We start from the raw sequence: 62,066 nt of genomic DNA, 5'->3' as shown, positions 1-62,066 counted from the left end.
CCCTGAGAAATGTTTTGGTGTCCTGAGTGTGTTACAGTCTCTGTGGCCTATGTGGCCTAGCTGATGAGAGTTTCTTGTCTTCTTTTTTTTCCTTTGATTATCCTCACAATGAATTGCATTAACTAAAATAACCCAAATAGGACCTTTTCTGGCAATATAAAAGTGCCTACAAAGCTAAAATGTATGTATTTGTGCTAATGTCCCATAATATGATGAAAGATGAAAAGCGCGTACCTGTCCTGAAAGGAACCACATGTTAAAAAAGGGAGGAAAGCAGATAAGCAAGAAAAGATATTGGAATGTTATAGACATTGCCAATGAAGCACATACAGGATGCAGCATTGGCCCAAAGGGGAAAGGAGTCAAATCTGGAACAATAGAGTTTTGGACACGTGGTACCCATGTCCAAATTCTGGTACCACTTATGGAATATGTGCACCATTTAGGCCTTGGAACTTTCTTTATTTGTAAAATCATAATACTTCTATTTCCCTTTCAGGAGCCTTACATGAGTGAAAAAACTTTGTTAACTATAAAAATGCTTTGCTAGTGTGGTGTGGTGAAATGGGAAAGCAAAGACAGACCAAATACCAGAGCTACTCCACATCCTGCAGAAAAGAAGGAGAACCAACTCCTTTGTTGTCTCAATTTTAAGCCTAGACTCAGTACCCACAATGAAGTTGCCTATTAGCATGTAGGCAGAAAATATGGTGAAGGGACTTGGGAAGAAAGATGAACTGGAAACGAAATCCATTCATTCATTCAAAAAATTTCATTGCTAAAATATTATGTGATAGGCACTGTCCTCTGTGTGTAAGATGAATTCTGACCTGTTACATTAGGTATACATTCTAGGGAGAATAAAAGGATAGCCAGTATTTCATAGTCACCCAACATTGGGCAAATTGCTCAAGTTTTCCTGGGCTTAGTTTTCTTTTTCTTAATATTTTCTCATAGGGAGAATATGTTGATTTTATATGAAATGTGTGGAATCTAAGTCATCACATGTGCTTATTACAGTGTTAGAATACATATTACTCTCTTCCAACTTGAGCATATTTCAAGCAGTCACTACTGAACAAGCCTACTTTTCATCTCCATGACTTCCCTTTTTGAAGTCGGTTTTCACAGTCATTTGCACACGTAGCACCTTATTAATAAGCCTTCCTCTCCTGAATAACACTTATAAAAATAATTGAGTAAAGCAATTGCCATCCTCATAGGGCTATGATAGAGATGCCAAGTCCAAGCCTAATTATACCACTTTTGTTTATAATTGAAGGTATATCAAGCAGTGGCCTTTTAGTCTGTAAGCTGTGTAATTTTCTGTGTGGAAAGGAAGGGCGAGCATTTCTCATGCAGGTAATATCGGAAAGTTTCACTGGCCACTCCTGTCACACGCCCTGTCGGCAGAGCTGCTCTCGTGAGTAAGGAATTCCAACTGCAGTCCCAATCGTGGAAGGGGAGGAAACACAGACACAACTCAAACAACAACACATTCATTGCTTTATAAGGAACGCCTCCTTGGGTACTACGGATGAGAAAGGAGTCATACAACTGTGTAATAAGGATCAAGAAATCCTCTAAAGGAAGAAATACCTTAAAAAAGAAGAAAGGAAAGCGTCTATCTCAAGGGGCATTTGTTTTAGGGCAGGATTTTTATCCTATAATTCCACAAACAGATATCATTGGCAAGACTGCATTAAAGTTATAGGTCATGATAGAATAGTAATACTGTCTCTTGGCATATAAAACTTCTGTAGGGATTTGAAAGCAACACTCTGTAGGAATTATTCACTCGATTTAAAATACATTTTGTAATTCCTTAGTCACCTATACTAGCAAAGAAATAGCAGAGGTGAGATTTACTTCTGCATAGTCTCTGGTGTGAAGAGGACATAAAAAATGTCTGTAACAAGCAGTATTGTAGCCAATCATTTAATGCTATTTTAGATATTCTGTTTAGTAAAAATAAAAAACAACATCAGGTAAGACTGTTTGCCATGCCTTGGTTGGCATGCCTCATTTGGTTGGGCATTGTCTTGCTATGCAGAAGCGCTGCTTCGATTCCCTGTCAGGACACACGCCTGGGTTGCAGGTTTGGTCCCCGGTCAGGGCGTGTACCAGAGGCAACCAACGGATATTTCTGTCTCACATCAATGTTTTTCTCCCTTTCTCCCTCCCTTCCCTTTTCTCTAAAAAACAAAACAAAACAAAACAAAAACCAACAAACAGAACACAGATTTTTTTTATCAGCCTCTACTTCTAGAAATTTGCCTGAGAGTAAAAGAAATTTCTGTTTCACATGTCAGAATCACATTGTTTTATGTGAGAACTAAACTGGTAAGTGGCTAGGTCAGGCCTAAATGTGTTGATCAGTTTATTTTAAACAACTTTCTTTTTTTCTTTTTTTGATTTTTATTTATTTATCTTTAGAGGGGAAGGGAAGGAAAGAAGGAGAGAAATATCAATGTATGGTTGCCTCTCATGAGTCCCCTGCTGGGAACTGGCCTGCAACCCAGGCTTGTGCCCTGACTGGGAATCAAACCACAATCCTGTGGTTCGCAGGCCCGCGCTCAATCCACTGAGCTATACCAGCCAGGGCTGTGGATCAGTTTTGATGCCTGTTTTCAACTTACAGTGAGATAATATCTATATGTTTAGCCACCAATCATCTTTACTGTCTAAGAATCAGAATTTTAATTGAAAGGTCAACATTTTATATGTGGCATGAATGATCACCATATATGCACAAAAAATCTTGTCTGATAAAAGCTACAGGGCTGCTTTTACGATCTTATCAACTCAATAAAATATAGGCCTCTCACAGCTAACAGCTGTTTTGCCTTAAGTGATTCCTTCCTAGCACAACTAGCATCACCTAAATCTTCAGATTCTCCAACCAAAATTATGAAAATAATATTTGGGAGTTGGACATGAACTTCTACAGTAACTATTCAATAGAGACGATTATAGAATCTGAGTTTCTGCGCTGGGAGATGCTTAGTGACATTACATCTGACCATGCATTATCCCCGGGGCACAGTGATGCCCTGAGGAGTCGGGTGCCTTAGCCAAAGTTATGCAACCCTTTGAAGGGAATCTGTGACTTAATTTGGGGCTTCTAAGTCTTGGTTTAGTGATGATTGTACCTTTCCACCCCAGTGCTGTGTTTTATAGCAGAAGAATGTGAAGAGCATCTTTAGAAAGAAAATGCTGAAGGAGTCACATAATAAAATGAAATGCTTATTGCAGCTTAGAGTTTGGATAGCTTTTATAAATTAAGTCGGTCAAAACCTTATTTAAAGCACTCTTTGTGGTTAAAATACAGATGACACAGAATACCCACAAGTCTCCGAGAGGCTGCCACACCCTTATTGGTGTAAGCTGCAATGATGCCCCAAAGAGCCTTTGATTTAGTTAATGAAAAAGGGCCAGAGTTGAAGTTCAGGAAATGAAAGACGAGCAGGAATGCCCATTTTCTACCGCATCCATAATAGTGTTAAGATTCTCCTTTAAAATCCTTGCATTTGTCCTGGTCTTGAGACATGCTAGAAGTCTCTACTTCCTAACTGCAAACATTATTAGTTATCTTAAGAGATCTATTAGAAATACAAAAAGAACTTAGGCGTATTGTAATTACCATGAGATATAAAACACAAATGCTTTAGTATCTTTAGGGAGAAATTAAGTATCACAACACTAAAATTATGAAGGATAATAAATCAATACTACCAAGAAGAGATTCTAAGAATCTGAAATATAATTCTCTTTCAAGATCAAGGAGAAGAAAATTCACTCTTTCAATAAATAACATTGTCATAAAATGTACCTGTACAGAGAAGAATAGGAGGCAAAATCTAGTGCCCAGAAGTTGCCCCCCAAATCTTGATGCATAAATCATCTTTCTGTATGGAAAACCAAAGGTTTACCTGAGTCGCAGCATAGAGAAACCCTGTAGAAGTTGAATAAGTGTTCTATACTGATATTTCTTGATTTCCATGGAAGATTGAATCAAATTCTTACCTCTTTCATTAGTAATGTAAATAAATAATGATCATTATAACAAGGCATCACACTTCTATTTGGGCTGTTTCAGTTTACAAATATGTCTCAATAATGGTCTTGTTTAATGATGCCTCCCAAGGTCAGAGAATGGAATGTTCTACCGCTGTTCCTTCCAAGCTCGGGCTGTGTGCACTTTGGCAGCGTTAGGCTCCTGCAGTGTTTTTGAAGCTCACAGATGTGAACTCTAGAAGAATGGTACCTGCTGAACCAACCGGACACGGTGTATCCCCACACCTGTCCAGCTTCAGCTGTGTAATGCCACCCTAACAATAGGGTAGAAATCCTTTTCCAAACTTATGTCACAGTACCACTGCAGACATTTCTGGAGGGCTGAGTTGCAGCCGACTCCAGGCTATTTGCCTTTATTTGCTTTGAAAAAATACGTACAATTTTCTAATAATTCACTCCTCTCTTTCCACTTATTTTCTTAACTGTTGATTGAATTATGCTGTCATCTGACCATCAATGGACTTTAATTGAATGAACCTAGTTTAATTGATGACTTAAATAGTCTTTTCTAATTGAATTGGCAATCGTTTGGTGAATTGATCAAGCTGATCTTTGTTCCTCAAAGGACCTGGCATTAGGAGCTGCTTCTTTTAAGGATAGGCTCCACGATATGCAAAATGTGTAACTAGAAAGTATTTCATGCCTGGGGCACCTAGAGGTTGGAGGAAAGTAATATAATATGCAAAATGTCATGTTTACTTTAAAGAAATAAATTATCTAAATGTTTTCTTCCTGGACTGTAGAAGTGCTTCAATAATTCCATCTAAATATTTCCTTCCTAGACTGTAGAGAGGGTGTGGTTTTCTTCGTTTTCCTTTTGCCATTTCTGACCAGGAATTTTTTTCACATGACTTCAATATTTCATAATTAGTTGAAATGTAATTTTGACCAAGCTAACATTCCTCCACCCTGAAAGAAACTCACAGGTATATAACTGTTTAAATGAAATAGTCTTGATCAACTTTACTTCCCTACAAATTTAGAACCCATTTGAACCATGGATTTTGATAGCTATCAGTCTGCTTTAAGCATAAGAAGTGTAGTTAATAAAATAGAACACTTATTTTATTTCTGATTATAAATTTTAGAATTGTTCTAGCATTTAACCTGAATTAGATTATGTCTCTGATGCTATTCAAGTCTAATTCAGAGAGAATCTCACCTTGCTGCTCTATAGCATTTAGTCCCTTGAACACGGAGAGTCCTTAAGCACCCAAAGATGAACTCAGAAAACTGCCTGTGCAGGATGGGGTTCACACATGGATTAAATCCCACGTAGAAACTCCATCAAGTGACAGAGACAGAGCTTCAAGGCTGCCTTTTCTCCCCAGGCCTTTTGGTCCTACTTACCATTAAAATGATCACAAGGTAAATATTCCTGAAAAGGAGCCAATCCATTCCTTCAGGTTTCTCTTCTGCACAACCTCTCGTGAGGGTTGATTTTAGTCCTAGTCCTCTGGGTCCTGAACTCAGCTCTGCAGCAAGACGTGCTTCGAGATGCCCTTTCAGGAAGGCATGGGTGCTAACTCTGTTTCTCTCTAGGTAGAGGACTGAAGATGTTCTATAATGACTCTGTTTCCCCACCCCAAACTCCTGGGCTGGTCTGGAAGGCTGGCATTGTTTGGGTTCTGGTTAAGAACATAGACACACCTTGATTCTTATTGCAATGAAACCCTTTGTTGGGCACCAAAGAAAAATCTCACAGAGTGAAGATGAGATTTACAGGGAAGATACCCAATGAATAATAAATTACTCACAACATGAAAAATAATTAAAATGTTAGGGCCTATCATCATGCTGAATAAAATTAGTAGGCTTCTTCTTACTGCCAACATTGTAAAAGCTAAATTACATATACTGACAACACACATCCACATCCACCACCGAACCAACTTCAAGGAATGACTCTTTGAGCAGAGGGCACTGTGAAAAGGCGAAGTATGGTGTAGGCAGGAATATACAGTAATGAAACTCTCATCTCCTAATCCAGGTGATTCCTGCTTCCCTCCTTAAGAAGTCTGTTCTAAAATGTTCTGAAAAAAATGAGGTTAAGACAAAGGAATGCTGATTTCACTCGCATGTTTTTTTTTGGCACATTTCCCCCTGAATACACAGTGGAACCCATGTGATACAACATTAACTAACTCGCTTCAAGGTACAACCACACACAGAGTGTGTGCACTCCTCGTGTTGTTTCACTGATAAAAGAGCACATACCGTGGGAACACTTTTTAAACCTTCATAAATACCGATGAAGAAGGAACTCAAGTTAGAAATCTGAGAATTTAAGGGTAAAAAGACCAGAGCACCACCTGAAAATCATTTCCCTCTCTATTTCTCACTTCACCTTCATTACTATGGGTTTGGAATAGGATACAGTTTCCTCATGAAAAAATAAAATTACAGGCTGGCAGCAACCTCAACTAACATAAAAAGAAAATATAGTTAAATGTTCTCTAATTGCTAATATGGGTTGGTTGGAGTATTTCAAAGGGAGACTCTACTTTGTCTTCACTCCCCCATCAGTACGATTTAGAAACAAGGCGGGCTCTATTTCTAGTAATGGAATGTATTCCAAGTAGCACTTAGTGTCTTGAGAACCTCAGTTTAGCATTTTCGGGAGCGTAAGAGAGAGTCAAGACAATTAGAGGGTTGGCATAAATAGAAATAAATTACATGTTGAGATATTTATGAGAGAGCTGAAAATTATATATAAGTAATGGGAAACAATGAATTTTTACAAAAAGGTAGTATTTGGATATATCTGCCCAAGCCAGATCTTAAATATTTGGACATATCTGCCTAATCTAGAAATATGTAAGTTGACCAGATAAAGCATGTGTATGGTGTTGTGTTTTAAAATATATCTCTAGGTGTTTCTCTAGATTGTCTAGAATGCTAATAGACACACATTCACCAAATGGTTTATTAATCCACTATTTCATTTGATAGGCCTTTAAACCAAGAATTATGGAGAGCTACACTTGAGTAAGCAAAGCATTATAAATTTTCTGGAACTGTTATATATCAAACTGAGGTTTTATCATTTTTCATCTTCATGAATTTCTGCCCAGAGGTTTGACATGTAGCTATTATATCTCCCATAGTAAAGTTTTCTTTTGTACCTAGGTCAGAACAACATAAAATTATTTTTATTCTGGAGAGATATCTTCTATTAATAAAGCCAGTGAGCTTTGGGCTTTGGGGGTACAGCAGCATTTTCCTGTGTATGAGAAGTGTAAGCAGAACTGCTGTTTGAGATGATTTCCAAGAGACAGAGTGGTGTGAAGCCGTTCTCTCCCATCCAACCTGCCAAAGATCCTTTTATCGCTATAACTGCATTGTGGCCTTCGTTTTCATTTTTCTACAAAGCCTTTGACTTATTTTGGAATAAAGAAGGACTGTAAGAATTTGCGCTGGACCAGTGAGTGGCAATATTCCTTGGCTAACTGTATGTGTTTCTATCACTAGAAACACACCACCAACAGCTTTATAGATGGTTTATGTCTTGTGGAAATTTAATGTGTTAAGATTTGAATAACAGAAACACAGGAGGAGAATACAAAGTGCCTCAAACAAAAGGTTTAAAAAATATACGGCTGAGGGCCTCTTTCTATGTGCCATTCTGTTTATCATGGCCCATGTACATAACATCCTTTTTAGTGTCTGCATCTAAAGGGGCATATGAGAGAACAGTATGTAGAAGCTTTACTGCTTCTGGTACTATGCTTGGGGCCATCAAGGAGAAATGGAGGTGGGAGACCTTTGCAATGGGAGTCACTGCAGAACAGAATACAATGGGAGAATCCCACAGGGATTCTTTAGTGGATTTATGGCTTTAAACAATGGGTCATTCAGAACTTAAGAAGGAACTGAGATCTGGGAGAAGTCCGTGACTCTCCTGATTGTTTTATTTCCAGAACTACTTCCAAGCAGGCTCTGAGGCAACCTTCCAAGCAGGCACTGTACTAAGATACATTGTATAGAAAGTTGATCATTGTTTAGTCAGCTAAATTAAGTCCTTTTTATTTTATTTCAGTTAATGTTGAATTGGAATAATTTACTTTGCCTAAGACAATTCATGAAATAAGTCTAAATTCTTATGTGCCATTGTTTTTCACAAGGGGAAATTATATTCTTCATTTGCTGCATCTGATGGAGATATTTTACAATCGTTTTCACCCTTTATATTTATACTATGATAGTTGGTTTCTTCTGAAATATAAAAATTTTATTCTACCTGAGTTGCTATTCATAGGATGAGTTTCAAAGAAAAGGTAAACAAGCAATAGAAATAGGCACTAGATTATTTAGGCGATTCTTCCAGATTCTCCTTTTGTAGCTCCAGATTTCAATGGTCCCTAAGATTATAATCTGGAGATTACTATCATGAGCAGATGTAAAGAATCTGCAATAACTGAGAAGTAGCCCCTTGATGCCCTGGTACCTCATTTGTACCTGTTCCTTGGGAAAGAATCTCAAAGTAGAATCCTCAAAGGATTTCAATTTAAACCCTTTCAAGAAAGAGCTTGATCATGGTTCTGAGTTTAGACACATAAATAGCAGCTACTTCCATTTCTCCTGTGGGGTACCAGCCATCACAGAAACAGAGCATGAAATATTAATGCTTAAAGATAGCCTAGAGAAGATCTAATCCAATCTCTTCTCTCTAACTTCTCTCCTATGCATGTTATAGGTATAGGTACAGTTTATTAGTGCCAAAGATAGAGAAAGAATTCTATGTCCTGACTTACAGTCAATTTATATAAATATCAGGCCACTTTCTAATATTTGCTAAATATGTGAAGGCAAAATGGAAAAGAGTTGATGGCTCAGTGTTATCTTTTTAAAAAGTAACTTTATGTACTTTATAGTATACCAAATTATTGAGCTTAATAGTTGGCTCTGAGAGCAGAATTTGTCCTATTATTTATATTTGCCCTATTTCTGTTTGATTTTAAACCAGTAGTATTTCGTTAGCTCATGTGAAAGTGTGTATTGAGTTTCAGGGATGCTCTTGATATTTAATTATTGTTCTTGTGCTTCTGTAATATATCATCCTGCTTCCAAGGTCATGGGGCATTTTCATTCTCTGCACTGTATCCACTGTATATAGTGATTTTCAACTACCATGCTGCAAGAATTTTTAAAACATGCAATACTTGCCTATTTAGTCAGGGCACTGATGTCTATTTCCTTAGACTGTTGAAAACAGTGATGGCAGCCAATACAATAATAGTTGTCTGGTGTGAATATATCAAAATTCTAACTACTTTTTTTGTCAGATTGGCAAAAAATATATATTTTTGGTATGCCACAGAATTTTAGTAATCTGTTTATATGTGCACTAAAAGATGAAAAATTTTGAAAATTACTCATCTAAAACATAGAAAGTGCCCTAACAATTATACTTAAAAAAATGCTATAGAAGGCAGTTAATTTAACACATTGCAGTGCACATTCTTTTTGAAAAAAAAAGAAAAGAAATGTAATCTATACAGACTAAATAGTATAAAAATGAGCTTAGTGCAAAGTTTTCCATCAAAACATGACAGTTTAGGGTTGATGGCAGATATTATTTAAGAATGCAATGGCAGCTATTTCTCGAAAGCAGGTTTTAGAGAAAAGGAAATTTAAAAAATATTTATGGTCCTAAATTATGTTTGTCAAGTGCAGTAGGCAATTAGGTTTAGAGTTGACTCAAGCAAAAGGATTTTCATGGGCACGGGCCTCTGGGGATGGACAAAAAGTAAACAAAGCTTGTTTACCTAGAGCTGTTGCTGTGAATACTGCCTGACGTTCCCCTTAAGATAAACACCCTGTATCCTCATTAATGCCAATGTATGTGTGGCAGCCAGGGAGCCAGCGCACCAGCTTATTGAGTGGGTGTTAGAAATCATAGAGATTAAGTGTCAGTTTCCTATGGAGTTATGTTAACACCATAAAGATGCTATTAGTTTACACTCTAAATAAAATCATGTACCCTGACAAAGGTGTCTTGTGGATTCTCTGTGACTCCATGTCCTAGGTGTGGGATGTTTTTCAAATAAGTGCACAAAGAATCACATGGCTCCCAGGTTTGTTTTAATTAAAGTGTATTACTTCCACACTTATTACATACTAGCTGCATACTTATCCCCCTAAATGTCATCTTGTTGTGTCCCTGACTCCTGATCATGACCCCGGTGGCAGCAGTTTCACAACGTGGTAATTACCTAGATGCCATTACTTAGACGGCTGCTTCGAGGGCAGTGGCAGTTCCCCTCTTTGGCAAAGCTGTAATGTGTATATAGCTTACTTACCTTTGATGTTGTTATGCAGTTAGCAGACTCTGAATGAGCTGGCTGAAGTTGTCTGGGGAAAAATCCAGGAATAAGAAAGTCAAAAGCAATGCTTTTTTTCAAAATTAAATCCTTACCTGAGGATATGTTTTTATTGATTTAAGGGAGAGAAGGAGACAGAGTGAGAAGGAGTGAGAGAGAAGCATCAGTCTGAGAGAGAAACATCAATTGGTTGCCTCCCTACTTGCCTGGACCAGGGATGAACTTGAAATCTAGGTATGTGCCCTGACTGGGGATCGAACCCACAACCTTTTTGTTGTATGGGATGATGCTCCACCTAATTGAGCAACCTGGCCATGTCTGGACAGTACTCTTTGAAATATACCTCTTGGACTACTTGGACCAAAAACATATGGTCCAGTATGCAGAAAATGCAGATTCTTGACCCCAGATTTGCTGGGTCAGAATCTCTAGTGATGAAACCTAGAATGAATTCATTTTTAACATACTTTCCGGGTAATTCTGAGGTTGCAGGCTGAAGTTTAGGAACTACAGAATCATGGAAATTAATCTGGGCCTGTGGAGTTGCTCAGGGAGAAGTGCAACAGGTAAATATGACTTCTTCAAAAAATATGATAAGATTATTATTTCTTCATGGGGAAAGGCTTTTGGCCATCTGTGCTTCTTTTTACAAGAAATACTTTGTTTTCTCCACTGTGTCATCGATATCTTTCTTACTGATTTATAAACACAGTTTGCATGTAAGAGAAACTGACTTCTGCCATAGGTGTGTCAATTATTTTCTACTTAATTTTTTTTTGCAATTGAGAACAGCTATATTTTTACATAGAGCAGGCTATATTTGCAACTGAGAACGGCTATATTTTTACATTTAGTTTACATATTATAAACTATCCTGCTATCTATTAGTTCTGTATTGCTATGATAACAAATTGTTAAAAACTTAGTGACTGAAAACAACACAAATTCATTATCTTACAGTTCTGAGGGTTTGAAGTTTAAAGTGAGACAATCCTGAATTCTTGCTCACTGACACTGACCCCCAGAATATTGTCAGACTTTAACTTTTAGTCAATTTGCAGGCTAGGTACTTGTGTCTCATATTGATTTCCCTGGTTATTTTGGGTTGAATATCTTTGCATATAGTTATCAACCGTTTGGGTCTTTCTTTTGTTAATTATATATGGAAGTTTTCTTTTCATTTTTAATTATACTGATCTCTTTAAGAATAGTTTGTAGATCTTTATGTTACACCTATCTAGGTGTTGTTGGATACAGTCATTGCAAATATTTTTACTCATTCTATGGCTTGTCTTCTTTTTCTTTTCTTTTATTATTTTTTATTGTTGTTCAAGTACAGTTGTCTCCATTTTTCCCCTACAACTCTCCTCACCCCAGCCACCCCCACCTCCCACCCTCGATCCTGCCCCTCTTTGGGTTTGTCCATGTGTTCTTTATAGTTGTTCCTGAGAACCTTTCCCTCCCCCCCCTCCCATTCTCCCCTCCCACCTCCCCTCTGGTTACTGTCAGTTTGTTGTTAATTTCAAGGTCTCTGGTTATATTTTGTTTGCTTGTTTTTTTTGTTGTTTAGGTTCCACTTATAGGTGAAATCATGTGGCATTTGTCTCTCACCGCCTGGCTTACTTCACTCAGCATACTGCTCTCCAGTTCCATCCATGCTGTTGCAAAGGGTAGGAGTTCCTTCTTTCTGCTGTGTAGTATTCCATCGTGTTTTAAAATGATATATTGAATAGAAATTCTTATGTTTGAAATAGTCAAGTTTACTATTTTTTCTTTTATGGTTAATGCTCTTGTGTCTTTTTTAAAAAAAAAAACATTGATTGGTTGCCCTTTTTTTAAAGGTTTTATTTATTTATTTTTAGACAGAGGGGAAGGGAGGGCGGAAGAGAGGGAAACAACGTGTGGCCGCCTCTTGCGTGCCCCGCACTGGAGACCCAGCCTGCAAGGGCCCTAGACCAGAGTCAAACCAGCGACCCTCTGATTCTTTTTTTAAAAATTATTTATTATGTATTTATTCTTAGAGAGAGAGAGAAAGGGAGGGGGAAAGGGAGAGAAACATCAATGTATGGTTGCCTCTCATGTGGCCCCCACTGGGGGACCTGGCCTGCAACCCAGGCCTGTGCCCTGACTGGGAATGGAACTGGCGACCCCCTGGTTCGCAGCCCGCGCTCAATCCACTGAGCTACACCAGCCAGGGCCGACCCTCTGATTCTTAGGCTAGCATTCAACCACTGAGCCACACCAGCCAGGATGATTGGTTGTCTCCTGTGTCTTATATAAGGAAGCTTCACACACATATAAAATACTACCCTTTGTAGTTAAGTTTCTAAGTCATCTAGAGATAGTTTTTATAGATGGCATAGGATCAATTTAACTTGTATTTTTCATATGTGGACCTTAACGTCCTAGCACATTCATTGAAAAGACTATGCTTTCTGCACTGCTAATTATAATAAACTGGAATGTGTGCGTCAAATAAATAACATACAAATAAAATATAAATACATATAATATTAAAAATAAAGATAACGTGTGCATAAAAGTGGGTATCTGGTTTTAGTCTTTCTTTTCCCTTTTGTCTATTCTTGTATTAGTCCTATGCTGTTTTAACTGCATAATTTTATAGTAAGTCTTGATATCTGAGAGAGGAAGCTCTCTCACGTTGTTCAGTGCTAGCGTGCTTTGGCTTTTCTTGGCCCACAGCATTTCCTGCACATTTTAGAATCACTAATTTCATGGCAAACTGGGAATGTGTTTAGGATTGTACCGTATTTTAAAATAAACGAGAAAGAATTGTTAATATGTCCATTTTGAGTTATGTATTGGAACATACAGACAAGGAACATCGTTTTAGAATTTAGCTTTTATTTAATAAAGTTTTATTATTTTTTTTACTGTTAAAATCTTACACAGACTATTTGTAGGCTTATAACAGTACTATTCTAAATGATATATTTTCTTTAATTGTAGTTTTTTTTTAAGATTTATTTATTTATTTATTTATTTATTTATTTATTTATTTATCTTTTAGAGGGGAAGGAGAAAGGGAGAGAAACATCAATGTATGGTTGCCTTTTGTGCGTCCTCTGCTGGGAGTTAGCCTGCAGGGAACCGGCCTGCAACCCAGGCATGTGCCCTGACTGGGAATCGAACTTTAATTGTAGTTTTTAACATTTTTTTTTCACATAGAAATACAGTTAATTTTGATTTTTGATTTTTGTATTCAGCAATTTCGTTAAACTCATATTTTTTCAAATTTTATTAAATTTATTGGGGTTAATAAAATTGTATGGGTTTCTAGTGTATAATTCTATAACACATCATCTGTATATTGCACTGTGTGTCCATCACTCCAGGTCAAGTCTCCTTTTGTCGCTGTGTATTTTACCCATCATTCCCACTTCTCCCTCTGCTCCGCCCCTTTTTCCCTCTGGTAACCACCACACTGTTATCTGTGATCACGAGTTTCTGTTTGTTTGATTCATTTATCTGCTTGGCTAAACACTTATTTTTAATTTGAATGATATTTCTGAAGATTATTTTGGATTTTAACTGCACAATTATTTGATTTGACAATAATAACTAGTTTCATTTTTTTCTTTCAAATCCATGTACTTTCCCATGTACTTTTGTACCATTGGTAAAGTGTTAAGCACAACTTTGTTAGTGAGCATCATTATTTTATTTCTCTACCTCATAGAGAAAGCTTATAATATTGTACCATGAAGTATGATTATTTCCTTTTTAGCTTTTATAGATAGTTTGTACAAAGTTAAGAAAATCTACTCAAGCCCTGGCTAGTGTGGCTCTGTGGATTGAGCACCGGCCCCTGAACCAAAGGGTTCCTGGTTTGATTCCCAGTCAGGGCACGTGCCTGGGTTGCTGGCCAGGTCCCCAGTAGGGGGCATGAGAGAGGCAACCACACACTGATGTTTCCCTCCAGCTCTTTCTCCTTCCTTTCCCCTCCCTAAAAATAAATAAATAAAATCTTTTAAAAAATCTACTCAAAATGTACTATGAATGTTTATCATGGATATATTCTATCATTGTTCTAAACATGCCCTACACACTGAAAAGAGGCATTGTTATGCCAGAGAACAATTCAGAAAAGGAAGTTGTATTGGGAATGGTGGGGATTTGACTAGCAATATGATGTGATCTGGGGGCTCAGTGTTCACACAGGCTGTCCACGCAAGGATGGATTTTAGAAAAATTAAGTAGTGAATGGATGGCATTTATTCATATATTTAAGGAATGATTATTCAGTTTTTGCTTGTCACTGTGTTGACCTCTGTGTAGCACACATTAATTAAAAATTCTTTATTTAATTACTTGTATATCCAACTAATGATAAGAACATTTTTGGTATATTCTGTATAAATAAATCAGGTGCAAGAACATGTCTCAGAGACTGGCATGATGGTTAGAGATGAGTGATTAAAGTGTTCGGGTTATGTCTACAAAACATAATGTCTTCAATTGACTCACAGTCCTTCTAGAAGTAAATAGACATCAAAACCAATTATCTATTAAGGTCACTCCTAAATGTGTAACAGTAAAGCTAAGTCATGTATTATAGGGGAATGATTATATGTCTAAATGCTCTATGGATATAAGCATCTAATTAACATAAATGTCACAATATTATAAAGATACATCATTAATTACAAGGGGGACCTAAAGACTTTCCTATTTCATATCATGTTTTTTTAATCTAACCCATTAATATCTTAGCTTATGTCCATTCTTATTTACAGTAGAAAGTTCAAAAAAACCCAGTCAAATCAGAAAATTCTGAGGTTTCTTATAAAACATTTTACCAAAGAGTGCTACAGAGTGTACCAATGGTTGTCACAGATCCTGTTGGTGCTCTCTCCATATTTCACTTTTATCATTTCTGTGCCCACACATCCAAATTCTGTCAACACTTGAGCTTCTTCCTTCACTGGTTCTCTAGCCACTTTGCCCACCTGCACAACAGGCACAGGGAATTCTGTCTCTGGAGACAGCCCTTAACTATTAACTGTTATCTAATTACACAATTTCTTCATTTCCGGGGTGGTTGAACTCTGCGCACATGGGTAAAATGACACTGGTTCCTTTGGTTCCCCCCAGGAGGGCTGGGTTTCAGTTACCCATGGTGCTAACGTTTCCTTCCCTATTCCTTTCCCCCAGTCCCTACCAGTAGTTCCTTCACCTACCCCCCTTTTCTAGATGGCCCTCAAATTCTGTCTTAGGGTCTGCCTTTGGGTGAACCCAGCCGAAGACGTGATCAAAAAAAGCCGAGAAATGCAGGTCCATAACTTATCAAGCAGAAATTGGCACTTACAGTCATTCCTTGGTATCTGTCGAGTTTAGAACTTATCAAAACCTGTACTTATTGCATTTTGATGAGAAAAAAATGTTTCAGCACTTGGTGCTTGCTTGGGACCGGTCGCACTTGCTAGGACCTGTGTGAGGCTGCCCCCGCAAGAGAAAACACTTGATCATTTGGTGTTTTGATCATTTGATCCATTCTGGCACTGGTCACAAGTTCTCAAAGTAACTGACAAGTACTGAAGTACCACTGTATTTTGAAAGTGATATCTACTCATTTGAACGCAGTGAAATATTTTCCTTTGAAAAATGTGACATGTTACATTTTAGGTCCAGCCACATATGAGCCTTGGTAAGAATCAAAGATTGACATTTTGAGCGGTTCTGGGAACACTCTTGAGTCAGGACCTGTCCTAGGTTTTGTAAGAAGGAAGATGACTGGGACACAGCATAGCACAGACCAGGGTATACCAAGTTTGTCCTACTTAAGCTTTGTTTGTAAGATGAAACAAATAGACAGTGTAGAGTGTTAAGTAGAAAGGTGTTGGGACCAAATTTTAGGGGAACATCAGTATTTAAAAGTCAAGTAGGTTGGGAGCAAACAAAAAAGAATAAGAGAGTGACCAATACAATGTAAGTAATATCCTGAGTGGATGGTATTATAAAAGCCAAGAAAGAAGTGTTTCAAGGGAGATAGAATAGTTTTTTTTCAGATTCTTACCAAAAGTTGTGAAAGACAGAAAAGTAGGTCTTGTGTTTGACAATATATAGGTCTCAGACAAACTTGCAAAGGGCTAGTTCTTTTAAAAAATAACTTTAATGTCCATTTTATTCTAATTTGAGGACATGTTCATTGATTTTCTTTGTTTTTGAGATAGGGGAAGTGGAGAGAGAGAGAAACACCGATATAAGAGGAAAACATCGATTGCCTTCTGTGGGCACTCTCCCTGGGGAAACCCGAAACCTAGGTATGTTCTCTGACCAGGCATCAAACCCATAACCTTCTAGTGTACAGAATGATGCTCCAACCATCTGAGCCACACCTGCCAGGGTGACAAGGGCCATGCTGATGGACTGATGGGTGAGGCTTGGAGTTTGATGGGATATGAGGAAGAAAAAAAGTTTATATACACGGGTCTTAGAAGGTTTGCAGGATCTAGTTGAGGAACACATATAAATGACCCATGGACTTGGATAACAGGGTGGGGCAGGGGAGAGCAATGGGGGAAAATTGGGACAAATGTAATAGAACAACAGTAAATTAAATTAAAAAATAATACTTTGAATTATATCAGGATGAAAAGGTACTACTGAAATGTTTATAATTATTAAACATTTTAAATTAAAAGTGAAGTTTTGTGCAAGAAATAAATAATAAGTGAGGTAATAGGTACAAGGAGGGGTGCTGATGGAAATTCTTAGAGGAGAAAGAGAGGGGGGGAGAGAGAGAGAACATAGCAAAAAACTATTACAGAAGGAGCAAATCCTTGAGCACAAATGGGGATTGTCTTTTTGAATGAGTAGAACAGTAACTCTATTGTAACAGGTGGGGGGAGGAAATGGTTGCACACGCAGGTGGATGTGTAGGTTTGGCTGAGGAAGATGAGTGGATTTGAGACTGATGACTTGTTTCTCAGAAAACAATAGGATTAGATCACCAACTAGGAAAGAGGAGGTGTGGGAGGTTGGAGGACCAACAACAGTATTTAGTCTGTTAGATTTGAGATGGGAAGTCTGTCAAAGAATCTACCAAAGAAGTCTATCAGGAAAAGCAGTAGATGTTACTCCATGATTTGAGTTTGAATATTTAAAATGAAAAAGTCAACTCACTTGAATCAGCTCTTTGGGTGTAGACAGAGATGGAGTGTGAAAGATTTGGGATATGTAAGTGGGATAGCAAAGCAAGGAGGTTGAAGGCATTCACATAGAGGTGACTAGAGTCGGATTCAAAAAGCTTGATTAGATAAGGAGGGAAGTGAAACTAACAGATAGGGAGAAAGTGGTGGGAGTCCCAAACAAACGGAAGTTTTGGTGAAGAGGAGGAACTGCAACAACTGGAGTACTTAGAAAAGTCTGAGGAGGAAGTGAAACAGAAGCATCCGAGGTGCTGCCATGCTAGTTTATGGAGAGATGGAGAAGGGAAAATGGGCATCTGGGATCTAAGAATCTGGGGATTCAAGTGCCTCACCCACATGGTCATTTAAGTCACTGTGAATGCCCTTGGGAATTGGAGAGGTCACAGAAGACTCTGGGCCAGAATATGAGTCTTCAGTAAGAGCGGGGACATCAGTAAGAAAGAGGTCAGTGAATGGTGCTCAGAGAATAGAGGGAGAGGGTTATAATCAGATCACATGTGAATGGAAAGGGTAAGGTGTTAGGTAAATAGAATATGATAATAGTCTGAAAAATGACATTGGAGGAAAGAGGACATGCATCAAAAAAGATGAAAGAGTATCATTTTAAAAGAAATAAAATGCTAGTGTAAACAAAAATAAAGAAAGTAGAGTAGCAAAGAGAGAAAGCTAAAAGCATAAAGATGTTAAAGGTATCAGGTGACAGTTAAAAACATTAGTTATGTATCTCTAAGTTTTCTGCGTGCGGCTGCTTGTGTATGCTGACATTACTAAGCTTCACTCCAGAAAGTAGGCTCCTCAGTGAACAGGAACAAAAAATGGAAAGAGAAGGTGAAAATAAATTTTAGTAGTGTGAAAATTTAAAAAATCTTTCCCATATAGACTGAAAATAACTAGATTTGTTAACCTGTACTTATTCCTTATCATCTTTTACCTGGCCTCCTTCCAACTCAGAAAAGATAATGAAAGTAATATTAGTCATTGTGTTGCTGTAAACACAACTCTTTGGAAATTACAAAGCAGAGACATGGCCACTCTGGCAATAGATAGATATCCTGAAAACATATTTAAAGATATCAGAAGTCTCAAGAAAACTTTTGATATGTCACATCAAAGTGACAAGTAAGATTCTTGTGGTCAGATATCACTTCCTTTAACTAACTAATAATTCGTTAATAATGATTTTACTTAATCAAATTCTTGGATATAATCATACTAAAGTATGTTTCAATAAATACCCTTTGACTTTATTTCTGCAAAAAGTAACCATCACCAACGGAAGTGCCAAATGAGAGAAAGAAGTAAAAGAAAGACTCCCTGTGAATGACTTTATTGAGACCTCTGCATCTTGGCATACTACGGAACATTACAATTTTACGTAGTCTACAGAGTTAAAATAAGATGTATATTGTGGCTTGGAAAATATTGACATCATCTGCTATAACATAGAGCAAAATACCTCAGTACAATAATTCATTATGCAGTCCCCTTTGACAAGTGTTGGAACTTGAATGGTCTTTGATCTTGTAGGACTCTGGGAAATTTGAGTAATTGGGGGTAGTAATGCTTAGAAGATTTTGTCATATCCAGTTTTACTTTAGTGAGCTCATATTAATATTGAGTTTAAAAAGAGAAAGGTATTCCTCTACTACACAATGATAAATTTATCTCTGGCTAAGAATTCTTTCATTCTATTTACAGACATTTAACCAGGCAACACTTTATAGCAAAACACAGAAATGACATATTATGTAAATACTACATTACTAGATTTTAAAGGTGGGATAATATAGGATGCAATTTGGAATCTGTAAATTGGAGCATGTATAAGCCAAGAGTGCATTGACAAATGAAACCAGGAATGTAGAATTGATGCTAGTGAGAAAATTCAGTTGGGAAGGGAGAGAATAAGGAAATAGGGTTGTTTAGTATAATTTCATTTGTGTTAACACAATATATTGTAAACTCTGTTAAGAATTCCTAGTTGTTAACTTCAAAATAGCAGCAGAGGGTTGTTTTAAAAAGTTCTAAGCTCAATCCAAACTAATAGTACAGTGTTGCTTTACTGAACAATTCTATGTTTCCCCATTAATATTATACATGTTCTAGAAACATTTTTCAGATCCTGTTTAAAATTTCCCCCCAAAGCTTAATCATACAGATCAGCTTAATTTATTTATTTTAATTTAGGAGATGAAAAACAAAGTGGTTGAACATAAATGAATAACACTTGCTAAAAACACAGTCTGAAAGTACAAGTACATCTGCTTCATTGGAAGGTCATCTACCGCTGGTGAGGATGACCATGTCAGTTGTCACTTGCTTCACTGTGAGAGGTACACTTGGCAGGTTTCCCTTTACAAAGTCAGAGCCACAGTAAAAAGGGAAAATGAGTGTGACATGCTGCAACCTCACCAGTAGGCAATGCAATTAATATTGCATCTCCATTGAACACAAACTAGAAGCAGACAACTCTTGACTCCAGAAAAATTTTAGCTGCAGCCCTATCTCAAAATTCAGGCTCAGACATTGCCAGTGTACCCCAAAAGATTTCACACTGTTGTCAATCTCCTGTGCAATATCCCTCCCCCAAAACATTTTCTAATTCGAGGTTTATTTTGCCTAGTGTGATTACTAAGGTAGCAGTGCCCTGTGGCTTGGAGATTTGGCTATGTAACCAAATTCTTTCTTCTTTAGTGGTTAACTCTGGTCTGGACATATGGTTGGATTTTTATTTATATTATCTGTGAAACTGACAGGGCATTTGGCACAAATTTCAAATTTTTCACACATACATGAATACATATGGAGTGTTTAGTTCTCTTTTAACGTTGCCTGAACTACATGACAAATCAAAAAAGAGCAAGATAATTATTAATGTAAATTGCCATTATAAGGCCTGTGCTTTTACACAACTGAGTTTTATTTCTTCCACATGCTAGACATGCACTACAGGCCACACAGAAGTGAAGAAAACCCCGAATCAAGTTTTAGTTCCCTGTCATGACTCCATTAGTATTAATGTAACAAAAAAGTTTACAAATGCCATGGAGGGCTCTTGCCCAGCAGCACTGGTTTCAACTATTTTCTCACCTTGCTCCACAACTACCAAAGCACCAAATTGTGCAATATAAATGACATTGTTAGCTTTTCAGTGGTGGGAATTGAACCTAAATCACAACTGCTGAGAAAAAGTGTGCTGGGATCCTGGCTACTTAGCATATTGTACTGTACTGTACTTCGTGATTCGACTTCGGGCTGTGCTAGGGGAGGCAGATCCGAGGGTATGGCCAAAGTGACAGTCAGAGGAGCTCCTCATGTGGCCAATGGTGGCTGTCCTCCCCATGGTGCTACTCAGGCCACCACCTCCTTCCAGACTACTCAGCATGATGCCACCACCACTTATTCCAGCTTCACTGCCAATGAAGCCACTGCTGACTGTGCCACTGCCTCCAATTATCTCGGCTGGGCCACTAATTCCAGTTACACCGGAGCCAGAGACAACCCTCTCTGTCACAATCACATTGTGGGCATTTGATAAGTCTGAGTGCATACCCAAAGTGCCCATCATGCCAGAAGTGGGTCGAATTACTCTTTCTGTCACTACCACATTTGAAGACTCTCTAGGATCAGGGATGGTCAAAGTGGTGGGTAGACTTGAACTTGGTGCTATTACCCTTTCTGTCACTATAACATTGGCGCCATCTCTCAAGTCAGGCATCTCTAACATTCCATGGAAATCAGCACCCGAGATCGGGCCAACCACTCTCTCTGTCACCACCACATTTGAGGCCTGTCGGTTATCATGAATGTGGACAGAGGGCTTCAGAGTGCCAGAGGTGGCATAAGACTCGGTCACAGTGACATTGCCATAGCCTAGAGGATCAGAAATAGGCATAGGATGCTGTACACCAGGTCCTGAGGGGTAGGTGCTCTCAGAAATGACTGTGGTAGTGCCATAACGTGGGGAGAGGGGCGGGGGCCCACTAGCAAGGGGCTCTGTTTCCTGTGGAGGGTAAATTGGTCCAGTGCTCTCAGGTGGCCATGAGGGATCAAGGTCTGGATATGGATCAACACTTTTTCCCAGGGTGATATCTGCCAACTTCTTAAATTTAGGCCCGAGATTATCCAAGAAGGTGTCATCCAAGTCTTCTCCAATGAAGCTACAGCAGCCCACAGAGCCAGCGGGGGAACCTGCACCTTCAATATCATATATGAGCAAACAGTCATTGGATGGGCGTCCTTCTTCTTCATCTGCATAAGCATACGCTTTCTGAGTTGGTAGAAGAAAGAGAAAAGGAAATCATGAGTACGTATTTAATGGTAATGGGAGTCCTTATCATAAATTAATATTTTTATAGGACATTACCAAAGAAAAAATAAAGTACAAAATTCTAACATCTACTAGAGGTGCTCTATAAAACATATAACAGCATGAAAAAATTTGCTTAGAAATTATTTTAACTGTCATCCTAAAATATATTATGATTTTAAAGATTTATTTAGGTGGACTTTGTAAGAGTGCACAATCAACAAAAAACACAAAAAAATCACATGAATATTTTATAACCAAGTTAGAAGGGGGTACTTAAAAATGCTGAATTTGAAGAATACCCCATTGTGTATTTTTTTTTGGTTTGATTGAAAATGTTGTTTGAACTAATTTGAATTCATTTAGGATTGTGCTTTTCTTCCTTCAGATTGAGTGATTATGTTGAATTTGTGAAATTTATTTCAATGTTGCTCTTTCCACAAAACAACAGAACAAATTAAACTGTGGGTCTGTGTCACATTGGGATTCAAAATTGTAGGTGACCAAAGAAAATTATTAAATTAGACTCCTTCTATTCAAAGTAAAGCCCACAGGCATGTGTCCTTTTAGTTCATCTTTGTTGTTTGTGATAACGGGCTGCAAACTTTCCGGTTAAGTACCAGAAATGCGTTTATTAGAAAACCAACTCATTGAACCATTTCACTCACAAATAGTTTTCGAGTCCCTAGTATTTGCGATACATTCTATTAGGAACTTAGCAATGAGGTGATGAACAAAACTAGATAAATCCTTTTCTGGCGGGGCTTCCATCTGAGTGGATGAGGCAGACAACACAGAACCACCTTTGTCAGAAGGTGGTGAGTTGGGGGTACAGGGACAGACAGTGATGGGGGCTGCTCTTTCAGATAGAATGGTCAGGGATGGCATCTCCAAAAGTGATGTTGGATTGGAGATTTGAATCACATGATGGTGAGTAAAGCAGACAGAATGATCTGGGCAGAAGGAGCTGTAAGTGCAGAAGCTGGGTGGCAGAATTGTACTTTTCATGAAAATATATTAATTTTTTGGACCTGGATAGGTAGCATTCCTATGAATTTCAGCAACAGACCTCTTGTTATTATCCACTGGGATTTGAAAGGCTTTTACTAGTATCTTATTTCAAAATATCAGCCATTATCTAAATGCTTAGGAGAGTTCATGAAGGCATTTTAGGCCAGGATGTAGATGGACACATGTGTATCAGAGAGAGTAAATTCTTTAAAGATTTAGTATCACACAGCATGTAATCATGGGCAATCCTGTCTCTACCTGATGATGGCAAAATTAGTTCTTACTGGTTTTTAGAATGTTCTAGAATTGTACTATGTCTCTTGAACCCACTCTTATGAAATTTTTATTGTGTGCCTGGGACTGCGCTAGATACTCACAAGATAATGTGAAGAGCATGTACTTGATGCACCAAAAAGTGTGGTAGAGATATAAACTAACCGACTTAGAAATGGTGTATTTCTACAATGTATAGACAAAGTACAGATGATCCCTGACATACGATGATTCAACTTAACAATTTTTTATTTTATGATGATGTAAAAGTGATGTGCGTTCAGTAGATATGGGCTAGGCTAAGCTAGAATATTTGGTAGGTTAGGTATATTACATGCATTTTCAACTTAAATCTTTTCAACTAATGAGGGGCTTTAGGGGACATAATACCATTGTAAGTTCAGGAGAATGTGTAGTACAGAAATGCTGATAAGGAAACATCAATCCTATTTTCAATGAAACAGTTAACAATAAGACTTTAGAGGCAGTGATGTTTGAATGGGGTTTGGAGATGGGTAGGGGTTTATGAGAGTGATGACCAGATGAAAACATTCCAGTATAGGCACAGTAGAAGCAAAGACATGGAGGGCAATAGACTGGTGTAAAGGAAGCGAAGGCACTTGGCAAGTGCATTTAGTAGTAACTGGGGATGAGAGGACAGGGCCAATTTGTGAATAAGCGAATTTGCTAAGTAGGACTTCACGCCATACAGAAACCATTGGCTGTTCTTAAGTGGAGGGTAACAGGCCTCAATCAGAGTTTTGGCTGTACTATTTAGCAGCGCTATGCATCTCAGACTCGAGGCTGGAAGCTCAGCGAGGAGATGCTTTCCAAAGCTCCAAAGGGAAACAGTGAGAGCCTAGGGCACAGCAGTGAGTCTGGGATGGACAGAAAGGCATAGGGGCTGATGTGCTTACCTGACAGAAGTAACTTTCCATGAAGCTCATATTCAGACCTCCTTCTCTACATTCCCTCATAGAATTTCTTCTTAATATTCTAGAGTATTCTTGACATGTCTCATGTCCTCGTGGTGTTTTAACTGCATCGGTTAGTTCAAATCCTCTCCTTCTTTCTTCTTCTCCCAAATCTTGCATTTCTCTTCCACAGTACTCATTTGTGTAAATACCTAAAAGTGTAATACAAATTAAATTTACTTTGTATAGGGCATTATAGACTGGACATTAGGAATTACTTTAATGGATGGTTTCATCATTTAAGTATATATTTGTGAACAAAGGAAAAAAATGAAGGTGAAATTTAAATACAGGAACAATAAATATGATATTGAGTTCAAAATAATATTATCAATTAATTTGTTAATTATTGTTTCTAATTACTTTTTGGTAACTATATGTTGTACTAGAAGAGAGAGGCTACATAGAGGTGACAAAAACCCATGCTTTTGAAATTATTTTGTTTATTTTTAACTAAATTTTTTAAAATTACAATTTATATTCAATATTATTTTATATTTGTTTCATGTGTACAACATGTTGATAAGACAATCATATATTTTACAGTGTTCCCCTGATATTTATAGTATCCAACTTGTACCACATATAGGTATTATGAGATTTTGACTGTAAGTTAACAGAAATTGGGGGAAAATATTCTAAATTCTAAAAGTTAAATAGTATGAGAATACCCCAATGTACTAGAAACACAGAGCCTCCAGCAAAGGCCCTGAATGACACATTTCAGAGAAGGAGTGATGGCCACGCCAGGGGAAAGGTTTGCATGGGGTCTTGACTCTGCACTTGGATGTGAGGGTGAGTCTGTTGCAGTATTCTGGGTACATGGGATAAAACAATGGCCTGGACTATGGGACAGCCACGGACAGGTAAGCGTTGACATGGGAAAGATGTCTCATGCTTTAATATTTTAAAGATCTTGATTTTAGGGTCAGTGTGTTCTCTATGCTTCTATTACTTTGATGTCTCTCACTGTGCTTTCTCCAAGGTTTGTGTAAAGCTTTGCTGATTTAATGAGAGAATAAATGCATAAATAAATCTTGGTGAATTTAACAAGTCTTGAGAACTGATTGGATCTCAATGAATTGGGAGACGTAAGAGGATGATTTTCTCCTTCTGAAGTGGGGGGTAGTGGTACCCCCCTCAAAAATTGATACATCAGGAAGAGAAATAGTTTTAAAGAACAGCTTGTCCAGGCCTTCAAAGACCTGTTTCTAGAAGTTACAAACATGTCTGTGCCTCTTGAATTTTAAAGAGTTTAAAGTAGAAAAGTCATGATTACAAGTTTGAAGAAGATAGAAAAAAAAAAAAAGAGAATCAATAACATTTACTTACCTTGAAACAAAGAAAGATGGTACAACTCTTTTCAAAGGCACAAGTTCTTAAAAATTAATTTTTAAAAATAAGAGTGGTAGTTATTCACTTACTGTGAAAATCTAATTGTCCCTTGGTATCAGCCTATGAATTGGTCTAGACCCCTGTTGTAAAGCAGGCTACACCGATAGTTTCACCCACGTGCAGGGAGAGACTTGACCACATGCCCACAACCTCAGATGAGAGCTTTGAAGGATTCTGATGGTGTCTCATCCACTTACTTTCATTTTGATAAGAGGGATGAAGCTCTTTAGGTCAACATTTATGGTGATGCTGAGAATGGATGCAATATTTAATTCTGTCATGATGGCAGCTGAAGTCAGAGTGATTTTGAACCATTCACGAATTGTGGAGTTAAATTCCAATCTCAATAAATGAGCACAGATCTATTTTAATTGGGTTGCACTTTTGTTCTAATTACTATTTTTGGGGAGATTTTATTCTCAGTAAACAAGCACAGATTTATTTTAATTGGGTTGTATTTTAATTCTAACTAGTATTTTGAGGGTAAATAAGGGTTGCTCTATTGAACAAAAACAAAAGCAAACAAACAAACAAACAAAAATCTCAAACCAATATTGACTCGTGGTTACAATTTAGTTATACTTTCCTGTTTATAGACATCTTAATTAGGTTATGTCCTAAATATTCTCTGATGATTGAGAGTGATTTTAAAAATTTAACATATAAGAATAATACTTACTGTAGTTTTCCTTACTATTTAATTAGCAAATCAATCATTTAAAAAGGAATAATTAAAACATTTTTAAAAGCACACAAAATAATTGGGAAAGAGTGAGGTATGCAGAGAGAGAACAAAATTCCTTCTGAGTCACTTGAGTTGTTAAAATAAAAAAAATAACATTGTACCTGAAGTGTCAACACATTCAATCACATTTGCATTATCCGATGGTATTTGTAGTATAGGGAGAGTGGTCAAATCCTAAAAGACAAGAAACAGTATTTTGTAATTTGTAATGATTTGTCTGTCTATAGTTATACATTCGGTAGTTGTCAAATTAACTAAGATTTCCTGAACGAATACTACTTATGAAATCCATTTAAAACAGGAACCTCACTCAGAAAGCCTCCCCTGATTACTTCCACCTAATTTTGATGCACCTCTGACCCCTCTCCATTTCCCCCATTGGCTAGTCCAGAACAGAGAATGGCATAGACTGGGGGTGACCACCCACATCTGGTTTCATGCGCACAAGGCTGAGTTTAGGTGTCGACCATAGTCCGTTTCTTACAGATCTGCACTCACCATCAGCTGGGGCTGTGGTCCTTCTACTGCCCATGAATGCATTACTCCATCGGAACATTCAGGAACAGGCTCAAAGCCAGCTCCCCCACTGGGGGCACCTCCACAATCACAGCACATCAGCAAAAATGGGACCACTGGTGGTGAGAGGATGGGAATATTGAAATCAGCCGCAGGGCCGTATTAAACCAAAACGACTTGCCTTCTGTGATTCAATTGAGTCCCTAATATAGTGTGTGTGTGTGTGTGTGTGAGTGAGAGATAACCCCATTTGGTCCTAACATTATTATGAATGTGGTGGAAAATAAACTGAGTAATGGTGAGATATCAAAATCAATGTGAGCTTCAGTATACTAGATTACGATCAATTTTCATTTGTTACATGGGATTCAGACTGCAAATCGTGTGATACTATTGAAACAGATGGGTCTTCCCCCATCATTATGCAGGAAAATAGTAAAGGAGAGAAAAAGAAAGCTGGGAAGGCCAGTCCAGAGGTTTGATTTTTTGCATTTCTTCTTTCTTGTCTTTATTTTTCTCCTTTCATACATGCCTGACCTTTTATTTCAACAGTAACCCCTTCTTTTTGCTTTAAGCCATTATCCTCTATGAGGCTATTATTTTCCCCTAGACAGATACATTTTCTTGAACTCACTCATGCAGAACATTACACTGCTTAACAATGTCTTTTTTTATTGACTAACTTGATTTTTCTTATCTATATAAGTTTCTATCCCAGGGCATTTTAAATAATATGATCTTAATGATTTGGAATGAATAGGTGTATGAATAGGATCTGTAAATTTTTTTAAAAGTGCGTAAGGAGTAAAAGGAAAAGAAAAAGAAGAAAGCAAGGTGGGCAGGGAGGAATGCAGGGAGGAGAGTAATAAGGCAGGGAAATGCTGGGCCAGCCTGGGTTCCTGAGAAGAAGAGAAAGTGTCTGCACCCTTCTTGTTACCTGCCTGTCACTACCCCCCACACCTGGAGGACAATGTGTTGTGCCCCAAATATGTTCATAGGGAAAAGCCTTCAGTGAGATTCTAATGCTGAGAAAAGAGGGCAGCTCTGATCAAAACTGATGGTAGAAAGGTGACTACAGTCATCTCTGGGCTGCCTGCCCACTGACAGCTGAGCTCCTGGCTGCTGGGCCCCCTCCAGGCTCCCTGCTCACAGGGCCACTGATGGTGGGGGCACAGGTTGCCCTGAGACTCCCAGCAGGGCCTGCAGATCCATCTGCTGGGATACAGACATTTGTGCTTTAAAACGGAAAAGCATCTCACAAATCATCATTCACTGCAGACAGTAAGATGAAAGCGCCACTCACACCATCGCGTGATTACCCTTCTGAAACAGAAGTGGCCTCAGCAGCTCTTTCTAGGTGGCAACCTGGGCTGGGCCTGGTGAAGGGAATGAGAAACCCACACAGCTCCCTGCCACTGAGTTTCCTGCCTCTGAATTCTGACTCCTCTAGGGGCTTCTAATTCAGGTTTAATGACTTCAAACTGTTGGTGCTCTTAAGCCAAAGGGAAAGTTGTTATTCCCTCCACCTGCCTCCCCCTCCCAGATATTCTTATACACCAGACAGTTTTTAAAGTTTTCTTAACCTGAGATTTCTATGGTGTGTCTCTGGATACAAATGCAGGGCACTGTGCCAGCATTACTTCCACTTGTCATTCTTTTGTATATTTGTGCTGTTTAAAATGTTCAAGGCTACTTCTGAGTCCTAAACATACAATATATTTAAAATGTACATGTAAAATGATATCTGTGGTGTTTAGGAAACTATATTTGTTGTATGCAAATTATTGTTAATATGTTTAACTCAGTGGAGTTAAGCCTGAAGAAGTAATTATTAATGGTTATTTTTTCAGTGTAATAAATAATACACACATTTTATTTCTAAAAGGGAGAGAGAGAGAAAGAGAAAGAGAAGGAAGAAGGACAAAGAGGAGAAAAATAATTCCTGGTATTTTGCTTTCTTGATAATATGTCAGGCTTAGAGATAGATTTGAATCTAGAAGTGTTTGAATATAAAACCCATAATATAATTTTAAAATATTTTATTAACCATACTAACCAAAGGTAGTCACCAATATAAAAAGCCAACTTCAAGTTAAAGTTGCATAGTTTTTGTAGAAGTAATCAGCACCTGGGTCAACTGTGTTACTCTGAGAAATATCTATCTTTTAAGTTTTAAGATGTTGGTTAATAATTAATATATCCAAACAGGGGAAATTAGAGGATTGTGTCTTTTCATATATATTTTATATTACATTCTGCAAATTTGCTAGCATTTTTATTGCCTTGGTTTATTTTGATAAAAATAATTTTTCAATGTTTTTCTCTCCTTTAATAGAGCTTTTCATGGTTATTTCAATTTGTTATGAGTGAATAAGAAGGAAATCTTATTACTTCACATATAAATTTCTTGTTTTTGAAATTTATTTTCAATTCTGAAAATAGGTCCTCCACTTTACGTTGGGCTATTGGTAGGTCCCAAGTCTCTGTGGTTCAGATAAATTCGCTTTTGATCATAAATTTCAAAAGGGTGAAAATCAGAGAAAATTGAAGAAAATCCTGTCTACTAATAAATTTAGTGTAAAATATCTATTGTTCAGCTGTTTATATATTACAAAATGAGGGTAGAAAAATATTTCATAGGCAGAGTGCTCTGATGTGTGTATGTTTTGATTAATGCCTGAGGCATCCTGTCACAGATTGTATGATTCTATATTTGAAAAATGATAGCATTTAGTTTAATAGGGCAGATAGCATTTAGCTAAATGATAGCATTTAGTTTAATGCGCAGATATCGACTTACTTATTTCAGAGCTCCCTTTCTCATTCCTCAGAGACAGCCAGATCTAGCTCATCTCCACTCTAATGTCTATCATCATCTTAGGCAACGTTGAAGACCATTTAGAGAATACAGTGCATGTTATACCCTCATGGTTAGAGTCTTGACTGGAGCTATTCTAGTGACTATAAATGTTTCCATGGGTCAGGAAGTTAGGTAATCTGTGAAAGACTCAGACAACTACATTTGGAAGCTGAAGTTTAACCCTACGTCCATCTGACTCTCTTCCACTAAGTCTTAGCATAGCATGAAATCCCTTCAGGGTCTGGCACCTGCCTGTTTTCTAGTCTCAGCTGTCACCACGCAGTCCTGCGCATCCTCTGGTTCTTTCTATTGGAGTCCTTTATGTCAGTGACCAGCCCTTCATTCTGTGGGGGGTTTGTACATAGATTATTTTCTCTCCTTGTTATTTGTTCCCCTTTTCTTCTTCATTAGGTTCGTTCTGTTAATTCCTGAATGAGAATTTATTTTCCCTATGTAGGCTTTCCTGACTCCTAATCAATTGTTTCTTATTGTGTACTTCACTCACACAGCAATTTGAACTGCACATTATGAGACTTCCCACTACACTGAAATTTAATGAAAAAAGTTTTTATCTTTCACTGTCAAAGAGTTGGACTTTTTTTATCTTATAAATCCAGCACTAAATATAGAAATATCTTGATAATTGAAAAAAATAAGAATTTGTAAAATATATTTTAATCAAAAGATCAGAAAACTTCTCACAATTCCTTTTGAGGGGAAACATGTAAAATGAACTGTTAAAGTACTTACATCCTAGCACCAAGAATCCCATGATGAGTAGTCCAATGCCAGCAGGACCAAAATGCACATTATCTGCAATAAGGGGCACACCTGATCCAACCCCTGTTCCTCCTTCCTCATTTACTCCTCCATTGCCATTGTCAACATTGCCACCATTTCCTTCATTTTCAAGTCCAGAAGTAGTAGGTGTAACTTGATATTCGGGGCCACCTGTTGTAGTAGGCTCAGACCGTTCCCATTCCGAACCTTCAAGGTTAATAGTAATTGTACCCGTACAAGTTCTTTGAAGAGCATCTGAAACAAGGTTCACAAATGAAATATTTTATACATTTAGTGTAGTAATTGTTGGGCAATACACAACTATTTTCTTTTTGTATCAATACTTATTTCAATGTCTTTAGTTCCATCCATCAATGACTTCCCAAATCACCCCTATTCCTGATTCAGTTTTTAAATCAAACCATTATGACTATGAGTGCCCTTGAAAAACTGTCTCATGTATTGGGGAGCATAAACAGTAAATACCACAGAAAGTTAAATATTCGCTCTTGGTGTGTTATAAACCACAGTGGAGGTATTTCTAGACTATGCTTTTGCATATTTCTTATATTAAAGCTAGATTGTTTTGTTGTTTTACTCTCTTTCTTCTTCAATTATGTCTGTTCTTTTCCTTTTATGAGCTAACAAAATGAACAGATTTTGAGCAAGCTGGTATAACATTTCTACAAAGATTTTCTAGTGATAAAGCAGCATATCCCCAAACTCACAGCCAATAACTTAGAGGAGAGGAAACTGGCAATATTGGAGGTGGGGGCAAATTTTCATTTCAATTAGAAGGTGAAACACTTTTGTTTCAAAAGGAGATATTCAAAATTTGCTTTTTTCTTGGTCTTCAAATTTAGAGTAAGTCACTGCATTCCTTGATTAAACATAAGGGTAGGTACATCTGTTATTTGTTTCAACTGAATTGCTCTACATTTGCTGTTTATTTAAACCAACCATCTCACCAACCAACCAACCAACCAGTATTTCAAAAGAGTAGAATGATTTTGAGCACTTGCAGTATAAAGGGCAGTGCGATAAAGTGCATCTACAATTGGATCAGCAAGCACATGGGCTGAAGCAGGGCTGTAGTAATGACTGCAAAAAGATGCAAGGGAACTCTTCATGGTGATGAATAGGCTCTAGATCTTGTTTGTGGCAATGTACAATATATATGCATGCATACATCTGCCAATACTCATCAGGCTCTACACTTAAAAAGAGTATTTACTGAATATAAATCATACCTCAGTAAAGTTGAATAAGAAATACATTTGAATCTATATTTGTGTCTTTATCTTGTAATAAAACTGGCCAATTAAAAACTATCAAAATAAGAGTTCTGGTCAAGATGGAGGCATAGGTAGACATAATTTGCCTCCTTGTGCAACCACAAGAAGAAGCACAACTAACCTCAAAACAAAAAACATCTATACCTGCCAGAAAATTGAACTGTCTCCAAGGATTTAAAGAAGCCATACTCATGCAGATGTCTAGGTTGGATGGGTGGAGATGGGGAGCCAGGGCAGAAAGGAACAGTGTGTCATGGAGAGGTGGCAGTGGTGGGTGGTCCATATTTTTGTGTGGTGGATAAAAATCAGGAGGGCTACCTTGGGAGCAAGTGACCCCAGCTCCAGGCCACACTGTGCAGCCCAGGGTTCCAGCACCAGGAAAAGCCTCATAAACTGGCTGTAAAAACCAATAGGGGTTGGGGCAGTGGAATAAACTGCTGGTTACTCAGGAGAGGCTGTTTAAAGGGCCCTGACAGACCTAGAACATATGCAAATGCTCCTGTTCTGGGAATCACCACCAGGGCATCAGCTAGAAGGTTGCCAGTCATATACGGGAAGTGGGGGAAGTGACTGGAAATGGGGTGAGTTCTAGTCTAGCCTCCAGAAGAAGCCAGGCAGCAACACTGTCACCTCTCCAACCCCTCCCCAACCCCACAGCACCACAAAGGGGTGACGTCAGTTGGCCAGCAGGGTGAATACCTAAGGCTGAACCCCATACAACCTAACAGGTGTGCTGAGACAGAGAGTCAGAGCAGCTCTACCTAATACACAGACAGAAACAAAGGAGGCCACAAATTGAGAACACAAAGAAATATGGCCCAAATGAAAGAACAGAACAAAATCCCGCAAAAAGAAGTAAATTTAAAGGAGATAGCCAACCTATCAGATGCAGAGTTCAAAACACTGGAGATCAGGATGCTCAGAGAAATCACTGAATACAGCAGAAGCATAAGGGAAGAGATGAAGGCTACCCTAGGTGAAGTAAAAAAAAAATCCACAGGTAACACCCAATGAAAGGAAGGAAGCTGATATTCAGATCAATAATTTGGAATATAATTAAACATTCAACCAGAACAGAGGAAAGAAACAAGAGTTCAAAAAAATGAGGAGAGTATAAAAAGACTCTGGACCATCTCCAAAAGAGCCAGGGTCTGAATCGTAGGGATGCCAAAAGAAGAAAAGGGAGAACAAGAAATTGAACTTATCTGAAAAATAATTAAAAAAAACCTTCCCCAATTTGGTGAAGGAGATAGATATATAAGTCCACGAGGCATAGAGAGTCCCAAACAACTTAGACCTAAAGAGGACCACACCAAGACAAATCATAATTAAAATGCCAAAGGTTAAAGATAAAGAGACAATATTAGAAGCAGCAAAAGGAAAGGAGAGAGTTACCTACAAAGGAGTTCCCATCAGACTATCAGCTCACATCTCAAAAGAAAGCTTGTAGGCAAGAAGGGACTGGAAAGAAGTATTCAAGGTGGTGAAAAGCAAGGACCTACAACCAAGATTACTCTATCCAGCAAAGCTTCCATTTAGAATGGAAGGGTAGATAAAGTGCTTCCCACACAAGGTAAAGCTGAAGAAGTTCATCATCACCAAGCCATTATCACATGAAATATCACATGCAAATCTTTGATTTACAAAGTCCATCTTATTTCACATCTATATAAATGAATGGAAGCTACTTGTATTTGAATTGTGTATGCAGTTACTCTATTTTCTCCAAAATTATATTAAAAAGATTTATTCATCATCTCTGCATTATTTATTTTCTGTGGTATTTGAAGCTGAAAATTCCTGAGTAGCAATCAATCACTAAAGAAAAATGACATTACTGAAAGTTCCAGGTGTGACTGTTTTCTCCATCACAGGTAAGATTTCCAAAGGCAGCATCTACCATGTCAGAAAGTTTCCTCATCAACAGGTGCTAGCAGGCCAGACTCCCGTGGTCCTAGTAATTCTTGCTGCAGTGTAGGGATGATGTTGATGGAACTTTAGCCTTTCCTCCAACCCACTTGCAATTATTTACATGTGGTTATTAGTAAAGCATTAAAAAGAATTCCTAGGTAACCTTTTCTCTTTTGCTATCTATTCCCTCAACTTTACTGAGATACTATACTTAACATGTAACATCTTGTAATTGAAGGTGTACAATGTGCTGACTTGGTACACTTATGTATTATAATATGATTATTACCACGACAGTGCTAGCTAACATTTCCATCATATCACAAGGTTACCATTTCTTTTTTTGTGGTGAGAAAATTTAAGATCCACTTTTTTGAGTGTATATCTATAGTACAGAATTGTTATCTATAATCACAATGCTGTGCATTAGATCCCTGGAGCTAATTATTTAGTAAATGGAGTAATTCTTTTGTAACTGGAAGTTAGTAGTTTTTGACCATCTCCCAGTTTCTCCCACTCACCAGCCCTTTCTCTGCTCACTTACATGCTTTTGAACCATATAAATGATTTTTAATATTTTGAGCATAATCTTTTAAATATTATGCAACCCATATTTATGAAACAGTTTGTTGTAGAAGTTATTACAGCATATCGTTTTAAGAAATAAAACATAATTTATTATTCAAATTATATACACACTGCACTATTGTTTATGAACTCAGGTCATGCAAAGCTAGTTTTGTCCAGCTGCAAGGGAAGAGAAGTAGAAATATTTATGTGCCTGCCATGGCATTTCACATGTGTATAGCATATACGCTCAACTGCTGTTTGAATATTAAAATTTCCCTTATTATGAATTATTACTAGTAACACTATTAGAATATTCTTTACATTATAAGTAGTTGGGTACTCTGAATTATTTGAAAAATAGAGAATTATGTAAAGAGTGAAATAAAACAAAGACAAAGGAAACTGATAGTTGTACTACCCAAGAACAACCTTTGTTGATATTCTATTGTATTATCCTTTGGCCTTAATTACAATGCCTAAAATTTACAAATTATTAAAGTTTCATTGATATATCATATGGCTGTTCCATTTTACATTTTTTACTTTGCCTTGTGAGAATTATTTCATATTTAAAAAATTGTTTCATGAAAATACTTTCTGAAGTCTATATAATTTCACATAAAGTAGACAGTGGTTTATCTACCAGTTATCTATTATTGATATTGCTCTCAAGATTTAATTATTAAAGATAATGCTATAAGTAATATTTATGTGTATTTAGTCTTTTGTATTTAGAGATTTTCCTAAGGTTATTGAAATTTGGTAAAGTAAAGGAATGATTTTGTTTGACATGATCATTTTTATCTTTATCCTATTAATATACATGTGAGCTCAGTGGTCAGCCTTTGTCCATTGGTGTAACCCTAGCACCTGACACAATGGCTGATGTTTGGCTGGGATTCAATATATAGTTTCAGAGTTAATGAATAAAGACATCCCTGGAAGTACATCACCTAGACAAGCACAAATCCTGTCCGTGATGGCAAATCCCATGCCTTTCATCTCAGCTCTGCTGATTCTAATGTGATTGTTTGTTGCTCTTTTTATCCCCAGAAGGTTATAATTTTTGATGAGAAAAGGCATCCTTTCTCCTTCTCATGAGCCTAACAATTTTGTAAGGTAAGTTCCAGTTATCTTTCATGTTCCAATTAAGCTCGATGTTGGATGTAAGAAAAGGAATAACTAGCAATTACTGAAGCTTATTTTAGCACTGAATCAAAATTAGGCTTATTAATAGATGGAGTCACGTTTCTATTTATAATATTGGCTTTGAAACTATGTTTATTTTGATTATAGAAAAACATTTCATTATATTTGGTACAAAATTTTAAATTGTTGAATGACTTTATGAAGTGTTATTTTATTATTATTATTTTAGTTTGTAAAGCATGTGGAAATTGTCTACCATTATTAGGATGATTGAAAGAGGAAAAAGAGAGGGAAAGAAGGGAGGAACAACCGAAGTAGCAAGTACTGCTTACTAGAATGGCCCTCCGGAAGTGCCCTCCTTCAGTGACCAGCCCAATTTAATTTTCCTGGTTTTGAACAGGAATATAAGCATGTTGTTTCCAAATTGTTTACACAATGTTTTACACCAACTTTTTAAAGATTATGTAAAGTTCAGGTAGCGTGGTTTCTGGCCTATTTGAAAATAATTTTATAACACATACAATTGAACATATTCAATTATTTACAGTAATAGGTACTAACATTTATGGAATATCTAAGTGATTTCCACATAGTAACTCCTCAAATACATGTTGAAGAGTGAGGAGAAATCACTTCTCTAAAATCATGCGTGTGGTAAGTAACGGCACAAAGGTGCCAATCCAGTCTCACTGCAGAGCGCATGGTCGTCTCCACTGAATTATACTGCTTTTCATATCACAAAAGATTTGATCCTCTACTACCAAATAAAAGAAGTTTTGTTGAAAAAAACATTAAATACCTCAAAGTACAATGATTAAAATTTTAGTCCATAGTATATATATAACTTCATGGAGAAGGAAAAAAACCCCCACCAAATTGATCTCTTACCGTCTATAGACAGAACTGTTCCTTGGTATTTCCCATTAAGCATATTATATTGATCCCAGGTAACTTTATTTCTCAAAGTAATGATGCCCGTCTTTGAGTCAACAGCAAGTAGGTCAGCTGGATTATTTCCCATTACATATCTGTATTTGAAAGATAACAGTACAAATTAAGGTCAGCTCTCTAACAGGAGAGAGAGAGAAAGAGAGATTTTGTTTATAAAAATGTTTGGTTATAAAAATGTTTCCAGTCAGTGGGTCAGCAGTTATGATCCCTGCATGTACTTTTCAGTTATTAGAGATAATGTTTTTTTTTTCCCTAGGGCAGCTCCAGGTGTCTGAGGACATTGAGAAATAGACAAAGATGTAAACTTAAGAAAAAAGAGTTTCTGAGCAGCCATTTCTGGTGGAATGTCTCTTATGCCCACTTGGGTGTCAAAATTTCCCTTTGACACTTGCAGTCTCATTTCATTTGACTTCGGTACCATCAGTGCTATCCTGGAAGACCCTGATCCTAGGACTTCCTGAGCTCATTAATAATTCCAAAGTGTTCTCTTACCACAGAAGCTACTTCATCATTAGCTTGGCCTCCCTATTCCCACTCCCCGTCTCCATATACACAATGACTTTATAGGACTTCTTTTGAATTCTGAACTATGCACGTCCTTTCCTTGTGCTCCTGTCTTATTTTCTGTTTTCTTTTCTCTCCTCCTGATCTTCCACTTCCATGTCTTTTCCCCTCATTTACATTTGTTAAGGAAATACTGGTTAGTAACTCTCTGTCTCAGGGGTTGTGCCAAACTCAGGGAAGAGAACTTTAAGAGGACCCAGGGGTGGGGGTTGGGGGGTGACTTGCCCTCAGTGAACTCAGGTCTGCAGGGTGGGAGGACTTTATCAGCAGCGGGGGTACAGTGTGGTGAGAGCCCTAACAGAAGTGCTCATGTGGTGTGAGAAGAGCACAGACAAAGACCTTTCAGAACTCACTAGTGAGGCCTTTCCCCCGCTGTGATGCTTGATCACAAGCACTTGTGTAAAACATATGTGCACGCAGCCACACAGATTTTTATGACCAAGTAGAAATATTTGGATATGCAAAGTTAAAAAAGTTACATCACCTGACTTTCCCTTAATCTACCTCATTTTTCATACCAAAGTTATCAAAGGCCCATACCAAGTAGGTGCTGATTAAAGCAAAGAGAGTAACTAAATCTAATGGATCTCAATCTGGGCAAATAGGCAATGGGAAAACCAGTCCACGCAAACTGCCAGGGAAAATAACCTCGATATGTGGTGATCAGCTAATGGATCAATGAAATGTATAAATACAGGTGTGTCAAACTCTAAAGATATAACATTTCCACAATGTATAGCTTCACACTTTTACATCTTAGAGGTTGCACCAATTTTTATGTTTTTAAACACTTTAAATTAATTAATAATTCAGTAGTTGGTACTTTTTATTATTAAATGATGGTTTCAAAATAATGAAAAATGTTTTAATTCATACTTAACATTTCTAAAAAGAACATATGTACTTAATTCAATATGATGAAAATTACTTGAAAATGTCAGTCTTACCTAACAGTTGTTGAAGGGCCACCAGTATCCAGATCAGTAGCTATAAAATCTCCCACTTTATAATTCTGTCCCATATTACTAGTTACTACATATGTCTTTGAGCCTGGACGGAACACTGGGCCTTCAATTACATTTAACACAGTCACTGAGATTACATTCGCTGTGAGCTTATATTGGGACATAATGGACTGATGAAATTCAGCTTTATTTCTAACACCAATGCTGAGTTGCAGATTCTTCACAGCTTCATAATCTAGGGGCTAGAAAAGACAGAGTGAAATAGTTTTACTATAGGAAGAAAAGAAATTGTAGAAGTGAAAGAAATCCTTTGATAGTAAGCAAGGAAAAGTTTAGGCTTCTTTTTAAATTAAATATAGATACATATAAACATACAATGTATTCTTTTTTATCTTTAATTCAGTAGAAACACATAAAATATACATAGTAAGAAAAAATCCAGATGTTTTAGATCCTTCATTGCAAAAATTGACAATGTATGACATGAGTTCTAATTGTCTAACAAATTAAAAACTTAATATAGCCAGTCAATCCTTGCATTTTGTAGTGCAAAGACAGTTATGTCAGCTTGTATCACTTCGTGTTATACAGAAAGTAGTTCTACATACACAAATTATGGGAAGATACGTTGTAGTTTCCGCCATTTGACTGCTTTATCCATGAAGAACAATTTAGAAGAATTTTAGTTCTATAAATGTGACTTCTTGCAGTAAGTCTGGTGTCTGAATGTAGCATATATATATATATATGTATATATATATATACACACACACACACACACACATATACACACACACATATATATATGAAGAAGAATATTTTCAGGATATTCTGGAACAATTATTTCATCTTATGAAATGACCAAGAAGTCATTTTTATTATAAAAGAGGGTTTCAATATCAGCTCTGCATAAAACCCCCTAACTATGCATTATGCCAAGTATGTTTTTCTAAATTTTCAGAAGAGAGTAACTTAGATGATCATTTATTCCCAAACTGAACTCTTCACTTAGCGAAAATGTTTAGTCTTTGCTCTAATATTGGCTGTATTTGCAATTCCAAGAATGGCTATAAAATTATGTATACATGTACATTACACAGAAATACAAATGCATATTATATATAGTTTATAATCATAAAAAGGAAATAATATATGATGACATATATGGGAGAAAAATCAAAGTCATTCCTGTTTCACAGAGAGGGGTAGTGAGGAAAGATTAATTTTCTAATTAATTTTCTAATTTTAATATTGAAGTTTTCTCTGAAACAGTTTAGGACTCAGTCTCCCCAGCATGGAATCCCAGGTAGTGTAGTGGAAAGAAAATGGACTCAACAGCCAGAGGCATGTGGGTTTGAGTGTCAGCGCTACCACTCACTAGTGCTGAGAACTCGAGCAGGTTAGTGCTCCCGCTGAACCCCAGTGCGTTTATCTGTGATGTGGGCACATCACCTATGGCAGGGATGCTGTGAGGAGCAGCCGAAAGCCTCTGCTCATGGCCTCCCTAAATGAGCTGTAGAGGTGCTGACGCTTTATGAAGACAAGAAACAAGTGATCACATACTCCTAGGAGGACAGAATTCCTTAGGAGTCTGTTTCTGAGGACTATTCTGCAGGAAGTAAAGAGTGGAAAAGGAATTCCATTTTACTATAAAGATCCATAGTGCACCCACCACATACAGTCCATGTACAGCTTCCATGAATTTCCATGCATACTGGGTAGGTCTTATAGCACAGGGTGAAACTTTCCCTACCAGCTCCCTAGGAGTCCGACATTGCTCCTCATCTCTCAGAGGAAATTCTTCTGCAGGGGAGTGTGATGCGTCACTAGTGTGAGAGGGACACAGGAGAGCTCTAAGGATTTGGACCGAATCTCTAGTGTATTTATGTCATAAGAAACTTTGGTCAGCAGCCACAACGAGACGGGAATGTGATTCTACAGTTACAGCTATTTAATTTCATATAAAGACACTGGAGGAATAAAGAACTTTCAATTTATGTGATGAATATTCTTAGGGCGTAGTAATTGTCATATAATGTTAACACAATTATTTTTAAAGGCTATGTTAAATATAATTTAAAAATATTTTCTTGAGGACTTCCAGCCAAGATGGAGACAAAGGTAGACACACTTTGCTTCATCACACAAGTAAAAGAAGGATAACAACCAATTTAAAAACAACAACAAAAAAAACAATAAGAACTGCCAGAAAATCGAACTGTATGGAAGTCCAGCAATGAAGGAGTTAAAGAAACATTCATCCAGAGTGGTAGGAGGGCAGAAATGGGAAGCTGGTATGGTGAGAACTTGGGTCAAGGTGGCTGGCAGAGCAGAATTCCCACATTCGAGTGCAGATAAGCCAGGAGGAAAACTGGAGAGTGAGACAGATCGAGCACCCCAGGTTTCCAATGTGGGAAACCAAAGCCTCAGAACATCTGGATGCAAAAATCTGTGGGGGTTGCAGCAGCAGGAGAAACTCTCAGTCTTACAAGAGAGTCCATTATAGGGGCTCATGGGATCCTAGAATGCACACAAGCCCACCCACCCAGGAATCAGCACCTGAAAGTACACAAGCTACTTGTGGAAAGTGAGGGAAGTGACTGAAGGCAGGGAGAGAGCAAAGCAAGAGGTATTTTTTCCTCGCCGTCCCCTCCACCACGTACAGCACCGCTATGCGGTGAAGTGGCTCGCCCGGCTATAATAATTACCTAAGGAGCCACCCCTTAGAATGTAACTGTTGCTACAAAACAAAGAAATATGGCCCAAATGAAAGAACAGATCGAGACTCAAAAAAAAAAACAAAAAAAAACACAACAACTCAGTAACAAGAAGACAGACAACCTATGAATTGCACAGTTCAAAACACTGGTAACCAGGATGCTCACAAAAATGACTGAATAGAGGTGGCAAAATAGAGGAAAAAGTAAAGGGTGTGCAAGGCGAAATAAAGAATAATATACAGGGAACAAACAATGAAGGAAAGGAAACCAGGACTCATATCAAATATTTGGAACAGAAGGAAGAAAGGAGCATTCAATTGGAACAGAACAAAGAAACAAGAATTTGAAAAAATGAGGAGAGGCTTAGGAACCTCTGGGACAATGTTAAATGTTCCAACATCTAAATAATAGGGGTGCCAGAAGATGAAGAGGAAGAGCAAGAAAGAGAATATATAAGGGAGGAAAACTTCCCCAATCTGGCAAAGAAAATAGATTTCCAGGAAGTCCAGAAAGTTCAGAGTCCCAAAGAAATTGGACCCAAGGAGGAACACACCAAGGCACATCATAATTACATTACCCAAGACTAAAGATAAGGAGAGAATCTTAAAAGCAGCAAGAGAAAAGGAGACAGTTACCTACAAAGGCATTTCCATAAAACCATTAACTGGTTTCTCAAAAGAAACCCTGCAAGCAAGAAGGGGCTGGAAAGAAGTATTCAAAGTAATGAAAAGCAAGGACCTACAACATAGATTGCTCTATTCAGCAAAGCCAGCATTTAGAATGGAAGGGCAGATAAAGTGCTTCCCAGATAAGGTCAGGTTAAAGGAGTTCATCATCACCAAGACCTTATTACATGAAATATTGCAGGGCCTTATCTAAGGGAAAAAAAAGAAGATAAAAAATGCAAATAGTAAAATTACAACAAACTCACAACTATCAACAACTGGATCAAAACAAAAACAAAAACAAAAATAAACTAAGCAAACAACTAGAATAGGAATAGAATCACAGAAATGGAGATCACATGGAGGGTTATCAGAGGGTATGGGGAGGAGGGTGAATGGGGTAAAGGTACAGGGAATAAGAAGCATAAATGATGAGACAAAATAGACAGGGGAGGTTAAGAATAGTACGGAAAATGGGGAAGCCAAAGACCTTATATATGCAACCCATGGACCTGGGCAAAAGAGGTTAAGGGGAAGTAAAATAATGGTACAACTATAATAGCATAATCAATAATATATACTTAAAATATTTTCCTAAATATTCTAAAACAACACTTTACTGATTGATCATATTTTGTTGTAAGCATTAAGTAAGTTCCATGTTTGAAAATTCTTTTAATTAATATAACCTGTGATGGAGTATTATATGGATAGAAGTGGACATGACTAGAGGACCCATGGGCACAGACAGTGGGGGGTATTGACTGTGGGAGTGGGGTGGACGGGGCAGGGGAGAGCAATGGGGGAAAACACAGGCAGCTGTGACTGAACAACAATAAAAAAAAAGAAATGCCAAAATAAAAAGAAGTGTTTCGAGTTAAAAATTCAATTCAATATTGGTTTCCATGGTTATATAAACAGAAAAATTTCTATGTAACAGCTCTATTTCATATGCCATTTTAAAACAGAAATTTTTATTTTTTCACACACTCAAGTTTATAAAATCTTAAAATTTAATTTTAAGATTAACATTTGCAATGAGACAAGGAGAACAAAACATTTAGGATAATGATACCATACCTTAATAACCTTTAAAGTTCCCACATTTGTTAGTTCATTCATTTCTATGTCGAACCAATTTCCCTCATTTCCAGAGATAAAGAACATTACTGCCATCCAGTTAGCTGAGAACTGCTCATCCAAGTCAATGACTGTAATTTGGAGCAATTCCGGATACAGAGCATTTTCTTCGATTTCTATGGGACGCTGAACCAAGAAGAAAGAAACTTAATATAAACTGTGTGAACCAGGGAACCATGCTAGACTTATATTAAATGTTTATGGCTAATCATTATTTAGAAAAAAGATCTGCACTTATAGTCAGACTTTTCGTTGTTCAAATATTTTGTCCCTTTGCCTTATATAAACATCTGGGACAAAGTACGAGTCTACATTGGGTTGTATGTGAGTAAGGATAACATATACATCTGTGAATAAGATTGTTCAAACAAATGTTGGAGTGTGGTGAGTGAAAAATGACTAATTTCAAAGACAAATACTTACCGAAGGCAGTTCTATGTACGGGATGTTGTCGTTGACATCGAGGATTTTAATGCTGCATTCACACTCTGCTGACAGGCCATCTGCCCCGCCGTCTCGGTCTGAGCCTCTCACAGCAAGAGAATATTGGCCGTATTGCTGAAACACACACCACAAACCACGGCACAGTTGACTCAGACGGTCCTGATTCTGTCTCATGCAAAGTTCTTTTAAATTGTTGGCTCAACAATTACTTAAATCTATGGTGGTGATAAGGGTAACACAGATTGTTGAAAATTCACAAATCTCACATGAATCAACATGAAAGTCGCCATTTCTAGTCTCAAAATATTTACCCAGCCTCATTTTATAAAGGCAACATTTCTTAAAGTCCTCATTCCTTATTCTATGCTCAGAATTTGAAAATGTTTATAAAGGGTAAAGTGGGTCAAAAGGATCAGGAGAAGAGAGACTAAGTTTTATAAGAATTTTGGCTTGAAAATTCCATACTTTTGATAACCAGCCGCCGAGTGTGGAAGAATAAAGAGATAACAAATGGGTTGCTTTTCCTGCATGGGGGTGGCGGCAGGTTCTGGCAGTGGAATTACCAACGATCTGTCTTGAGTCTACTCAGCGGGGCTTAAATTATTAGAAGCTGTAAAAGCTTTGATTCCTTTTCCAGACACATTCGTAACTGCATTCTCATTCAAAATTGTCATGTAACTGTAGAGGATTCATCGTTAGAGACACTTTGAGGTCCCTCCCCGGACCCCGGATTGAGACTATGGGCTAGGGTGGCATGCAGTGACCGCGAAGTTCCTTCACTGTTTAGAGCACTTCACTGCTAAACCTCTTTCGACATTGAAGGACTTTCGTTGGGTTAAGATAAGAAAGTTTGAGAAAGAGCTAAGGAGTCAATTTCTTCTGACTGTAATATCAAACAATTATAAACAGAATTATATGGGTAACCTAGAAACTGATGGCATTTAGATGATTAAAGAGTTTAAAAATTTACACTAGATTGCTAGATAATCTCATTAACAAGAGATTGTCATTTTTAAATAACTATAATGATTTAAACAAAATGTATTGACTATTAGTTAGAAAATAAAACTCCTCATTTATATCCTTATAGTATATACAGGTCAGCTGTATTGTAATATTGAAAAATAATGAAAGTAGATATTTTTACTTTAAGTGATAGGATAACATGGTGTAATAGAAACCATGTAATGCTGATTCTAATTTATAACAATCACTATTTTGTTCTTATTTGTAAATGAAACATTGATCTGGATGTTGCTTAATTTCTATCCATTATTCTGTTCCTATGACTCATTCCCCAGAATAATCAACAGGCTGTCAGTAGGTGGGACATAAAAAGAAAAAAAACTTTCTGTTGTCAAATGAGCTTAAAATGCCCTGTGGTGTTAAAGAAGAATAAACCAGTTTCTTAACCTGTAAAAATTCCTGCAGCCTTAATCACGTTCACATGCATGAATGACAAAGCTTTTGATTCTACTGAACGCATATTTTATACACTCTCAAAATAGAGTTTTCTCAATTTGGGGCCAATCCTATGTAAGGTTATATGAAAAAAATGACTGTAAAATGTATGTGAGAGATCCTTATGTTTTCATTTTAAAGCTTTTTTATGTCATTATTATTATGTAAAATGATTAGGTAATTAAAAATTTTAAATATAATTTTTTCCTTCTTAGGTACTTTTTCTTTTAGAATTGGTTTCAATCAATGAACAACTCATTTTAAAAAAAGAAGAAATTATGCCCTGGTTGTTGTGCCTCAGTGGGCTAAGGACTGGCCTGTGAACAAAAGGGTTGCCAGTTTGGTTCAGAGTCAGGGCACATGCTTGGGTTGTGGGCCAAGCCCCCAGTAGGGGGCGCATGAGAGGTAACCGCACATTGATGTTTTTCTCCCTCTTTTTCTCCTTCCCCCTCCCTCTAAAAACAAATAAATACAATCTTTAACAAAAAAAAATAGAAAAAGAGAAATTACCTCTCTGTCTAGAAAACTATTCATTGTTCGAATTTCTCCAGTGTATCTGTTGATAATAAACATGGGTGAATCAGAAGGTTCCTGGCTTATGATCTTGAAGGCTATTTTTGAGTTCAAATTATTGGGTTCATCCGCATCAGTAGCATTGAGTTTCATCACCAGTGCATCTAAAAATCAAGGAAAATTAATTGTAAATGAACAGTTTGCATTTTTGTTATAGCTACCTCTTTTCCTTTCTACTTCCTGAACATATTCATATATTAGCTCCTTTCTGTACCTTTGAATTAACAAAAAACCCCACATTTTACCAAGAACCAAGGTATTGCTGATAGTTAGAAAACAAAGAAATGTTTTATTCTGCCTTTCAATTTCTTATTCCAGTATCATGCCTTTTTTTTTTAGATTGCTGTGGTGAAACAAAATGATATTATGGCCAGACCAACAGTTCCTCAACTATATAGCTCTTTCTAGCTATAGGGTCTTGGCCTCAGTCTGCGTATCTGTAAATGTGGATGATAACAGGACAACCCTCATTGAGTTCATGAAAGAATTAGGCAGTTTAATGCGAGAAAATCATATAACATTCCTACCGAATAATGCATACTCGGTAAATGTGTAGTATTGTTCTGTTTTGGATGGTCCCTAGTTTAGTGCTAGGTAACTAGCAGGTTTAAAGAGAAGCTTGTTTAACTATGTACTTCAGCCTACTCCTCATCTTTTCCTTTAATCCTATAAGCAGTTTTGATAAAGGACACCAGAGAGTGTGAAAAGCCGCCAGTGTTCATAAACTAGAATTCTTTTCTATACTCAGCGGCTTGAAACACAGTCAGTGTCTTACAGACAAAAATGACTAAAGTATTGCCCATCTCCCTCTCTCAGTCTCTGTGCATATTCATTTTAGCATCACTTAAAAAATATATCAAAAGGCAATTATTAATTGTGGTACATTTATACAATGAATCTAAGGCAACTTGTCAAAAGGATTAAAGAAATCTATATTTCTTAATATGGAAATATGTTCAAAATATGTTTTAAAAAGTTTGCATTGTGTATTAATATGTAAAAAATTTCCAAACACATGTCTATATATTTGCATAATTATAGAACATACATACCTAAGTAACTAATGATAGTACTAGAAAAGAGAAAAAGTCAAATTTCTCTTCCATTTTTACTTTCCATGTTGTGTGAATGTTTTCAAAAAACATTTCCAAAATGATATTTTTAACAGTTTTCACTATAAAGATATGTTAATGCATAAAGTAAAATATAAGGATTTTTTAATTTAAAAGCAATCACACCACATAAAGTTTAAAAGTAACTATGGTAAGTTAAGTTCTGATAAATATTCAAAGGAAAATGTTCTCTGCTCTTTTCCATATGTGTAGCACAACCTTCAATAGTGTGCTAGGCAGTTGATATACTGTCGCTTCCAAGGGACTGAGTATTTGGCAGTTAAAATGTTGCCATTCACAGTGACCCAGAAGGAGTCCGCACACCTTTGGACGGTCACAACTCTTGTGGGTGGATGCTCTGTCTACTTACAGCTTTTCTGGTGTCCCTCAACTTGCACCACTTGAGACATTAGGCTTTAAATGTACATGGTGGGCCAAACAGGATTCAGTTTATAACACATTTTAAATATATAAAATAAGTAACTTGAGTATAAAGAAATTAAAACACACAGACACACCCACACACATATATAATCACATAGAAGAAGAAAAAACAATACTCATTTTGCATTTACTGGCTGTTAAAAAAGCCCTAGAAGATGATAGCCACATAATAGATTGCCTGGAAGTGATTTCTCTGGGTTATTCAAAGTAGTTTATTTTTTTTAAAGATTTTATTTATTTATCTTTATAGGGGAAGGGAAGGAGAGAAATATCAATGTATGGTTGCCTCTCTTGAGTCCCCTGCTGGGAACTGGCCCGCAACCCAGGCACGTGCCCTGATTGGGAATCCAACTGTGATCCTGTGGTTCGCAGGCCCACGTTCAATCCACTGAGCAACACCAGCCAGGGCCAAAGTAGTTTATTTTTTTAAAGAAAGATTAAAAAATAAGCAGTATGAATAAAAGTGGATGATACTGCTCCTCAAAACAGTCAGGCTGGGAGGCTGATTCTCCACCCATGGGTCCTGCCAACACTGTGCAAAGTCCTTTTGGAATTTCCCCTTAGGAATCTAGGACACAGCTTATATGTGAATTAGGTGAGAAAACTCTTTTCATTACTTTGGAGTTGCTCCTTGTGTGTGACAGATTGGAGCCGCTTCTGCCCTCGAAGGGAAAGCCTTTATGGAGATTTCCTCATGCCTCTGTCTTCTGCATGGTTTTCTACAATTGCCTGTTACATTTGTGCTGTGCACATTGACAGCATTTAGCCTCAAGTTGACTGGCTGTTTAAAATGATCTGGGAGCCAATATACTCTTGTGTGTTTAGTAAATTTGATTACTTACTTGCATTAGAGTTTTCTTCTATTTGTCCTAGAAAAGTAGACATAGAAAACACGGGAGGGTTGTCATTTATATCCAAAATCCTAACTCTGAGCTCCAGAATCTTCTCCAAATCCTGACCCTGAGCATTCACAGCCCGGCAGTAAATCTAGAGAAAAACAGAAAAGAAGAATAATGATGTGATGCACCAAATATTAAGTTGTTACTTTATTTAGATACTATACTAGGGTACGTATAGCTAAAAAGAAAATGAGACTTTATTTCCTACTGAAGTGTAAGCACAGGCAGTACTTATATCCAATAAGGGGAGGCAAACATGAACTCAGAACACCATGTGAGAAAAGGTAACGTGATCACCAATTAGAGGGAGAACAAAAACACTATGATATGGTAGGAGGATGCAATGGCTAAGATAGGGCTTAAAAGAGAACTTCCACAGGTGGAGCTGGGAATTGGCACGTTGTTCCAAGCCAAGGGATTTATGCAAGGAAATAAACAAAGTGATGAAAATGCAGGTTTGAATGTAGGACTAGGGAGGAATGGGGTTCAGGGTGTGGTAACAAAGGGTGACATGGGGGCTTCAAAGAAACAGCACTCATAGCTGGGTGGTGGCTATATGGGTGCTTACATCATCGCTATTACTGATACATTAGGTGTGTACAAAAGTATAATGCATATGATTTAACCTATTTGGTATGTTTCATATAGCAACATTGTACTTTAACAAAAGCTAATAGCCTGGCGTGCAGATTTTGAGTGTTTAGGAAAACAAGGAAGGAATATTAATTTGGAAGAGAAGACTAAAGAATTAAAATAGTCTTAGGAATACAGACAAGTGGTATGAGTGAAAGCAGAAAGCATAGATTACTCTCTGAAGGCATTTTTGGAGATGGATCGAAGAGGTTTTGATAGAAGAGGTTACTAGATTGAGGAAGGTTTTATTTTTCATTTTAAGTATTAATAAGTGTGAACCATGATAGAAGCAACCTACAGAGCGGCAGAAGAAGCATGAAAAGTGAAAGTTAACAGAATAAGACTCCCCAATACCAGATGATTATGAGACAATAGAAACTCTTGAGATACATTATAAAAACATAGAAAATTCATTTGCTTTTGGATTTAATGTAGAACGTTTCTGGGCATATGGAGAGAAGTAATTGTTGGAGTTTGTTGATTTGTAGGAGTTAATTGTAGGAGGACTCAGATTTTTTCATCTGAGATTTTGGCATGAGGTCAGCAGCTTAAAATAGGAATGAAGTTAAGGGTTGGAAGAGTAAGCACTTCAGCTGTGTCGCAGCTACTATAAGGAATACTTTAAATGTTCCAATATCCGAATTATAGGCGTACCAGAAGGGGAATAAAAACAGCCATGAGTGGAAAACGTATTTGAACAAATAATAAAGGAGAACTTCCGCAGCCTGGCAAAGGAAATAGACTTCCAGGAAATCCAGGAAGCTCAGAGAGTCCCAAAGAAATTGGACCCAAGGAGGAACACACCAAGGCACATCATAATTACATTAGCCAAGATTAAAAGGAAGGAGAGAATCCTAGAAGCAGCAAGAGATAAAGGGACAGACAGTCACCTACAAAGGAGTGCCCATCAGACTGTCAGCGGATTTCTCAAAAGAGACCTTCCAGGCAAGAAGGGGCTGGAAAGAAGTATTCCAAGTCATGGAATCCAAAGACCTACAGCCAAGATTGCTTTATCCAGCAAAGCTTTCATTTAGAATGGAAGGGCAGATAAAGTGCTTCTCAGATAAGATCAAATTCAAGGAGTTCATTATCACCAAGCCCTTATTATATGAAATGTTAAAGGGACTTATCTAAGAAAAAGAAGATGAAAAATATGAACAGTGAAAGGACAGCAATCTCACAGTTATTAACAACCACACCTAAAACAAAAGCAAACCAAGAGGACAGCTAGATCAGGAGTGGAACCATAGAAATGAAGAACACACGGAGGGTTAGCAACAGGGGAGTAGGAGGAGGAGAAGGGGGGAGAAGGTACAGAAAATAGTATAGACAGTAGGTAGAAAATAGATAGGGGGAGGAGAAGAATAGAGGGGGAAATATAGAATCCAAAGAACTTGAGACACGTGGTCATAAACTAAAGGGGGAAAGAGTGGGGGAGGGAGGTGTGCAGGGTAGAGGGGAATGAAGGGGGGGAATAGATCAACTGAAATGGTATAATCAATAAAATATATTAAAAAACAACAACAAAAAAAAAAACTAAGGGAGAAAAAAAAAGGAATAGAGTAAGATTCTGTTAAAGAGGAACTAAGTCTTTCCAAGGCACATCCTGTGCTCAGGTGAGCTTGGGCAACATACATTTTATACTAAAGTGACTTCACTCAGAGAAGGCTCCTGCAGTAACTATAGAATCATCACTAGGCATTGGAGTTAGCAGAGACCAACATTCTCAACTGGATTAAAGAAAAAGAAGGAGAGGTTGAGGACTTGCCCTTCCACACAAACGCTCTAGCCTGCCACTGGGGCCAGACCTCAGGTTAGCATTTTGGCTAAGGCACTTAAGCAAAACCCTCACCTGCCTCTCAGCCTTCTCTGTGTGTCTCTGGGTCACAGCTGCTCAAGAATTGAGAGACAACCAAAAACACCTACACTGACACCCTTGAAAGGAAGGGAAGCATGAGCTGAGCTTGAGATAATCCCAAAGTAATTTAGGCCTGAACATATGCTTGTATATTGACACTGCATCCACTTACAATGAAAAATGGAGTGACTTCTCGATCAACTATAGATGTTATGTTAATTTCGCCAGTCTTCTGATTAACAACGAAGATTCCATAAGGTGGTTGATCAATTCCTACCCCAGAGATGTGGTATGTAACTTGCTGGTTGGCCGCACAATCTGAATGAATCTGCAGAAAGAGCACATTTGAAAATATTACAGGATGCAAAATAAGTCTGTTACATTTGATATGTAATTGCTGTCTTTTTTGAGAGGTGTTGAGTGTTCTATGCCTGTTATTTTGGGGGAAATTCTGAGGGTAGAGAATTATTTTAATAGATAAGTGGAATAGTTAAAGTTCTAAATTTTCAATGAAAACTGTAAATGTAAGAGAAGAAATTCAATTTATATTTCTATCAAATAATAAAAAAGTAAGATATCATCCTAATACATCTGGTTCTATGCAGTCATTATTTCCGTGTTCACTCATGCATGCATTCATTCAACATTTACAATTTGGTCGGATTAGTCTCAGGCTACCTAGCACTAGGTCTGGAGCAGGGCTGTCCATGGATCTTAAGGAGTTGACCAGTGTTGTTATTGCCTAACTTTGATCTTTCAATTCAAAAATTTTTTAAACGTGGTTAGGGAGAAGACCATGATGGATTTATGTAGGTAAAAAAAGACTGTGTATATTTCCAGACAGCCCTGAATTCTGGAAATGGGGAGGATGTTTTAGCAGGAAAATGAGGAAATGACTAAATAAATGGTTGTAGGAACCAGGAGTTGTATTTGAAATAAATTATTGCATGGGCAGTGTCTCTTATGTACATAATGTGATAGTGCTATGTTTGAATGTGTGTCAGTGTTTTTCCAGACAGCTCTGGAAATGTGTCTGTATATATATATTTGCATTATGAGTGAATCAGTGTATGGGGATGTGTTACTGAGTGTGCGCCTGTGTATGTTCTTTCCAAAGACATAAAGGAAAGTGAAAGGAAAAAGGTTACAAAAGACAGTACATTGTGAATGTTCATCAACAAACCAAAAGTAGAATTTAATTCTAATAGACTATGAGGCAGAAAGAGCACGCATGGATATAGTTCCTCTAAACATGCTGAGTGGTAAATTCATTACTTAAATCACTATAATTTCAAAATCTAGAGTTTAGGGTAACACAGGATCGTGTGTACTAATTTCACTGGTAAGAGGAGTCAGTGTTTAACTGTCTATGTGAGTGCCTAAAAATCTTAATTTATCCTTCTAATGGCTTCAGTTTTCATAACCCGAATGAGTATTGTTCTGTTTTATCTCCTAACTTCTCAGTGAGATACGTTCATAAAATATTTAAATGACAGGTTGTTTTGAACATTTAACTTCAACCATTTTGATTTTTGAGTTTATGTTTTGGAGACTGACCTTGGCTATCGGGTTCCTCTTTGAGTTGTCTTCTCCTTCACGACAGGCTGCAGCAAACTTGATCCATTCACGCTTTTGCCTTCTGATTGAATGCCACTTGATGGTGCCATTTTTGGTGTTATAATCCCTAACCTTGAATGGGCAGGGTAAATAATGATACCTATTAGCTTCTATTCATAATTCACATTCCAGTAAAGAATTGTTAGGAGGGGTAATTGCAATGCCAGAAAAGATGCTTACTTGGGAAGATTGGAAATTTCAAAATTCTACTAATTTCAGCATAACATTAACTTTACTTATAAGGATGAATTTTATTTTGGGGATAGGTAGGCATATGTTGTTACTCCCAAAGCATTTTCTTTGTTTTAAAATTGAAAAATTCAATTTATATATTACCTGGATTTGAAATTCACTGTTAACTTCCACCACCACCTATAAAATATGATAAATGCAATATTTATTTTTTAAAATAAATGCATTTTTATAATTTATGTTATCAAATCCTTAAAAAATCAAACAATCTGAGTCATTAAAATTATTTTATTACTCTAGATAGCAGGTGGACCTGGTTTGTCTCTCAGGTCTGATAATGATGCCAATGACCCCTTTTCTTTTAGTTTGTTCTTCTCAATGTTGCTTTTTTAAATTACTTTAACTTGTTTTCATTCTTAGCCTATGCAGATATTGGTAATCTTAGGAGCTAGGACATTTGAAGGTCGAACCCAGTGGGAATGATGGTTAGAAAATTGGGTTTTCTTTGTAAATCCTGTGCCTAAAGAGCTGGAGATATTTAGTGATGTTCAATAATAAGTTATGATACTGAAACTTTTGATTGCAGTTTTAGCCCCTGAGTAGACTCAGATGGAAGCAGAAAAATATATTTTGGGATGAAGGAAAAATATGAAGCAGAGAGTATCCAGAAAGCTTCAAAATATTTGCTTCTTCACATTCTAATTCTAAATGGATGATTTTGTACTACTTTTAAAAATCTGAAGATAATACATTTTTTACTTGCTTTGAAATATGAGACTATAAAGTTCTAAGATGAATACAAATATTTTTTCATTGCAATGGAAAAATACAATATGATTAAAAACATAATTTTCTCTATGTTAAAATGAGCTGATATTTGATGTTTTAGTGTCCACACTAAACAAAGTCAATGATGTGAATGCTTCCTTGCATAGCAAGGAGAAGACACGTGTAGGAACTAATTGCTGGGTAAGCAACTTCTGTTAGTTTTTCTCTTGCATTAAATAAGTGAGCTGGTCAAGCACAGCTCTCACTACTTTCAGCCCAGCTCTGGCTTTGACTTTACATGTGATTTGTAGTGTTAAATCTGGTTAATTCAACTTATTTTTCTCTAAAAACCAAAGGCATTTCTAAAAACACAAACACTTATGTATGAAGTTTAATAGATCAGCATACTTAAGATATTGTAAAATATTTATCTAAAACATTAGGTGTGGATTTGAAGGTTAGTTTGTACAATGTATAAGTACAATGTAACTTTTTAATTCTTATTTCTCCCTAAATAAGACATTTTTAACATTGACAATTAAATTTTTTTTAGAATTACAAAATATGAAAACAGTTATTATACATAAGCTTTATCTATGTTAGTGAGAAAATAAAATTATGGTTTGCATTTAATAAAGTACTAATAATAGTAATTTCAAAATATAGTAAATATCTTTTATAGTGAGTTTTAATTTTGCCACTAATTAGAAAAAATTTTAAAGTGTAAGTACATTTTAAAAATCACCATAATTGATAATTCAAGAAAATTTATATTTATGATTAAATGAGTAGTTTAAAAAGATAATATTTTTATATGGGAGTCATATACTCATAGTGTATATTTGATGTTAATCATTTTCTTTATCACCATTACAATTCACTAAATGATAACTAGGTAGTATCAAACATAAGTAGAGAAATCCATGCATTTAACCTTCACAAATACATTTGGTCTACTATCATTATCTTCATTTTACAGATGAGGAAATTAAATTTTAGATGTTAATCACTAAAAACAATCCAATACAATTCAGCCTAAATGAGCTTGAGACATGGGTTTAACAATCAAGTACAAGTAGCCTATTTTATATAAATTACTAAATAAAATACAGTACAGGAAACTGACATTACAATTTTGAGAACTCAAAAATTAAATCTGGATTTTAATTTAATCTCATATTGTTCTTGTGATTCAGAATGCTTACATACAATAACGACAACAATAATAATAGTCATACTCTGGGAGAGGGGGAAGAAGAAATACAAATGATCTGAATGGTTGGGACAAGTAGCCAAAATGTTATTGTAGAGTTCTATGTGGGTGTGGAGTTGAAACAATATTAATTCACCTGTGTGGTTTCTTGCTACCTTGAACTCGTGAACACTTACTGCTCTCATTTGTGGGTGTTGGAGGTGGGATTTGTCTGTTTGGGAGCCTGTTCTTCATCACTACAGGACTGCATATTCATCTCTCCTCTCTCTTGCACTTCCCTGACCACACTGAAGTGTCAGCACCACCGTTTGTTTTGGAGAACCGTGCCAGAGACCACTAACCTTCTCACTTTATGAAACTGGGTCATTCTTTTAGCCATGAGAGGCAACTTAGGCAGAAGACCAAGTAGGTTTCACTGTATAGTCAGGTTCTCAATTGGAATAGCAATTAAAAAACTTCCAGGTCTTCTTAAAAATATGTCGTGCTGATATATCCATAATGCTTTTTGCTCAAAGTCTAAACTAAACTCTGAAACAAAGTTACTCTTTGACTATTAAAGGCAAAATAATGAGGTAAAAAGAACATCAAGTAGAATCAGAAAACTTATAATGTACTTGCTAAAGTCTCTGAGTTTTCGTTTTCTCATTAAAAAAATGACAGATGTTGACTAGATTACATGCAATTACCTCTTGAATTCTAACATCAAATCCTTGTGTGTAATAGGGAAATACTATATTAGAGTTTCTTGATCATGGTAGAGACATGACAAATTGTTGATTTAAAAGAAGACTCTGACAACAATTGATGGAGGTTGTGGGAAGAGGCAGCAATTACAGGCAACCAGCAGTTGGATTTCTGCATCATGTCAGTTCAGAGATGAGACTGGGAAAGATCCACAGGGAGATAGAGCTGGGTTGAAATTGACAGGGTTTGAGAACAAGCAGTGTGTGGGTGTAATGAGAGGGAGAATCAGACCATTGCAGTTGTAAACTAGGAGATCAGGAGCCAGGCAGAAGCACAGTGAAGCAGGTTAGAACCCATCCAGTTTGGAATGCCGGAGCAATGCCTGGTGAAGATGTATAGGAATTGGAAATATGCGTCTGCACCATGAACAAGTGTCTAGGCCTGATACACAGATGAGGGTCACTAACTCAGGTAGAATGGTTGGAATCATGGGAGAATTTGAAGTCCCTGAAGTAGAGAACACAGGAAAGAAATAGCCCATGGCTGAGGATGAAACCAGGGGAATTCCTGCATTTATATAACTGGGAACCATGACAATAAACAAGAAACAACAAAAGAGAGAGAAGTGGCCAAAGAAATGCAAATGAGAATGTATGGAGGAAAATGTAATGCAATGTCATGGGTGGAGAATGTCAAAGGAAGGAGAATCATAAGACAGACAGATGGCAAACAAGTGGCAGATGATAGACACAAGTTGGACAGGGTGAATCCTGAGAAACCCTGAGCTTTTCTGTGACCTTCAGGAGAACGCTTTCGTTGGATGGAATGGGGCCTTCCTTCCTGACTGACAAGGAGTGGGGAACAAGATGGAGGAGAAGAGGATGTAAGGATGCCGCGTTTTTGGAGAAAGTTGGTGATATAAAGAAACAGAAGTGATAGTAGAATAAGGTGAAGTGTACCAGGAGATTTTGGGGGAGAAGGAGATGTGGATTTTGAGGGCAGAGAAAGAGGAGAAAAGGAGATTTTGATTGGAAGCAGGAGAGGTTGAGAAAGTACTTGCTGGAGGTATGTGATGAGCAGGAGGGAAGCAGCAGAGAGAAAGGGCTTTGAAAACAGGAGGTAAGGAAGAGTGAAAGGATGGAGATTAAAATCAATGGATTAGGACGGGGAAATTGAAGGACATAACAGTGCATGATCTAGACCTTGTCCCTAGGGTAGGAGTAAGGTTGTTTTCTGGTAACTAGGGGAGTGTTTTGGATTCCAAAATAAGTTGGGAATAGGTTCTGTGGAGGCTGTGAAAAGATTTACTTAGAGATGAATACAAGTGCACTGAGTACCTCTGGGACTCTGGCCCCTGGCTATGGGCATTGGGGTAAGTCACTCAGCCATTCTCTGTCACTGTTTCCCTACCTGTATATGAGACTAAGCAGCCTACTTCATCCAAAATGAAAGATATGAATAATTCGCTTCAAGTGAATCCTCAATATTTCTTCCCTTCATCTCTATTTTCGAAGCTATTCCACATTTTAAAAAAAAGCAAAACACAACAACCACAGGATACAACATTGCATGCTAATTTCAATGATTCTCTAATTATACTCATTTTTAGTTCTTTTCCTTTAATACCCAGTTTTACATTTCTTTGCATTTCATTGGTTTTGAAAATAGTAATGTATAATTTCTACAAGGAAAACCTCTTGCATTTAATAACTTTGAGGTGGTCTTCCAGTCTCCTGGCAGTTTTTGTTTTGCTTCAATTTCTAAGGTATTTACTTGTTATAAACATCACAACAATAAACTTGAGACAAAGCTAAAATCTGATAATTTGCTTATTTTAAGAACCTTCTCTTATATGTTTCCTTTCTGTTACTTGAACAAAAGCTATCATTCTGGAGTTGATTTCTTGATAGGTCGATTTCTCTCATTTGTTCATTGTTTTATTTATTTACTTGACAAATATATACTGAATGTGTATTGTGTGGATCCAAGGCTGGATTAAGACATTTAAAAGGCTTAAGTGCTAAAAATATTACAGTGAGCCTTAGATGAAATGTAAGATAAGTGTAGTACTACATCATAAAAGTGAGTGTTAGGGAAACTCAACACGATGATTTCCATGTTTAATATTTTGACAATTTTTTGAAGTGTGTGGAGGAAGGGAAATATAAACTGCAAAAATTCCCTTTTGTTGAGTCTACATGGTGTGATCACACACCTATCGAGCAACCTTGCAGTGGTGTGATGCACTACAAAATGTTCAAAAGTGAATCAGACACACCCTGCCATCAAATAACTTACAGTCAAGTAGTTTTATGACTACTTGGCAGCCATTCATTTGTGGGGATGTGGCTTTTCCTTAGACAGGTGTAAAGGACTGAGGTCTATTCTCACAACCCACGAGGGCAGGATCAGCAACCAATGGCATTTAAACTACTTTGACCTGCTAAGTCCGTTTAAGGATTCTGCATGCCACGCATGATCAGCAAGGGTGGATGATGACCCAGAATTCTGTAAGGGTGTTCCCTCACTGATGGGAGCACAGTGGGCCTGACTGCATCATCAAGCACGCCTCCTGCTTGTGTGTTAGGCAATGCCTGTTAGGACATAGGGATACTCAGCAACATTGTCCTTAAAGACTTCACGGTGAAGAAAGACTTATCAGAAACTCAATGCTCTGGGTAAAGAAAAGAGTGTTGTTTTTCTAGACTTGTAAGCACTATTGAATAGGTGTGCCTTCTCTCTTCGGGGCCAAGCATCCAGATGTATCAAAGCAGCACTGTTTAGTGCTTTACGTTTTTCTAAAGCCTAGATCAGGCATGACAACGTTTTTTTTACTCTGTAGCAACAGAAACCAATGAACTGATGATAACTGTGCACTGCCCATTTTCAAAAAGGTGAAAAAAGATGGTGGTCGTGAATGTGCCATGAACACTGCAGTTTAGAGCCCCATGTAAGTGGAAATGACTTTGCCTAAGTAAAATTGATAAATTTTACTGTACAGGTGAACAGAAATATTGTTTTCATTTTCCATAAAATATTTTACTGCAATACTAATCTCTATAAATTTATCATTATATTATGTACCCTAGAAATCATAAAGAATCCTCTTTTTTGGTTGTCTTCTGTTCAGTCTCTAGGAGTAAACACAGTTATGGATATTTAAGATGTCCAATTCAAATAAGTTGACAAATTATGTAATAGATTATATACGAGAGTAGAACAACATAGGTTTATTGTCTTAATTAAAAATAATAGAATAATAAATAATGCTACAAGAATAAATTCTGTTTTTAGCTTATTCACAACTGTAAATCTGTTTTTGCATACAACTGTATTTTTGTGTGTGTATTTTTGCCTGAACTTTGAGAAATAATCAGGTAAACTCCTGCTTAAAGACTAAATAATTTCAACTAATTCAATATATGGACTTAGTTTATTAGTTAATCACAGAGCTTTTTTTGAAAGATAATATTGCCCATGGAAAGAGAAGAAGCTAGGCCGGCGTGATGTACTGAAGAAATTGGATCATTCTTGGTATTAGATAAAGGTAAATTTATTTGAGTTCTTTGCTTCAGAAGTTTGCTTTCTAGAAAAAGATACCCTGAAAGTATATTGATTGTACTCATTGGAACTGACAAAGTTACAAATAAGTTTCAGAAATCATGAGAACTATAAAAACTCTACTGGTTCCATTTTGCTTTCTCGCAGCTATCATTACACACCTCACACCATTGTCACAAGCATTCTCAGAGACTTCTTGTACTTGGTGTGTAGGTAACTTTGTTCTCTGGCCTAGAATACCAGTACCTTGCCCATATAATAATTTCATGGAAACAAAAAAGAAATGCACAATCAATAACATTTACTTGGCTTATTGTGTTATAACAGGCATAGGCTATTTTCTGTCCAAACGACTTGTCTAAGAAATGGAATAATCTTGTGGTGATACTGGTCTCTGTAAGAGCAGATTTTTCATTTTTATTCTCCCAGCTCTAACCCACTAACAAGGAATATACCTTCAGGATATTGAGCAGACTACACAACATATTTGCAAAGAGATGGCTGCCAGCTCTCAAATGGATTTACATTAAAGGTGCTATCAGTTTAAATGTCTTAAAGATATTCAGAATTGTCCAATTATGCTCCCTCCCGTCAGTTTTCACTTATTACTTTGAGCAGACTATAAACGCTTTGCATAAATATTTATCTTTTCTCTTTTTTTTACTTTCCTTTTTATATTTTTTGTAAAAGCAAACATTCACAGGGAGGGTAGTAGAAAGATAACTGGAAGAGCCTTCTATAGTGGTGGTTAATTTTGAGAATAAAAAAGTATTTTAAAGCAAAAATGGACAGTATAACTCCTAAGTACATTTATCCAAATCACCTGGTAAAATCAATAGTGAATATAAATTATGATTTTCCAAATCTTAGAAACTGAAACATTTTTTAAAATGTTACAATAATGTAAAAGTGAAACATTTGAATTCATCATAGAATAAGTTCTTTGAGAAACAATATTCATAAGGCATATGGGAAACTTGTGATTGATTTCAAAGAAAAATATGGCAAAACAAACAAACAGACAGACAAACAAACAAATTATCCACACAAAAATACCCATCCTGCCCTAGCTGGTGTAGGTCAGTGGATTGAGCATGGGCCCGTGAAGCAAAGGGTAGGTGGTTCAATTCCCAGTCAGGGCACATGCCTAGGTTGCAGGCCAGGTTCCCAGTAGGGTACACATGAGAGGCAACCACACATTGATGTTTCTCTACCGCTCTTTCTCCTTCCCTTCCCATCTCTCTAAAAATAAATAAATAAAATATTTAAAAATATATCCAGACTCAGAAAATAAGTACAAATGCCGAGAAACCTCTACACAAAGAGAGAAAATTCACTAAGGATACACAATTTTGATAAAATGATGCATTTTACTGAAGAATGACTAATTGGAAAACGGCTGTTTAAAGACATTTTATAGGGTATAATTAATGAAAAATAATCGCAAATATAATCAAATAAGTATCTTATAGACTTATGAATGTACATAAGCATCTGAACAATCTTTAAACAACTGCAGCTCTAATACGCCTTAATAGATCAAATTTATGTAAAGTTAAAAATGAGAGTATTTTATTATTTCACAATGTACAAATAAACTCCCCTCTGTTCACACACATACTGCATAATGTTCATTAAGCCCTGCCACATCCCAAGTTACGATATCAGTTGGTCCTAAAGATCCCTTAGAAGGTCCATGGACTAGAGCTCATGTTTAAAGGCAACTTGGCTCTAAAGCTGCCAGCTTGTTGGTGCTCATTTATAACTAAATCCACTGGTTATGATGCATCTTAATTAATGAACTGAACTAAAACTAACCAGCATACATTGAACCAAAGATCTAACTTGTTATTATAGAAGCCCAACAATCCAGTTAAAACTTAAGCAAGTAGAAACAAATACGAACCACAGCACTACATGCATCCTGCAAAGATAGCAAAAGAATGAAAAATGTTTGGGTTAAAAGTCAGGGCATGTCTGTGATATTACTTTAAAAGCCCAACTGCAAAAGAGAATTTGAATAACAAAGTGCTATTCAATATTGAGATGATTCCTTTAAACTCAATATTTTCCCTAAGTGACATAGCAATGTCTTTGATGTCAGAGATTTCATCTGATGAGTTGACACTGATGTATTAATATGATCTCAAGTCTTCAATTAAAGAGAGAAACACTATTTAAAAATCTAATTCATAAAATCCCATTGTCATTGACATAAGCTTTTAATAGGTTTAGGTTAGAAACAACACTAAATCACATTGTCTAAAGAGTTCTTTTTTGTCACCCTGGGCGGTGTGGATCAATGGTTGGGCACCAGCCAGGACCACAAAAGGTTGACGGTCAGATTCCCAGTCAGGGCACGTGCCTGGGTCGTGTGTTTGGTCTTGGGTCAGAGCACCTTTGAGAGGGGCAATGGATAAATGTTCCTCTGCCTCTCTTTCTCCCTCCCTTTCCCTCACTTTAAAAATGAAAACTCTGTAAGTTTTTTAAAAAGTGCTCAGTTATTGACAACAAAAGTGATCATGCAGGGTTTTTGACAGAATCCACTCACCAGAAAAATGAGCAGCACCGCAGCTGTTCCAAAGCGCCAGTCCATCCCTGCTGGGTGCTCCTACATCCAGGACCAGGGGAGTGCAGTCTGTTCTCTGTTCTTGTTCTTTCCCCTAGATCAGCTGGTGTCTGATTAAAGCAACTTCTCAGTAGATGTTCTACATGAAGGCTTCGAGGTGTTTCTGCCTTTGTGGGAGGACTGATGGTACATATAACTAGTCCAGATCCCCACCCTAAAAACTCAGGCCGGTCTCATGAAGATGCTTGACAAGATCATCCTCGCCCCCAGGTAAAAGATGGGGACACACCCTTCCTCCAGCTGAAAGTCAGTTCTCTGTAGGGGATGGCAGATTCCCTCCTTTACGGAAGGTTTTCCAGGCAGGCATTTAAAATGATCAGGAGTATGGAGAATGATGCAACTGATAGGGGCTTTTCTCCCTCTGCTCTGTTTACAGGTTGTTGAACTTCTACCCATATTAAAAGGCAAGTGGAGTCTGGATGTGAGCATATAGTATTCCAAGAGGATTATCTGGCCCACGCTCATAAGCAGACACTCAGGACACAGTAGAAAACTATAAACTTTCCATTTCAGTTGATGTTAGGGAATATCCAGCCATCTTCAAAATTGTTCTTTATGAGACAGAAAATCTGGTAATGGTAGGAGGGCAGATTTAAAAAAAGAACATTAGTTCATATAGGCAGAACTCTGATAGTTAACAATCATAAGGTTGTCTGCATTTAAGTAACTAGCCTAAGTCCAGGGAAGTCTATTTTTTGCTCGAAATGATTTTCTTTTGTCCCCAACATTTTTTCAATCTTTCAAGTTATGCCTTTTTCAAGGGCAGTAAAAAAAAAGAAAGAAAGAAAATATCAGTAAGTCAGATTAAAAGTAAACAACCAAAACCTCCAATTAAAACCCTGCTGATAATGTTTAAGATTAGGATCTGTGTCTGAAATATTAATGGACACGCAGAAGCTGCTCTTCAGGTGAGGTGGGTTAAAAGTCAGTGAGGATTCCCAAGCACAGAGCCAAGAACCTGTATAGTGAGCCAATTAGAACACAGAGATGGCTGCCCACACATGCAAATGGGAAACTGNTTGTCTGCATTTAAGTGACTAGCCTAAGTCCAGGGAAGTCTATTTTTTGCTCGAAATGATTTTCTTTTGTCCCCAACATTTTTTGTCTCTTTCAAGTTATGCCTTTTTCAAGGGCAGTAAAAAAAAAAAAAAGAAAGAAAATATCAGTAAGTCAGATTAAAAGTAAACAACCAAAACCTCCAATTAAAACCCTGCTGATAATGTTTAAGATTAGGATCTGTGTCTGAAATATTAATGGACACGCAGAAGCTGCTCTTCAGGTGAGGTGGGTTAAAAGTCAGTGAGGATTCCCAAGCACAGAGCCAAGAACCTGTATAGTGAGCCAATTAGAACACAGAGATGGCTGCCCACACATGCAAATGGGAAACTGAGCAACCTTGAGTTTGTGAAATAAATAATGACTCCCACAAGGCAGGAAGCATTTGAGTGTTCTTCGGATATCTTCTTTTCACCTCCTAATGTCAGGTATAAATATTGTGTGTGGCAGGAAGTCTATGGGATTTGAAATAGTGGTCTGGAACAAAAAAGCTATTGGATTGTATAAGAAGTTGATTTTGAGCAAAATTATACTAAAAATGTTCTAGAAAGGAAGGA

The 62,066-nt window shown here is 37.1% G+C and overlaps 1 protein-coding gene across 1 annotated transcript; it reads right to left on the bottom strand.

Moving 5' to 3' along the window:
* Positions 1-20,349: 20,349 nt before the first annotated feature.
* LOC118977507 (desmoglein-1-like) lies at positions 20,350-60,547 on the bottom strand. Its single transcript, XM_037032448.1, has 15 exons — positions 60,376-60,547; positions 51,743-51,778; positions 51,347-51,478; positions 49,962-50,117; positions 47,242-47,386; positions 44,781-44,947; positions 42,789-42,923; positions 42,306-42,491; positions 37,823-38,082; positions 36,249-36,388; positions 30,406-30,690; positions 26,778-26,911; positions 26,381-26,453; positions 24,083-24,291; positions 20,350-21,842 (listed from the first exon to the last, which is right to left on the bottom strand). The coding sequence occupies exons 1-15, from the start codon at positions 60,418-60,420 to the stop codon at positions 20,781-20,783; spliced, it is 3,165 nt and encodes a 1,054-aa protein (XP_036888343.1). The 5' UTR covers positions 60,421-60,547; the 3' UTR covers positions 20,350-20,780.
* Between the last annotated feature and the right edge of the window lie 1,519 nt (positions 60,548-62,066).

This window comes from Sturnira hondurensis, unplaced genomic scaffold (genome assembly GCF_014824575.4).
Source record: "Sturnira hondurensis isolate 20B ecotype Veracruz unplaced genomic scaffold, ASM1482457v3 Scaffold0001872, whole genome shotgun sequence".
Classification (NCBI taxonomy): Eukaryota; Metazoa; Chordata; class Mammalia; order Chiroptera; family Phyllostomidae; genus Sturnira; species Sturnira hondurensis.
The sequence above is the reverse complement of the archived record's forward strand: the minus strand, read 5'-3'. Positions and strand labels throughout refer to the sequence as shown.

Excerpts from the sequence above, each read along its gene's own strand:
- LOC118977507 (XM_037032448.1), bottom strand. The coding sequence starts at position 60,420 with ATGGACTGGCGCTTTGGAACAGCTGCGGTGCTGCTCATTTTTCTG. Across the intron at positions 50,118-51,346 it reads AGAGGAACCCGATAGCCAAG|ATTCATTCAGATTGTGCGGC; the intron begins GTCAGTCTCCAA and ends CTCTTTCTGCAG. Across the intron at positions 21,843-24,082 it reads TGGAAAGTTACTTCTGTCAG|AAAGCGTATGCTTATGCAGA; the intron begins GTAAGCACATCA and ends CTACCAACTCAG.